This window comes from Capsicum annuum, chromosome 10 (assembly GCF_002878395.1).
Source record: "Capsicum annuum cultivar UCD-10X-F1 chromosome 10, UCD10Xv1.1, whole genome shotgun sequence".
In the NCBI taxonomy this organism is placed as follows: Eukaryota; Viridiplantae; Streptophyta; class Magnoliopsida; order Solanales; family Solanaceae; genus Capsicum; species Capsicum annuum.
In genome coordinates this window covers 195,087,564-195,152,325 of record NC_061120.1, presented here as the reverse complement: position 1 = coordinate 195,152,325, position 64,762 = coordinate 195,087,564, and the positions used below count along the sequence as shown (strand labels likewise).

The 64,762-nt window shown below is 33.7% G+C and overlaps 2 protein-coding genes across 2 annotated transcripts; one reads left to right on the top strand and one right to left on the bottom strand.

Annotated features, from left to right (window-relative positions):
• The first annotated feature begins 28,714 nt into the window (after positions 1-28,714).
• On the top strand, positions 28,715-32,836 carry LOC107843495. Its single transcript, XM_016687801.2, has 2 exons — positions 28,715-29,500; positions 32,465-32,836. Exons 1-2 carry the CDS (start codon positions 28,851-28,853, stop codon positions 32,469-32,471), a joined length of 657 nt encoding a protein of 218 aa, XP_016543287.1. The 5' UTR covers positions 28,715-28,850; the 3' UTR covers positions 32,472-32,836.
• A 1,640-nt stretch (positions 32,837-34,476) lies between these two features.
• On the bottom strand, positions 34,477-39,788 carry LOC107843493 (organelle RRM domain-containing protein 2, mitochondrial). Its single transcript, XM_016687800.2, has 3 exons — positions 39,565-39,788; positions 35,129-35,197; positions 34,477-35,021 (listed from the first exon to the last, which is right to left on the bottom strand). Exons 1-3 carry the CDS (start codon positions 39,671-39,673, stop codon positions 34,783-34,785), a joined length of 417 nt encoding a protein of 138 aa, XP_016543286.1. The 5' UTR covers positions 39,674-39,788; the 3' UTR covers positions 34,477-34,782.
• Positions 39,789-64,762: the final 24,974 nt, after the last annotated feature.

Sequence of the window (64,762 nt, the reverse complement as noted above, 5' to 3'; positions counted from 1 at the left end):
CTTTCAAGTACCTACACATAAATCTCTGCCCCTGAGCAGTCCCTAATTTTAAACACCCTGTGCTACCTAACAATCCATTCCAAGATTTAGGGAGTACATTCTACTTGGCTACTTGCTCTCTGTTTCCCCTAAGAATACCCTCTCACAAACATGAAGAGAACTAAGCATCTCTGGCGAATCGATGAGAGTACAATTCAAGATTGGACACAACATAACCAATGAAAAGTGAAATCAAACCTAACGCAAACAGCATTAACCCACAAACTTTGGTAATAAACTGTGAACTCATCATGTCACAATGCCAGTTAACACCAATCGCGTAATAAACTTATTCAAGTAAATATTTTCAAGTAGAGATCATATTCACAGAATAACAGACCATGAACACGGTATTCGGCCTAATACTACTAGTATCATTACTATGGGTTTAACAAAATTCAATTTAGTAATCACGAACACAAAAGCTAAATTACCTAATAGTTATGATTAATCACAACTACTTTTACAGTGAGAGTAGAATATATTTTATTGCTCGTACATCTCAAGATTGCAAATCTTTCTTCATGGTACATTAGAAAAATCAAGATTACAAATCTTTCATAGATAACATTTCTGAAAAATATATACTTTACCATACAAACTTGACATGATTAAATTAAAAACTAAAATTTTGAATCCATCACCATATTAGACAATTACGCAAATATAGCTAGCTCAAATCACTATAGGGAATGACGTCTATCTTGGTTTATTCCGGGCTTACCAGCAGATGGACGAGTGATGACCAAATGGCCGCTTATAGCTGAGCTGTTTGAATTCATTTTTTCAATCTCTTTCAGCTTCGTCTTTATTTTCAGCAACTCAAATTTCAGCTCCTGGTTTTCTCGTTTTGGACTAGAGACCTCGTCTGAAACAGGGCGGATATCAGTGGAGAACTGATAATTCATTTTGGAAGGAACAGGAGCTGGAGATTCAGTTGCTACAAGCTGCTCTCATCCATGACATCGCGAAGACGTTGCTACTCATAGTAAAGTACTTGAAAAACTGTGGGCTCGAGCGGGTGGGGATGGGGGTTGGTCGCTGGTCTCCAACGGCCTTCAGCGTTGATGGCTTATCGGTGGAGCAGCGACGGGGAAGGGGAAGAGGCGGCAGCTTTGGTAACCTTTGTTCTTTGAGAAAAAGAGAGAGTAGAGAGAAGTTAGAGAGAGAAGGAGGCTGGTGTGCAACTGTTTTCTTTGTAAATGGAGGGGTAGGGTTTCTGTTGGATTAAAAAAGAAGGCAAAGAGAAATGTGATCTCAGCCGTTGGATCAAATTTGATTGACGGCTAAGATCTAGTTATTAAGAATATGATCAAAATTGGATGAAAAATTTAAATTGAGTCTAATTAGACACCATTTGGCTAGAATTGTAATAAACTGAATAAAATTAGGCTAAAATTATTATCAATTGACAAAATCAGGCTAAAATTTAAAGAAATTAAATTAAGTTAGACTGCTATTTTAATAAATGTTATAAATATTATTATTATGATAATAATGATAATAATAATAAAAATGACTAAGAATTAAACAGATAAGGAAATTGAATTGAATTAGGGCAGCTATTTTAATAAATGTACTACTGATGTAATAATAAAACGAGAAAAATAATAAGATGTCGATATCTATGTATTTGTAAATTGTGAATGTGCATATTTGTGAAAATAATTTGATAAATATTAACAAAATATTATATTTAAATTACATAACATATAAAATTACTTGATAAAAATAAATTGTCTATTTAGAAATCATGACTACGACACGTCGGTATTTATTTGATATCAAAATAATACATAAAATTAATAATTTTGGTAAAATAGCATCCTAAAAGGAGCATACATAGGTCAAAATTGGGTGTCATCACTACAACAGTCGAAATATATATTTCCCAGAATTTACGTATGTCATATAGAAAATATTATATAAAAACCGATAATGAATTTGAAATAAATTGAGCATAAATATAATAATAATAATAATAATTTAATAATAAATCAAGGTGACATCTTTTGATTGTTTTCTCTATGACATTTCGAGAAAATGAATACAACAACTAACCCGATTTAGTCCCACAAATTGGGGTCTGTCGAGGGTACAGTATACGCAGACCGTACCGTTGAGGTAAATAGGTTGTTTTCAGTAAACCCTCGGTTCAAGAAAAATAGTCTGAAGATGTCCAATTTCAAGAAAAATATTAGTGAAAAATGATTTAATATTGACCGTTGTTCAAATATGATGAATGGTTGAGATTAGAATTGAGGAAATGAGTCAAATTGAGATTAGATATTGGGTTAAAAAATAGAATTGGGAATTTCAATTGAGTCAAATTAAACTCAATTGACACAATTTGAGTATAAATGGCTAGAATTTAAATAAATTAGGAAAATTGAATTGAATTAGGTTGATATTTAAGAAATATAATCACTATATAAAATTAATATTAAGAAAATAAATAAAATTATTATTTTTAATAATTGAGTAGACTACTATTTAATAAATGTAGGAAAGCCGTAATAATAACAACAACAACAATAATAATAATAGACAATTTGTAAATTATGGGCATGTATACTTGCGAAAATAATTTAATAAATATAGTAACTATAAATTAATATAAAAAAAGCGATGGATATTAAGACTCGATATGAATGAAATAATAACATAATAATAATGAGAAAAATAATAAGAACCGATATAAATTTGGTTTAAAATGAACCAAATTGAATTCAAAAACCTATTAATGACATAAATTAGTATAAGGTTGGCTAGAATTTAAATAAAATTGAGAAGATAATTGAATCGACTTAGACTGCTATTTTAATATAATAATAATAATAAAAAAAAATATTGATCAACAGCTGAGATCTAAAGATTAACAATTTGGTTTAAAAAATTGAATGAAATTTGAAATTGAGTTCAATTGAACACATCTTGGTCTAGGCTTGTAATAGATTAGATAAAATAGGCTAAAATTGTTATAAATTGACAAAATCAGGCTAGAAAATAAATAAATTGGAAAAGATTAAATTGACTAAGGTTGCAGATTAATACAATAATAATAATAATAGTAAAATAAATAAGATAATTATTCTCAGATTAGACTGCTATTTAAATATAGTAATAATAAATAAATATTGGTCAATAACTGAGATCTAAAGATTAGGAATTTGGTTAAAAAAATTGAATGAAATTTGAAATTGAGTTCAATTGAACACAATTTGGGCTAGGCTTGTAATAAATTGGATAAAATTAGGTTAAATTGTTATAAATTGGCAAAATCAGGCTAGAAAATAGATAGATTAGAAAAAATTAAATTGACTAAGGTTGCGGATTAATACAATAACAATAATAACAGTAAAATAAATAATATAATTATTCTCAGATTAGTTATGAATAAATTTTGTAAATAAAAATGCGACACATAATATATTACTTTAAAATCAATGATAACAATAATTCAAAATAAACACCTATAAATTATGAATATAAAATTTAAAATTGCTGATAATACATGTGTGATACCATCTATGTCAATAAACTAATTTTAATTTCTTGAGCATCTTTTGCTTGATAATACGTATCCACCGATTTAATGTCTAATTTTTTTTTATTTTATGTTTTTTATTCTTCAGATTTATCCTTTTTCTATTTAAAAATTTCAAGTCACAAAATTCCTACATAAATCCCCAAGAAATAATTTCAGCTAAATTTATAGCAACACAATCCCCCGATATATTTCCACCAACATATCTCTAAATAAATTCGTAGGATAAATTACCTGGAGATTTTTCTATGGATTTAAAAAAAATATATTTTTTCATATACCTGCGGATTTACCTAGAGATAAAATACCCTCCGATATTTTTCCCCAGGTAATATCGCAAGTAATAATTTCGCAAGTAAATCCCCAAGAATAAATCCCCAGCAAAATTCGCAACACAAAATCCCCAAATAATTTCCCAGGTAATACAATTAATTACATAAATTTCCATCAAAATATCTCCAAGTACATCCGTCGGATAAATTACCTGGGAATTTTTCTATGGATTTAAAAAATATTTTTTTTCATATACCTGCGGATTTACCTAGAGATAAAATACCCGCCGATATATTTCCCCAGGTAATGTCACAATAATTTCGCAGGTAAATTCCCAAGAATAAATTTTCAGCAAAATTCGTAGCACAAAATCCCCAAATAATTTCCCAGGTAATAAAATTCATTACATAAATTTTCAACAAAATATCTCTAAGTAAATCCGTAGGATAAATTATCTGGGGATTTTTCTATGGATTTAAAAATATATATATATTTTTTTTATATACCTGTGGATTTACCTAGAGATAAAATATCCGCCGATATATTTCCCCAGGTAATGTCGCAAGTAATAATTTTGCCGGTAAATCCCTAAGAATAAATTCCCAGCAAATTTCACAGCACAAAATCCCCAAATAATTTTTCAGGTAACAAATCCATTACATAAATTTCCATCAAAATATCTCTAGGTAAATCCGTAGGATAAATTACCTGGGGATTTTTCTACGGATTTAAAATATATATATATTTGTTTATATACCTGCAGATTTACCTAGAGATAAAATATCCGCCGATGTATTTCCCCAGGTAATGTCACAAGTAATAATTTCGCCGACAAATCCCCAAGAATAAATTTCCAGCAAAATTCACAGCACAAAATCCCCAAATAATTTCCCAGGTAACAAAATTCATTACATAAATTTTCACCAAAATATCTCTAGGTAATCCGTAGGATAAATTACTTGGAGATTTGTCTACAGATTTAAAAAATATATATATTTTTCCATATACCTGCGGATTTACCTAGAGATAAAATACCCGCCGATACATTTCCCCAAGTAACGTCGCAAGTAAGAAATTTGCACAATATGACGCCAAATTTACCTGTGGAATTTGTTGCACATATATAGTTCGCAGGTAATATATTTTAATATTGACGAATTTAATAATTTCGTAGGTAAATCCGCATGTATTTCCTGCGATGTTATTCCCTAGGTAAAATCCCCAGGTAATAAGCAGTTTTCTAGTAGTGACGGGCATGTAGTCCTTTGACATTCAAGATGGTTATCTGTTGAGGCTCCGTAGTTTTGTACACTACTTCACGATGCGATCTAAAGAAAAAACACTGTTTGACATTGATAGGGTAGGAAGAATAAGGTGCGTGCAGATGGATAGATCTACTTTCAAGCATGGGATTTATGTATTATTGATCAGATTATCGTGACAACACACATAAAGTACAATAATTTTGCGAATGCAGTTTTTTACCAATTAGGCATTGATCATTCAAACAAGATCCTGCATTTTATAGTTAAGTTTGATAGGTGTGAACTGATAAGGCCGAAGGGTTCCAAGAAAGTGGTATCGATACCCTGTTGCAATTTAATAACAGTTTTGCACATGCTTATGCATCAAGTTCTGAAAAAGGATCAATATTTGACAGTATTATAGAGATTTAATAGTGATTATACTGATTTTAATGGTGCAATGGACTTTGAGGAGGCCTTCGAAGCCTCCAGTGCAGCAACAAAGAATAAAAAATCAACAAAAATTCTCTTGTTCCAAATTTATATGGATGGGTTGCTCGGGGAGATTATTATACAGTAAAAGGTGCTTTGGAGAATACCTGCGTGGGAAAGGGGAGGTGGAGAAGACCATAAATCAACTCAGATTTTTTTAAAGAGGAAACATAAGGGAGCAAGCAAGGAACTTCTAGCCAATCTGGCCAATGAAATTGACTTGAAAGATGAAAAATTTGAATAGGATGCAAATGTGAAAGTGTATCCAAAAATTAAAATCCGTCAGTCATGGTTGAAAAAAAAATGGTAAAGTGGACTGGAGCTGGACACTTTGCTAGGTAACTGTAACTAGTTAGCTTGGCCTGAATCTTGATCCACAAAGCGTAGGATCAGAACTCTAAGAAAGCATCTTGGCGAGCATCGAAGATTGGTAAGTTAGTCATTCAAGAACGTAACTTAAACCAACAGCTCCTAAAGTAAAAATATGGAAAGCCAAAACGTCAATTTCTGAAGTCTAACTTGCATCCCATGGCTTCTGTCCGTGGTTCTGATCAGGTCACTGGCAGTGAAAACAAAAAGGTCTGTAGTTGGGCAGAAATCCCATGACTTTTTGTTCCTACTATCTTGGACCTAACCAGAACCACAAGCAGAAGGCCTAGGGTGCAAGTTTAACTTCAGAAATTGCCACCTTGGGTTGTTCTAACTTCAGAAATTGCCACCTTGGGTTGTTCACTTATTTTTACTTCAAGAGCTGTTGGTTTAAGTTACGTTCTTGAATTACTATCTTATCACCCCTCGGTGCTCGCTAAGTTGCTTCCTTTGAGTTCTGATCGTGCGCTTTGTAGGTCATCATTCAGGCCACGCTAACTAGTCGTAATTACCTAGCAAAGTATCCAGCTCCAGTCTACTTCACCATTTTTCTTTTCAACAACGAGTGATGTATTTTTATTTTTGGATACACTTTCAATTTTTCAGCTCATTCAGTTTTTTTATTTTTCATGTCAATTTCATCGGCCATATTCGCTACACGTTCCTTGTTACCCTGTGTTTCTTCTTTATTAAGGTCTTTGTTGATATATAGTCTTTAGCACCTCCACTTTCACTAGCGGATATTCTTCGAAGAACCTTCTTTTGTATAATCATCACCTCGAGCAATTCCGCCATATGAATTTGGACCAGGGCAATAACTTATTGATTTCCATTCTTGTTTGCAGTAGTGCGATGCTTCGGAGGCCTTTCAAAATTCCATTGAACCTTTAAAATCAGTTCAATCACTATTGAATCTTTACACTGCCATCAAAAACTTTGATCCCTTCTCCAAACTTTACATATAAATATTAGCAAAATCATCATTAAACCGTAACAGGGTATCTACACCACCTACTTGGTCCCTCAGCCTTATCAGTTCAAACCTATCAATCTTAACTATAAAATGCAATATCTTGTTTGAATGATTAAATCCTAATGGGTAAAGAACAATATTCACAAAATCAGTGTACTCTATGTGTGTTTCGCGGTAACATGACCAGTAATACATACCTCCAACATATAAAGTGGTTCCATCTGTAAGCAACTTATTCCTCTGAACTCATCTTTACTCTAGCCTTTTATGTTGATCAGACAACACTTAATCCATTTTCACTTTCTTTCATCTATAAACAAGAGAAAAATAATTGATGTCAAACAAGAAAAGAACAAAAAGAACATTACAATTAATGCTTGCAATAAGCATTCCAATAGATGACACATCTATTGCAACAAGCATTTAATAAATCTGTTGCAAGAGATTACCCATTAGTTGTAACAAACATTCCAATAAATGAGTCATCTATTGCAACAGATGACACATCTGTTGCATCAGACGAGCGCATGTTGCAACAGATGGGTCTTCTGTTGGAATAAATCAAACCAACCTTGCTGCTGGTTTGATTTCTTCCAACATATGCTTTGTCTGTTGCAACAGATAGGTCAGCTGTTGTAAGAGCTATTTGGATTTATTCCAACCACTAATTCATCGATTGCAACAGATGGGTCATCTGTTGTAAGACCTATTTTAATATCTTTCACCATATGTTCCAACACTACCAACACCAGCAACAACATCAACAATAAAGAAATAACACCATATGTTCCAACACCATCAACAACACCAACATCAAATGTTCCCATAACACCAACATCACTAACAACATCAACAAAAGCATCAACAACAAAGAAACAAATAAAAGACCTAACAAGGCTTTTTAAGTTCTCCCAAAAGATGACTTTTTTTTACATATTTTAATAAAACAACGGTTTGTTTATTTAAGACTTTAAAGACACATTTTCTTCAATTTTCTCAATAAATAAAACATGGGTAATGGGTAAATAAATAAAAATAATAAATATAAATAACTAATTTAAATAACATGCAAAGAAAAAGACGAGAAAGCAAGAGCAATAGTGAACCATACCTTCCATGTCAAAAGTAAAGGGATCAAAACACGAATTTCAGTCGAGAAAAAATATAGATCGATTGAGATCCGAAAGGATCCTCAGGTGAAAGAAGAGAGAAAAGATAGAAAAAAGGAGACAGTTGGGATTACCTTAAATAGGAGAGAAAGAGAAAAAAGAAAGATGAATTATTTTTTTGCTAAAGGAGAGGAGAGATAATAGAGATGGGTTCAAATATTCATTAAATTAATATTTTTTTGTAGTGAAACACGTTGAGGAGAACGAGGAGACGGTGATGGTGACATTAAAATGACAATATAAGAAATTCAAAGAGGATATTTTTGAGTTATCCAATAAATATTTTTTATCGCCTTAGTTTTTTTTCTTTTTATTTCAGACAGAAAATTGCTTTAAAATAAAAAAAAATCTTAAAACAGATAAGTCATATGTTGCAACAGATTACTTATCTGCTTCATAATTTAAAATAAATGAGTCATCTGTTGCAACAAATTATTTTATCTATCTGATAATTTAAAACTTATAAGTCATTTGTTGCAACAGGCTGAATATCTGTTGTAATAGATGTCTACAATTGTTTGATAATTTTCAACTGATGTATCATCTGTTGCAACAGTTTAGTCTGAAAACAATTCATATCAAATTATCATTAGAAATATCTAAATTGAATTAGGGATGGGTTGATAGGATCAACTACACTTTTCATTGAGTCGTTGTAATTGGATGCTGTTGGAGTTGTGTTCGCCCTGACCTGAGTCATTGATTGATCAATTTGAGTTAAAATGATTCATATGAAATTATTCTTTGAAATATGTAAATTGATTTAGCTAGAATTAGGAATGGATTGATAGGTCCAACTACAATTTCAATTGATTCGTTGCAATTGCATGTTATTGGAGTTACGTGTGTCCTCACCTGAGTCATCTACTGATCAATTTGAGTTGAAATAATTCATATTAAATTATTATTTGAGATATCTAAATTTTTTAAACTAGAATTAGGTATGGGTCGATAGGATCAAGTACAATTTCCATTGTGTCATTGCAATTGCATAATGTTGTAGTTGCATTTGTACTAACCTGAGTCGTTAACTAATCAATTTGAGTTGAAACGATTCATATTAAATTATTATTTGAAATATATAAATCGATTTATCTAGAATTAGGGATGGGTTGATAGGGTCAACCACAATTTCAATTGAGTCTTTGCAACTGCTTGATATTGGAGTTGCGTTCGTCCTGACCTGAGTCGTCGACTAATTAATTTGAGTTGAACAATTTATATTAAATTATTATTTGAAATATCTAAATTTATTTAGCTATAATTAGGGATGGGTTCATAGGATCAACTACAATTTTCATTAAGTCATTGCAATTACGTGATGTTTGAGTGGCGTTCGTCCTGACCTAAGTCATCGACTGATCAATTTAAGTTGAAATAATTCATATTAAATTGTTATTTGAAATATCTAAATTGATTTATCTAGAATTAGGGGTAGGTTGATAGGGTCAGCTACAATTTCAATTGAGTCGTTGCAATTGCATGATGTTAGAGTTCCATTCGTCTTGACCTAAGTCATCAACTGATCAACTTGAGTTGAAATTATTCATATTAAATTAATATTTGTAATATATAAATTAATTTAGCTAGAATTAGGGATGGGTTGATAGGATCAACTATAATTTCCATTAAGTCTTCGCAGTTGGATGATATTAGAGTTGCGTTTGTCCTGACTTGAGTCGTCGACTGATCAGTTTGAGTTGAGATGATTTATACTAAATTATTATTTAAAATATCTAAATTGATTTAGCTAGAATTAGGTATGGGTTGGCAACTACAATTTTAATTGAGTCATTACAATTGGATAATGTTGGAGTTACGTTCGTCCTGACCTGAGTCGTCGACTGATCAATTTGAGTTGAAATGATTCATATTAAGTTATTATTTGAAATAAAAAAATTGATTTATCTAGAATTAGGGAAGAGTTTATAGGGTCAACTACAATTTCAATTGAGTCGTTGTAATTGTATGATGTTGGAATTGCGTTCGTCCTGACCCGAGTCGTCGAATGATCAATTTGAGTTGAAATGATTCATATTATATTATTATTTAAAATATCTACATTGATTTATCTAGAATTAGGGATGGGTTGATAGGGTTAACTACAATTTCAATTGAGTCATTGCAATTGCATGATATTGGAGTTGCGTTCATCCTGACCTGAGTCATTGAATGATCATTTAAGTTGAAATGATTCATATTAAATTATTATTTGAAATATTATTAAATTCATTAATGTTCTAATCGAATGAAACAGCTAAAGTTTATATCTTTTACAAAATTAATTAAGATCAATTCGGATCAAATTAATATTTTCAAAACTTGTAATTCTTTTAGAAAATACAAATCATCAATTTGCGAGAAAAATATTTCATCATTTCAAATCTCGAGTTCTCGCTCTTTTCTTTCTCTCTCAACAATACAAACAACAACTGCTTAATATATTGCTAAACCCTTCACAACAAATCAACTTTCTTCTTATTTTCGACCACATATTTGTTATTTTCGACTTCATTCTTGCTTGTATCCTTTATTTTCTCTATCTTCACAGGTAACAGAGTTTGAGAAGAGTTTTATATTTGTTCTTTTTTTCTAAAAATAAGGACTTTTTAGTTAATGATGAAGAATAATACTTTTAGTTATATTATCTTCGAGAATGGGTTAACAATTTTGAGTTTTGATGCTAAAAACATAGAAAGAATTCGAGAAAACCTTAGTTTTTATCGCATTGTTCCGTAGATTATCGTGGTATTATTAGATGGTGTTGTGGTAGTATTGGTGGTCTTGGTGGTGGTCTTGGTGTCGGTATTGGTGGTATTTGTGGTGGTGGCGGTATTAGTGGTGTTGGTGGCGGTGGTGATGGTGGTGGTCTTGGTGGTGGTGGCATTGGTGTTTGTGGTGGTGGTCTTGGTGGTGGTGGTGGTATTAGTGGCATTGGTAGTGGTGTTAGTGGTGTTGTTGTTGTTGTTGGTGGTGGTATTGATGGTGGTGGTAGTGGTGGTGGTGGTGGCCTAGGTGGTAGTGGTGGTGGTGGTTCATCTGTTGCAACAGGTGGAACATCTATTGGGAGATATTAATATAAGTCTTCAAACAGATTCTCCATCTGTTGCACAAATGTTTCAGCTGTTAGCATAAAACAAACCAGTAGCAAAACTGAATGTTTTAATCTCATCCATCAGGTTGTTCATCTGTACGTTACAATAGGTTATGCATCTGTCATAATAGATGATTCATCTGTTTTAGCTAATGGGTTATCTGTTGGAATATATTTTTGTAATGTGGCGTATAAAACTTTATTGAAATTTATCTTACCTTTTTTTTTTAAATTATGCATACATCAATTTTAATGTATTTTTTATTTTTCTGTTATTTGTAGTTAAAAGATGTCTCCCAAAACAAAATAAACTGAAAGTGGATCAACTTATGACCACCTAACAAAAAAGGCTAGAGTACAGATAGATTCGAAGGAACTTCCTGAATAATCTCAGTAAGAGAAAAGTGAAGCTAAGAAAAGTTCTGAAAATGATGTTGAGAGAGGTGGAGAAAGGTATGTAGAGGCTTGTAACAAAAATAAAAGTGAAGAGAAAGAAGAAGAAGATAAACAATAAGAGGAGGAAGTAGAAAGTAAGAAAGATGATCAACATGATGATAATGCATCACTAATGGGGCATGAATTAAGATCGAAATCCCTGCATGATCCTATCAAAACTATTAGTATTGACAGGTTTCAAGCTAAGATGTCGATAGATGATCCTGCAAAACTAACTGGTGATTTTGTAGTGAAATCTCAGTTGGGGAAACCCTTTGATAAATTTAGGAATACTATGAAGAAGGAAAAACTAGAGAAATTTTGTAAGAAGAGCTGCTTTGGACACTTTCTTGGCCTGTGGAAGGACAATAATGCCCGTTTTCAAATGCGCATGGTATATGAACTTCTCAAGCTCAGGATCAAGTACGTGAGGGATGATTAAAATTTGAAGGAGGGGGGGGGGCAAAAAGATAGATGAAATCTGGATCAACTGTAGCATGAAAGGGTTTGCCATAGTGTCAGGTTTTAGATGCTACCTTCCAAAAGAACCTCTCATCAAGGAAACACCCCGTAAAATTCCAAGGCAAGCATGATAAACAAACCACCACCATAAAATAAAGACAAGGCATTGTCCAAGCGACCACCCACCAAAACCAATAATTCCAAGAAAAAATAGATGGGTTGTTGGACATTGTTGGACATAGCTACAGAGCCACGATGTTGTTAGAAGATCTCAAAGATAAAGCCATGCCAAAGAAGTACAAGCAACAATTGTGTTTAGTTTATTTTTTCCATTCCATTATATTGGCAAGAGACGTCTACAAAGTCAAAAAAAGATGATTTATTAGAACTTGCTGAGGATCTTGAGAAATTCAACAATTATCCCTAGGGATATGACAGCTACAAATTGACTGTTGAATATTTATTGACAAATCTATCCCCAAAGATGATCACCTTATACGACTTTCCTTGGATATTCATGGTAAATATAATCACTATTTATATACTCGTGCATTAATTTATATTGAATAATTATTATGACTTTTTTTTGGTTTGCTTTCTATTTACATTTTTTAGGCTTGGGTATTTGAAACTATTCCTCCCCTCCAAAAGTAGATCAAGGATTACCAGGATGAGATTTCTCATCCAAGGATCCTTAGGTGGTTGGCTATAAAGAGCAATACAAGAATTAAGGAGGTTGATCTCTTTAACCCTTCAGATAATACAGTAAGTCTTTTTTCAAGTAAAATAATTTGACTCAAACAAAAATTTTAAAATAGATGATTTATATGTTGTAATAAATTGGTAATCTGTTACAATTTATCTTAACATATTACCCATCTAGTGCAACATATTGGTAATTTGTTGCTATAGATGAGTCACTTTTCGCAATAAATTACCCATCTGTTGGTTTAGTTCTTTCAACCTAACTTAATCGATTATCCATCTACTGCAACTTATGCAACAAATAGATAATCTGATGCATCAGATGGTTAATCTGTTGCCACATTTGAATTATCTATTACACCATAAAGATCATCTATTGCATAAGTTGTATGTGTTAACATACTGCTCAACTGACTGCAAATTATTATTTGCTTTAATCGTATCTTCCCTTTTTAAAGTTATGCATCCATGGATCGTATCCACTCAACATGAGTTGGAGATGACTTGTTTTATTACTCTAGCTCTTGTTGATACAATAGTAGACCCAATGATGGATTTAATAAAGAAGGAATTGGCTGGAGCAATAACCATAAAAAGAGCAGTTAGGAAAGGTCAGCGTAATGTTGAGGCTCTTCATGACCAACCTGCTGTAACAGAATTCGGGTGTTGCTTGTGAGGGTGTTGCTGGTGGAGTTGTTAATGTTGGTGACAACCATGTTGATGATGATTCTACTTCCAGTTGTGATGATGAGCTTGTGGATGCTCAAGAAAAAATAAATATATTTAAAATCACCTCTTACAGTGGTCCCTCTCACCCCTCTTCACCCTCATATTCTCATTGCAAATGCAATGAGTACATAGACAGATAGGATAAGCTCTTCAAAAAAATAAATGTTATAGCTAATGTTGTCGAGGAATTCAAAAGGGGTGTCATACCATCCAAGAAGGAGAGAGAGCCATACACTCCTACAGTGGAGGTTAGGAAAAAGAAAAAAACAATAAGACATATAGTCTCAAATATAAAACCAAAAAACATTGCAACTCCTCCTCCCCCAAAATCTGTTGAAGTTCAGGGACCATTGAAGAAGGTAGACATATATGCGAAACTTGACCCCAAACAGAAGGCTGTTATGAGAAAGATAATAAATTCTAAGCAATGCGTAATAAATTTCACCATGAATACCTTTTCCCCCAATAGATGGGTCATCTGTTGCAACAACTGTGTATTCTAGCACAACTGGTGGTGGTTCTATTGCAATAGATTACCTATCTGTTGCATAAGTTGCATTAGATGGGTAATCTGTTAATAGATTCAGCCATCCGTTGCTTCTTTCCACTTTATTTTTTAAAATTGCTAATCTATTTAAACATTATATTTTTATATCACAGTATGTTGATAAAATTCTCTGCCTCCCGAGGGGCAGGCAATTATCATACCCAGAAGCTTATGATGCAGCTGATAGGATAATGGACCTCAAAATCTACAATAATTTTAAGGATAGGTTTGATGAGATCATTAAGCTAGCGTCAACTCCTGATGGCCCGAGATTTGATTCAATAGTTTTTGTGTTCCAATGGGATGAAAATATGATTAATTATATTAGAGAAAAGAGGCTATATCCACCCAGCAAGGACTGAACCAAAGCAAAGAGGATTCTTGAAGTCATGAACGTGGAGGTCAAATATTTTTTGGCTCTTGAGATACTACCGGATTAGGGAAAGATGAAGGTTTATGACTGCAACTTACCTGTCTTCGATGAGGCCAATTTTTTTACCCACATGCAACCACTGTTGGAGTTGTTCTCCAACTTGTTATGGCAGAGTAAACTGATGAATCATTTGCCAGGGAAAGTATTGATGAAGCAAATATGAAATTTTGAAGGTCGAAACAAGGACAAGGACCTTCCAAAAAATGAAACCGGTGTCGCATGTGGGTCGTACGCGCTTACACACATTGAATGTTTGCTGGCCAGCATAGAAATGTCCAACCCAATGACCCTTTTATGTGACAACACTGTGGCAGAGATGCAAGAGGTCTGGGCTTATGAGGTACTAACTAAATGCTTGGAGCCTGTATATAAAAATGAAGATGTAGAAATACAAACACCATGATAATTTTTATTTCATGATAATTTTTTTATATTTGATGAAAATTAAATTTTTTATAATGCAACAGATTGTCTATCTATTATAAAGGATAATCTATCTGATCTGATAGATAGTTTATCTGATACAACAGGTTGGTCATCTATTGTATGATGCAGATATTTATATCTAAGTCTATATGTTGCAATAGATAGGTCATCTATTGAAACAAATCAAAGCAACCGGAAAACCTGTTTGATAATTTCCAAGAGATGACCTACATGTTGCAACATATGTCTAAATTTGTTTGATAATTTTCAATAAATATGTCGTCTATTGCAATAGATACATCATTTATTGCAATATTCGAATCTAGTCTTCTGTTTCAATTAATAAGTTCAAATATAAGAATAACATAGACAAAATCAAATAAATCAAAGCCTTCAAAAATTACATGAAATAAATCAACAAATAAATAAAATGTAAAAAAATTATTATGGGTACAAATAATCTACTAAATAAATAAATTAACAATTCAAGTTTTGGTGCCAAAATTCCTAAGGAGTGGTTATTACTTTGACATACTCTCGCTGTAAAGATCTACTCAATATGGATAAGTTGTTCTTCATTCGTTGATATAAAATTTGATTTTAATCGTCGTGGATCTTTATGGTCGCTTGCGTACGGTTTTTGAGCTTTTGCTTCTATGTATTTCCATAAAATAGTAGCATATATTTTACGGAGTAATCCGACATCAAGTCCATTATTTGGTACTTGTAATTCATTGCTCAAATACTCGGCGTAAGCAGCAAAAAAAAGACTGCAATTCCTACTTTTGTAAAAATCAGATAATTTATATCTTGCAATTAATGTAAGCGCTGTAAAATTTATGAAATGAAACTAAATCATGATACTTGATTGATACTTATATGCTACTACTGGGTTGTTGAGTAATTCCTTCAACATATTCTACATCAAATGAATTGTCTATTTTATCTCAGTATACTTTAATCGTCGACCAATCAGTACGAACCTTTTGGTCCAAAAAAACACTTATATCAAGGTAGTAGGCAATATTTTAGTCAGATTTTGAATCTCAAACGACGGCCCAGAACGTCTCCTTCCCGACATCGAGTCGTAAACTCGGATGCGTCTCTCCTTTAGAATGCTGACATCCAACACCCAATGGAATTCATCACCATAATTGATTGGGATGTACACTTCATCCACCAAATACTAAGGTAAGCCAGCTGAAATGCTAAAACCTTTGATGATGTTGCTTAAGCATTTCTCATTACAGAAAACTCCTGACTGTTGTTGACAATACCTAACGTACACATTATTGATATAAACTTTGTATAAATAATTATCTTTTGTGTATCTGTATTGTTTTTGTATTTGCAACTTGGCTTTATCTGGAGATAGTAAAAAATGACATCGGTGTGTTGCACATATTATCAAATATTTCAAATTGCATGACAATAAAATTAATACACAGATACAATTAAATAAAGTATTAATAGTAAGATGTATGAAATTTAAACCTCATCATTCTAGCAAGTTTGGGGCTGTGACCTCAAATAGAACCGATTCTTTATTCTGGGATATACAACAACAAAGTTGAACATATCAAAACCAAGACCCGATTCGTTCACTTTGTAGTGCTCATCATTTTATTTTCTGCATGATTTATGTGTTTATGACATGTTTTTACAACAAGAATTGTATAAATCAATATCTTTAAAATTGATTTATGTACTTGCCGGCATGAAGCTTTAACAGCCCCTCGACAATCCATTCAGAATAGTCGTTGATCAACTTTGTTAGTTTTTTTTGGATCCTCGTTCGAGATGCTAAACCCTTTAAATAGGTGATTCTTATGATCTTTCGAACTGACAGGCTTCACTTTTTCTTTGTCTTTGGAAGCTGTTGATGGATTATCAGTTGTGATAAAATACTATTCAGTAGTAGCTTATACTGTGACATCCACCTGAAAAGCAAAAATTATTAATGCTAACCATATAGATACAAAAAAGAGGAAAAGGATAACTCATCTGTTTTAGCAAATCAAACAAGTCTTCCTCTTATTTTAAATTGTACACATAAATTAACTATCTATTGTAAAAAAATGGATCATCTATTGGGACAAATTAAAATTGGAGGAAGACCTATATGATAATTTCCAACAGATAACCCATCGGTTGCAACATATGACTCATCTGTTTGGACATACTAAAATAGTACGAACTCTTAATTTAATTTATCCTAACAGATAAGGTGTCTGTTGCAGCGGATAGGTTATTTATTGGTACAAATTAAAATAGTAGGAAGACCTGTTTGATTTTCTAAAATAGACGAGACATATGTTGCAACAAATAATGTGTCTGATGCAACAGGTTAGTTAACTGTTGCAACAGATGCATAAATTTGTTTGATAATTTTCAGCTTATGTGTCATTTGTTGAAATAGATATGTAGTCTATTTGTTTGTTGGAACAGATGATATATATTCAACATCTTCAGCTCATGCTGCTCTTCTATGGCCCTTGTACATTGATCAAAAGTGCAAGACAAAGATAGAGGAGTTTTAATTTTGCTTTTTTCGATGCTTGATAATGTCATGGAAATTTCTTTCCTTCTTATCTTAGCCACCTTAATATCTAATTGTAATACCCTGTATTTTTTCCTAGCTTATTTCGCTTCTAGAATATCAAGGGTTAGCTTCAAAAATATATAAATTTTGTTACATGTAGAATTTTTCAGATATAGACTCTCCATTATATGGAAAATTGAATAAACTTTCCATCGATACCAATTTTGCCCAAATCCGATACTCAGTTGAGAAGTTATGGCATTTTTAGTAAAGCAGCACACCATCTGGGCAAACACCGCATTGCGGCTAGGGTTAAATTCCTATTCATCAAATTTCAGTGGACCACCGTGATAAGCTCGCATCGCGGTAAGGTCCAATTTACCGATTGTCAATTTCCAGTGGCTTACCGCGATGGTGACGCATCGCGGTGATGGCCTAAATGGCATTTCAATAGAGTACCGCGATAGCTCAGCATCGCGTTGAACTTCCAGTTCCCACTCATCCTTTTTCCAGTGAGCCACCGAGATAGTGGCGCGTCACGGTGGCATGTAAAATTATGAAATTTTTAATATTTCCGGTTCCAATTAAAAGTTTAAAAAGGGCACTTTGGTCAATTCCCAAGCCCCAATTCGTGTAAAACACAAGATTTAGCTCATTCTAAGCACGTTATACCAAATTTTAATTCATTCTCTCTCAAAGAAAACCCTAGAGTTCAAAGCTTAACCTCTAAGAAATCAAATTTCTCCATTATTTCTCCAAGAAAACTCAAAATTGAGGATTCCCAAATCAATATCATCAAGAGTTCATCTTCAAAGGCATAAATAGAGATTCAAGTTCAATATTTCTTACAAATTTCATCAATCAGGTATGTGGGGTTTATGAACAAGGATCCTCTTTCATCCTTGTGCCCAAAACCAAGTTTTTAATTCAAACTTATATGATTTTGAATGATTATACATGAGTTTTGAATTAGGATTCATATCCATTATTGTTAATTGCAAGATTATGAGATTTCAAGTGTTTTAGAAGTTGAATTGCATGGCTATTTTCATATTTACATGCCTATTGCAGTAAATTTCAAATTTTGAGATGAATTGTTGTTAATTACATTATCAAGCATGAACTTTATGATGTTTTGACATGAGATTGATGTATGGGTTATTATCCCTAGATTGAATATTATTATTTCAAGAAAAATTATGCTTTAAGCATTAGATGATTAGTTTATTTTCATATTTCAGAAAACCTTGATCTTTTGATCCTCAAATAAGATTTGAAATCCACTTTACAGATTTCAGAAATCAGAATAGTTTTATTCACAGATTGAATTAGATAAATGCATAATTAGTTTTGTAATAACCCTTATACTAGTTTTAAAGTGGATTTCCAATAGAATGAGCATACAGATTAAAAAGGGAGTAATATTTAGCACCGAGCTGGAAGTGTGGGATTAGCGTGCCCTATCTTTCACAGAACTACGTAGCTAATGTAGGTACAAATTCAAATTTTTCCCATTTCTATATGGATGATAGATACAGATGTGATCACTTAGATTAGGTTATACTCCTTGGCAAGAGTATGTCACCTCTCCCTATCATGAGGTTTTCCCCATAGGGGAACAAGATTTGGACTCCATGTTAGCTAACATAGTAAATGTCGGTTAGAAGAACCTCCCTTCAGATAAAGTATTTTCCCTAACAATAAAAGCTTTTAGAACAGTTTTAAAATATTTCCCTATAGTTTTAAGCTTACAGCATAACAGAAAAGAATAATAGAAAAAGTTTTTTTAGAAAACTAAGTGTAAAGGCTCACAACTTTATTCAGATAATGCTTTACAGAAAGATATTAGCTACAAACTTTAGCTTTCAGATGTCAGATATAAAAGTGAGTCCTTTCTACACTAAAGTAACATGATTTACAGACAGATCACAAGTACAGATTTTAGATCTAAATGTTATAGCTCACTAGATATACAAAGTATGATTTGTTATTCATGATTTCGGATTTTAGTATTTCAGATATTCCAGCTTAGGTGACTCATTTACATTTGGCATGCATTGTTTTACAAACTATGATGACTATTGAGACTTTTCTTTACTTATGCATTTCACCCCCATATACTCAGTACATTCTCAAAGTACTGATCCACATATACGTCTATGTGCTACATTATCTCATAATGTTGGTTCAGGTGCTCAATTTCAGCAGCGTGAGTAATTTTGAGCATCTCCATCTACATCCTGACAGTTGGTGAGTCCTTATATTTGGGGGAATTAGTTATTCAGTATTTTCATCTTAGATATTTTAGTATTCTTTTCAGACAGTTTGAGTTATTTGGGTGTTTATCCCAGTGGCTCTCTATTTATTAGCAGTAGAAGCTTGTCAGACTACTAGTTTTGATTCAGATTATCCAGTATTACAATTTTAGACATTATTTTCAAATATTATATTCAAATAGTTTTCTACATTTAGTATGATTTGATGTCTATATTTCCATTAGTATAAGATTCAGACTCAGTAGAAGGAAACAGGGTAAGCTTAAGTCTACTCGTAGTCTTAAGAACTGTGTGATGTCTTAGGATCAGGTTTTGGGGTGTTAAAAACTTGGTATCAGAGCCTAAGGTTTATAAGAGTACTAAGGAGTCAAATAAGTCGTGTTGTGTAGAGTCTTGATCATGGGTGTGAAGCGCGCCACATTTATGAGCAAGACGTTACGGGACATCCTTAGAAAATCATCTCTTTCCTTCATGATCTATCATTCTTATAGTATCTCTATCAGCTTTTAACTTATGCTTTTACATGACAGTTGAATATGACTCTTCGTCGAGCTAATGCCTGCAGAAATGATAACAACCTACCCTATCCCGCCGATCCTCTGAATGGGAATGTATCCTATGTTGAGTTTAGGGCTACCTTCAGGCGTTGGCCCAAGCTGTGACTGCTAATATATAGGGAAACCATCAGGCGGCAGTCCTACTTCAGCAGAATGGGGACTTAGCAGCGGCCAAAATCAAAGACTTCATAAGAATGAATCCGCCAGAGTTCTTTGGGTTGAAGGCAAGTGAGAACCCACAACTTTATTTAGATGAGGTGAAGAAGATCACCCAAATTATGCATGATTTTGAGAAGGAGAATGTAGAGTTGGCATCCTATATATTGAAGGATGTAGCATATGATTGGGTAGTTATGTGGAAAAATGGTAGAGGTAAGAATACAACTCCTATGAGTTGGTAAGTATTTTAGAATATATTTCTAGACAGGTTTTTTTTGTGTGTAATGAGAGAGGCTAAGATAGAGGAGTTTGTGAATTTGAGGCAGGGCTCAATGATAGTGAAAGAGTACTGTCTTAAGTTTAATCAGTTGTCTAAGTATGCCCCTGATACGATGGTTGATCCTAGGGTAAGTATGAGTAAGTTTGTTACTGGAGTGTCTAGTTTGGTAGTCAAGGAGTGTAGGACTGCATGCTTATTGGAGACATAGATCCTACTAGATTGATGATTCATGCTCAGCAGATTGAGACAGAAAAGTTAAAGAAAAGAGAGGGGGGAAATAAGAAGGCTAGAACAAGGCAGATTAAGTATGGCTAAGCTAGGTCTCAAGGGGGGAATCATTCGCAGTTTTAGAATCGTTCATCTAGTGCTCCCGCTCCCAAAGCTAGGCAGGAGTAGTGGGGTAAGTCTTCTATGTCAAAATCTCAAAATAGTGGGATTGAAATACCCAAATATCCTCCATATGCTAAGTGTGGTAAGAATTATCCTAGTGAGTTATGATTGTGGTAAATTGGGTCATGGAATCAGAGAGTGTCCACATGCTAAGCAGGGAAACAGAGATGTTTGTACCCAAACTAGGGCTACTAGTGCACCAGCCCCTCTAGGTCACCCAGTCCCTCCTCAGGGTGCATCCTCCAGTATCGGGCGATCAATGCTAGAATTGGTTTTATGCTTTACCATCCTGTCAAGAGTAAGAAAATTCACCAGATATTATTACTGGTATGCTTCGTGTCTTTCATCTTGATGTTTATATGTTGTTAGATCCTGGGTTGAGTTTCTCGTATGTGACACCATTAGTTGCAGTAAATTTTGAAATAGGTCCTAAAAAAATCCCTGAGCCCTTCTTGGTTTCTACCTCAGTGGGTGAGTTAGTTGTTGCCAAATAGGTCTATAGAAAGTATCCTATCACTGTCCTTCATAAAATCATGTTAGCAGATTTAATAGAGTTCGATATGGTTGACTTTGACCTTATTCTTAGTATTGATTGGGTCCATTCTTGTTATGCATCCATAGATTATTGCACCCGAGTGGTAAAGTTTCAGTTTCCTGATAAGCCAGTCTTTGAGTGGGGAGGAAATTCAGTCTCCCAAAAGCCATTTCATATCCTATCTTAAAGCTAGAAATTTGATTTCCAAAGGTTATATTTATCATCTAGTTTGAGTCAAACACACTAAGTCTGAGACTCCAATAGACCAGTTAGTCAGTGTAGTCAATGAGTTTCCTAATGTTTTTCCCAAAGATTTACCAAGGGTACTTCCCGATAGGGAAATAGAATTCAAGGTTGACCTTCTCCTAGATACTCAACCTGTTTCTATCCCTCCTTATAGTATGGCTCCAGCCGAGCTTAAAGAGTTAAAAGAGAAGCTTAAAGATCTCTTAGATAAAGGTTTCATAAGGCCTGGTATTTCTCCATGGGGCGCTTCTATCCTATTCATGCGAAAGAAAGATGGTTCCTTGCGTATGTGTATTGACTATCGTCAGCTAAATAAAATTACAATAAAAACAAATATCCTCTTCCTAGAATTGATGACTTATTTGATCAACTCTAAGATGCAAGTTATTTCTCTAAGATAGACCTTAGATCTGGCTATTATCATCTTAGAGTAAGGGAGTATGATATTCCAAAGATAGCTTTCAGAACCCGTTATGGTCATTTTGATTTTCTAGTCATGTCCTTTGAACTAACAAATGCTCCAGCAGCCTTCATGGACTTGATAAATAGAGTGTTCAAATAGTATCTAGACATGTTTGTTATAGTCTTTATCTATGATATTCTTGTCTACTCTCGTAGTGAGGATGATCATACAGACTATCTTAGAATCGTATTGCAAACTCTTAGAGATCACCAATTATTTGTCAAATTCAGTAAATATGAATTTTGGCTAAGGTCAGTAGCTTTCCTTGGTCATATTATTTCCAGTGATGGTATTAGAGTTGATCCTCGAAAGACAAAAGTCATAAGAAATTGGCCTAAACCTATTTCTCCATCAGACATCAGAAGTTTTTTAGGTTTAGCTGGCTTTACTTGGGAGCCATATTATCGAAAAACTAACAGAAAAATAAAAAAGATTATAATTGACTAAAGCATCATTAAAAAAAAAAAATTGTAAATCTATCATGTATAACACAGTAAAATAACAATTCTAAAAGATCACACATATATTACAACAGATGAGTAATTTATTGTAACTAATAAAAAAAGTTTCTATATTGTTGTGATTTCTTTCAATAGATCACTCATCTGTTGAAACAGATGACTGGTTTGTGCAACAGATCAACTATCAATATTATTTAGATTTCTTTTAATAGAAGCATCATCTGTTGCAACAGATGAATTATCTGTTGGGATAAATCAAAGTCTTAGATATGTTGTCCCATTAGAATAATTGATAGGATTTCATCTAACTGATTGTTCATCAATTGCATAAGATGATTCATTAGTTGCATCAGATGGTTCAGTTGCTACATCAGATGGTTCAGCTGTTGAATTAGATGGTTCATCTGTTGCATCAGATGGTTCATCTATTGCATTAGATAGTTCATCTGTTGCAGGAAGAAAAAATAATTATAAGATTTTGTTCAATAGAACAACAACAATATCACCATTTAATTTTAAATATACGATTTTTACCAAGAATAACAACAAATCAATCCAGCAATACCAACACAACACAAACACTAAGAACATCAACAATGACTAAAAATATAAAATTATTGTTTTGTTTGTACAAACATAAACAACAACAATCAAACTTCAAAAAACTAAACAGACACCAACAAATTGAATCAACAGTTCGACAACAACAACTACAATAACAACAAAAACTATATTTTACTCTGGAAAGAAAAGAGAATAAATACCAGAAATTAGGTTTTTCTTCAGCCCCCATTTCAAATTTAAGCAGCAAATATTGAAATTATTAACCAATACTAGAAGAGAAGTTGTCTCAAGTTCCTTTTTTTCTTAATAACTAAAAAGCCCTAACTTTTTACTTGTGAAAGAAGAAAAGGGACGATGAAGAACTTAAAGTTGTTGTCACCAGAGAGCAATGTTGTCACGTCGATTGATGGTTGAAAGTCAAAAAGAAACTCGAAGCCCAACTATTTATCATTGGGAAGTTGAAATCGCCGGGGATTGCAGGGAGAAATTTGCAGAACTGTTGGTTAGGAGAAGCTTGTGAGACAGTCGAAATAGATAAAGAAGGGAGAGGAGAGAGACACTTTATTTAGAGGGGAGAGAAGTGTGGGTTGATTTGTATTTTTAAAAAGATTAGAAAGTTTTGAAATATTAATCAAGTTCACAATTAACTTAATTAAGTTTTCTAATTATGTTTGACCCTTTAAGTTGGTCAATGTCACCAATTCTTTATTCAAGACTTAAAAGACACCCTTTCCTTCAATTTTCTCGAGTGACCTTTGTGGTGGACAAGATGAGGGAAGCGAGATTGAGATGGTTTGGACATGTGATGAGGCGAGGTTCACACGATTAAGTGAGGAGGTGCAAGAGATTGGATATTGTAGGTACGAAGAGGGGTAAAGGTATGTCGAAGAAGTATTGGGGGTGAGGTGATTAGTTAGGACATGGCGCTTAACATGACCTTAAATAGGAGATGTGGCGGTCGTGTATTAGTAGAAAGTTAGTTAAGTCGGAGTGTTGTCATGCTCTGTGGAATGGTAGTTTAGCTGTAGATATCTATCGTTGTTGTTGTCTATTATGCTTCGGTTATTGCACTATTTTATGGCTGATTATTATTATCATCATATTTTCTTCACTATTTTTCTTTTCTTTGTACCTGAAATTGCTACACTTGAACCGAAAGTCTTTCGGAAACAACCTCTCTACCTCCTCGAGGTAGCAGTAAGGTTTGCATACATTTGATCCTCTCTAAACCTCAGTTATGAGATTTTACTGCATATATTATTGTCTAGCAAATTTAGTTGGTGTTACAAATCTTATAAAATGATAAAATGAATCAACCACAGTTCATACAAAAAATATTGAATCATACTACATTCTTGAACATCGAAGTTCTAACTAATAAATTACATATTTCAATATTCATATAATTCAATAAAAAAAGTACCATCTAAAAAAAGGAAGAAAGGCCTAAAATGCCCTTCAACTATGTAAAATGGTGCAAAAATGTCCTTCGTCTACCTATTGGACTTAAAATGCCCTTTTCGTCTACCTATTGGACCTAAAATGCCCTTCTCACCTATCTATTAAGTCTAAAATGCTCTTCTCGTCTACCTATTGGGCCTATTTTGCCCTTTTACTTAGGCAAATTATATGAAACGGTCATCCATAAAATTTAATTACATAAATAATAGTACTTTTTCGATATTATAAAAATAAAAGTTTTTTCTTCATATATAGTCATTTTAAGAAACAAAAAAAGATAATTATAATTCTTAATTTAATGCAATAACTAATTATCAATTCACCTTAATTTAAGATATATATTTTCAATCTTCAAATTAAAAGTAGAAAAGATAATCCTTGCTTTCAAATATTTTTCTCTCTTATATTCAAAATTCATATATTTTTAAATAAACTAAGTATTCCATTATTTGCTCGTGTATGTTTCGTTTTATTTTCATGTATGTTAATCATCTAGTATTATTTTATTATTGTATATTTTTAATTCTAATGTAATTGGTAGGGGTGTACAGACCAAACCGTCAAGTCAAACCAAATCGAAGAACCAAATCAAACCGAGAAAAAAAATCGACTTATGATTTGGTTTGGTTGGTTTGACATTTGAAAAAAAAGCGACCATTTTTTATTTGATTTGGTGTTAACCAAAAAAAAGTCAAACCGGACCCAAATCAAACCGACATAATATATATATATATATATATAAATGTGTAGATATATGTGTGTGTGTGTGTATATATATATACTAGTTTAGAGTACGTGCTTTCCACGTGTATATAACGCGTTAATTATTAATAAATGTATATAAAAATATATTGCAACTACGTCTATGTTATATTATTAAGTAAAAAACTTTTAATAAAATACACAAAATTTATAAGATAAAAATACACTTAAAGAAAAACGTGCAAATCTAAAGTTACATGATAGTAGTCTCTAAAATGACTTCGATATTCGTTCTAGATTAATAAATAAAGTCTATATGACCAAGCTTATTTATTTTTAAATCTCTTTATTTTTAAAAAGTGAGATGCTACTTGTAGCTTTTTAGAAAAAGCATGAACTTAGCGACATGTAATAGAAAGCGGTATACATAAATAATACACCTTTGTGTATCTTATCTCACATTGTTAGGTGAATGGCAAATTTAAAAAGACATTGATCTCTCATATATATCAATAGTTAAGTAATAGACATCACATGCAAGTTAAAGTAGTCGATGTCATTAGTTTTTTTAAAAGAACTTACGTCAATTCTTAAAACAAGTTATGCACAAAGGTAAGGAATGCTCACGTAATAGAGAAATTAATCCAGAGAAGCATTCATAGATTAAAGATAGAGGCTAGGATAAAATATTGATGATGAAAAACTTCACTTACTTTGAAAGAAATTCTTGTAAGATGGAAAACAGCTTATACTGTAAGTATTAAAGGAGAAACAAATACGGGACGCAAAATTATACTAATAACCTAATCTAGCGAGATAACGCTAATTATCTATTGACCTTTTATACTAATCTGCAATCTCCAAATTCTCCTATCTAAAATCGTCAAGATGCATCATATCCTATGTAATCACCTCTCTATGGCCTAGCACTACCCCTCCTAGAACCCACCATAATCAACCTCTCTCCCATCTCCTCTTCATATAACTGAACTATCTTTTGTAACTCACTATGCAAGTTGAACTCCTTATTAACTGCCAATGCTATATGTTTGGTGCTCATCACAGTCTTCTCTGATTTCTCAAGTCCCTAATCTTGTTCTACATTAATAGTAAAGCCAATATATAACATGCAAAAGAAGTAGAAAAACCAGTAGCAGGAGAAGTTTCCAAAGTACATAACAAGTTGGCTTTCATAATTTTCCTTTGAAGACCAACACCACCATAATGAAGGCTTGTACTTCTGCTCATAGTATCCGTTGCTTTTGTTTCTGGTCCAAGTGAGTTATCCCTATTGACAAAGTCGGTTGTTTCTCCTAACGATTTAGGCAAAATCCTTATATAAACAAATTTTTAAGTTTTCTTAATTATAAATTGGACTTCAAAGCTTAATAGGATTTCTATCCAAATTGCAGTAGGTCACCGACTGATTCACACGAATACTACAAGAATTCTAGACTTAAAATAATTACATTAACTTAATAAAATTCAATAACAATTTGAGAAAAAAAAAAGGCGAAAAGATGATTTTATCTAAAGTAAAGACTTTTAATGAAGGGCAAAAAGTTTAATTCACTTTTCTAAGGTTTTCACACTTTTAATATATTATAGATATGCATGTATATAATTTAACTTTTTATACATAAAATATTAATTATAGTCTACTTTTTAAATACTTTTTCAATTAGTTTTATTAATTTTCAATATTTAGAAAGTAGATGTGTGTGTGTGTGTGTATATTCATATTTGGGCCTTTAAGTTGTAATATTTATCGATTAATTTCTAATAAAATTATCCAAAATCCAATATAAACCTAAAACCTAAACTTTTCACTCTTCATCTTATTTTTTAGTTTCAAGAGAGTTTTTCGTTCCTCAATTTTTCATAATTGTGGTTTTTCATTAGCACATGAGTGAAAACATACTTGATCTAAACTTCAATCACAATATAATTGTAAAAAATAAAGATTATAAAAAAAATGAGAAAAACCGAAAGAATTGACTAAAACCGAAACCGAAAAAACCGATTTTATGTTGGTTTGATTTGGTTTATAGTTTTAATAAACTGACATAATTGGTTTGGTTTTTTTCAATAGAAAACCAAACCAACCCGACCTATGTACATCCCTAGTAATGAGGTAACCATATTTTTGTATGGATAAATATTTATGGAATAAAAATCATTTTGTTGGAAGTATAGATATATTGCATATTTTTTTTTGTATAAATATAATTAGTGTAAAAGTCAGATTATTATTATATTTTATATATAATTTATGAGATAAATATTCATGACATTTTTTATATAATTTTTACACCATTTGCATCATTTGATATAATATCAAACACCGTTTGTACGATTTGATATAATATCAAACATCATTTGATATTATATCAAATGGTACAAAAATTATATCAAAAATATACTAATAATCTGACTTTGACATTAATTATATTTATACAACAAAAATATATGATATATCTGTACTTCCAACACAATGATTTTTATTCCATAAATATTTATTCATAAAAAATTATGATTAACCCATTACATTAGAATAAAAAATACATAATAATGAAATAATAATAGATGATTAACATACATGAAAATAAATGAAACATACACAAGCAAATAATGGAATACTTAATTTATTTAAAAATATTTAAATTTTGAATATAAGAGAGAAAAATCTTTGAAAGCATGGACTATCTTTTCCACATTTAATTTGAAGATTGAAAATTATCTCTTAAATTAAGGTGAATTTATAATTAGTTATTGCATTAAATTAAGAATTATATTTATCTTTTTTTATTTTTTAAAATTACTGTATATGAAAAAAAAAATTTATTTTTATAATATCGAAAAAGTACTATTATTTATGTAATTAAGTTTTATGGATGATCTTTTCATATAATGTGCCTAAATGAAAGGACAAAATAGGCTCAATAGGTAGATACGAGGGGCATTTTAGGCCTAATGGATAAATGAGAAGGATATTTTAGATATAATAGATAAACGAAAAGAACATTTTAGATCCAATAGATATAGACATTTTATGCCCTTTTCCGTTAAAAAAATTTACAAGTCTCCCATTTGACACAAATCCTATTACTTCACTCCTCAGCAACATCTGATATTTATCCATTTCAAAACCTCAAAGATATTTCTCACCACAGTACTATATCGTCACAAAAACAAACAAACAAAAAAACAAATACACACAGAAACCTCAAAACCCCCTAAAACCCTTGCTAAAAATCCCTCATCATCATTTTGCACCATGAATTCCAACTCCAATTCCACCACTCCCAATTTCGACAATCTCCTTCTTCAATCTTTAATTGGCCGCCTCCAAATCCGCCCTCCACCTCCTCCTTCATCAACTAATCCCTCCTTCCTCTCTCCTAAATCCCTCGAACAACTTCTCTTCAACAACTTACTTGACGATGACGATGACGACGACGACGATAACCTTGACGATTGCGTTAACGGAGACGGATCCTCGAAATCCGATCTCTCTCGAGAGGAATCCCGTCTGGAGAAACAGATAATACGGACTATTTTGAGCGGGAAGGTTGATTCGTTGAAGCCGAACTCGGGTCAAGCAGTTACGATTGGGGAGCATCATATATGTGTAGGGTTTCATGAGGATTCGGGTTCGGATTATCGGGTGTGGGAATGGCATGGACATATTATGTTGTTTGATGAGGAAAATGGGTATACACCTGAGTATATTTATGGTAATTATTTTGAAAGAGTTGGTGGTAAGTTGATGACGAAGACAACGACAAAGAAGAAAGAGGAGGAGGAGGAGGAAGTTGAGAAAGAGGAGAAAGTGGGGAATTTGGGATTGAAGGAGTTGATTGAATCGGGTGACTCGAATAGCGAGGGGAGGATTCTTCGGAGGAATATGAATGCTGGCTCTCCGAGGTTTGTTGAATAGTAACTTTTCAGTATTCTCAATTTGTTGTATCATCTAAATGTACAATTATTTGAGGTGTTTTACGGATTTTTGGTACTTTTGAGATGCATTTAGCATATAAATGGTAATGTGAGTTCTTTCTTTGGCGTAGTTTTAGCTTATCGCGGACATGATATTAGATAGGAGGGGGTGGAGGATACGGTTTAAGGTAGAAGGTTAGTAGGTAGCAATATGTTGTCTTGTTGTCTGATCATATTAGTAGTCGTAGTATTGCTCTTGTAGTTTCCTATATTTTCGTTTCTAATACTACATGTAGTTTTTTGTACTGCGATCGTAGTATTGCTTTGTTGTAGTTTCTATTTTGTTACTATCTGGTGTTTTTGTTATTATTATCTGTTGCTTCTTGTACTTCTGTCCTCTTGGCTAAGTTGCTCGTACTCTCTGAAAATGTTGCTACACCCGTGTCGGATCCTCCAAAAATACACTACTTTTGGAAGATCCGACACGCACCCATCCACATTTTTGAAGAGTCCAAGCAACATAGCCTTTTGGGACTGCTTTGGAGTATTTTGCTTAAGTTGAGGCCTGAGGGTCTACGGTAATCAACCTCTCTACCTCTGAGGTAGGGGTAAGGTCAACGTACACTCTATACTCCCCTGAGCCCACTTTGTGGGGCTACACTAGGTATGCTGTTGTTTTTGTAAATGGTAGTGATTATAGTCGGATGAATGCTCTTTTTTTTGTCATTTGGATGCTTTTTTTCTTTATTGAGTGTTGGAATTAAATGAATCTCCTAGCAGAGCTGAATAGATGTAGAGGATTCGTATCGGTAACCCAGCTAGTTCGAATTGAGAATATTTTGTTGTTGTTGTTGATATAGTTGTGGTTGTGGAGTTCATATGAGTACAAGCTGACGTTGAATTAGTTCTTCTCTAAGGCTTGGAAATTTACCATAGTAATTGTACTTCCTACTCCTTTTATTGCAGTTCTAGGATCTTGATACTGAAGGACATGTATTAGGAGTTCTCATTGCTAAAACAACTAATGCTCTGGATAGAGAATGAGAAGAGCGATAGTTTATTCATAAGCTAATGAAGAATATATAGGCGCTGATACAACATCGAGTCCTAAAGTATACGTCAGCTAATTAAAATCCTAAAGTGATACAATAACTAATTACAGTTGTACAAGCAGATAACTATGATATAATTAAAAATTATTCTCGTACATCTCTTTTAATTTCAAGGATAAAATATGCAGATTTGGAATAGCTTCTGTCCTAAGGTATATGGCTTCTGCTTAAGTGTGCTTGAGCATAGTTTTGTTTCTTTTGTGCCTAATTGAGACTCGCTTTCATTAATTCCAATGTCAGCCTCCAAATCTTTTGCAGTAACCAACAAGAGTGAGACTGCTGACTGACTAAATAATTGCTTTCGGTGCATTGAGATTAATATTCTCTAGTAACTTGATATAGCAGTGAACAGTTTTAGAGAACTGAATGTTTACATACCTGGAAACCAAGAGGTCCATGGGATACACATTGAATGGTCATGTAATGCTTCTCTTGGATCTCAGTAGATTTGATCATACAAAAAAATTAGTAAGTTTCTGGAAAAGAAGCTTTACTTGTCGCTGTGAAAAAGAAGCTTTACATTGTAATGCTGGTTGAACATTATGGTATTGCTGCACTATAAAAGAGGGTAAACCTTTGTTTTAGGTGCATTTCTCCGAGGAGCTGAAGTAGGGTGAAGGCTATCATCATATTGCATGTGCAATTTCTTATAAATGTATGAATGTGATTGTTTGGTTGCATTTCAAAGTTAGCCTCGGTATATTGGGGTTGTTTTATGGTCCCATAATACAACAACATAGGTGTATTCTCACATAGTGAGGTCTGGGGAGGGTAGAGTGTATGTAGTCTGTAGCACCTCAGAGGTGAGAGGTGAGGTAGTCTGTTTCCTAATGTTATGGTCCCATAATATGGTTGTTAATTTAGCAGGAGTGGGCTGGGATTTGGAAGGTATTTAAGTTTCTATATGTTGTACAGCAAGTACTATCTCATAATAAGACGCCCAGCTACCTTGCAGTAAACAGTGTCTTGTACTCTTAAAACGCAACATAATAATATGGATTGCTTCAAGCCAGAAACCAAAATTTGATCTCTGCCTGATCCATGTCAATGGAGTATATAACATTGTGCTCTTAGAAATGGAATCAGTAGGCGTCTCATTAGCAGCGTGCACTGTGAGTAACTAGTTTATTTTTTTCTTCTTCCTACCCTCATATGCAACGTCTTTCAATATCTGGTTGTTGAATCTCCTTAAATACAAAAATATGTCTATGAGACAACAAAATTTTTCTAAGCTGAGACAAGGATGATTAAAGACGCATAGTACTGTTACCAAAAGGCATGAACCTATGGAGCACCATATCTCTCTCTACCGTGAATTTTAGAAGTCAACAATATTGAGGTATTGAGGAAGTACCTTGGCTTTAAGTCATAGTAAGACCAGTACCTGTACTGCAGGACTAGTTCAATCAGTATGGCTTTTAGTTCTCGTCATGCTAAAGTATTACACTGATCCATTCGTAAGTGTGTGATGCACAATGTCAGAACTCTATAAATAAGATTGTTGAAAGCCTGCCGGGTCCCAAGGAAATTTGCCATTGCGATAGATTTTTTCTCCATCTGGTTGGATTGATTATTCTGGTTTCATCTTCCCCACATTCTGGGGCATCTATATGTCACCGTATCAAGCCTGTTGATGATTTTACTGCTGCTTGTCTTTCGCCGTTCCTGTAGTATTCATTCTTATGCAGTGTTTTTCTTCTTTGATCAAGTTATCATATCTTGTCACTTAAAAGTGATGTATTTTTAATTTTGTGTTTCTTTGGAAGTATTTAATAACTAGGTAACTTCCCTCATCTTTTTTCTATTTGCTTTGATTTAATTTCCTTGCCATGATTAACAGGGTCTAGCAGACAGGCTGGTGAAGTTGAAGTTGCTGTTTTACAACGAGGAGGCACTTGAGATGCTCTGCACATTTTCCCTTGGCCGGACGGAGTTCTTTTTCACCTTCCCAACTCCAAGCTATTTGGTATTTTAATGGCATACCAAGTAGCTTGGGAAGTTAGGAGAACACAGGCTTGTATTGAAAGGTTAGGAGCTCCACGGTGAGCATTGTGGAGTGCTGAGTACTTTTCTGCGACACTGTTTTGTTAATTTCTTGAAGCAGTTGCCCGGGGTTTATCGGGCTGATAACAGATTATATAAGATATTCGATTTCTGAATAACATCTTTGTTGGGTTTGTGAGTAATAGATTTTTAACGATTTTTCGCTGCACTAGTTTTAACCATGCTTTAGCTATTGATATATTATTTGCTCCTGTCAACCATATGAAATGTAATATGAAGTTCCAGATCCATATCAAGTCATTGGATTTTCAAAACCAATTTACTTCTCAAAAGAATTAGCTGCTTAATAAAGGTGAAAAATATTTGGGCATTTCTTTTCAATTCTCACCTTTCTTAATAAAGGTGAAAAATATGAGGTCATTTTTTCTCAATTTACTATGCCTAGGTCGACGCAATAACTTGGTACTTGTACTGGTGAAAAACATTTACGGGTAGAGCCGTAAAGGAGTAGTTGAATTGCACACAATTTGGCATTCCCATGTTTTAGATGCATAAGGATTTTTTGATGTTGGTATTTTTATTAGGCAATGTTTCCATTGAACCTGAACCTTAAAAATGTGTGCCTATTATAAGCGCACTCGTTGATTTGGCACAACACGTGGAATCCACTCTTCTGTGAGAGTGGAATACCTCAATCTTTTTTGTTTATAATTTTTTTTATTTATTATCTTCTTCAACTCAATTTGCACCCACCATCTCCTCCTTTTTCACCATTGCCACCACCTCCAACAACATGCTCGGTATATTCCTACAGAGTGGGGTTCAACGCGTAAAGTGTACGCAGTTCATAACACTACCTCAGACGTAGTAGAGAGAGTATATTCCTACAGAGTGGGGTTCAACGCGTAAAGTGTACGCAGTTCATAACACTACCTCAGACGTAGTAGAGAGGCTGTTTTCGAGAGAGCTCCGGCTCAGGACCATTGCCACCACCTTGAACAAGAAAATAATTTTTCCATCTCCGTCTTCCTTTATCTTTCCCACCACCTCAGCACCATAGTCCCTGTATCCACCACCAGCGTAGGGCAAATTACCCAAACAAATATCTCTTTACCCCAATTCCACAACCAAAGAACAAACGACCCTAATAAACATCCCGCCACCCTCAATTTCACCACCACACTCTGCCTCATCCCGCAACTATTGAACTTTCTGCTAGTGTTACTATTTTTAGAAATTAGTGAAAAAAATAAATTATTATCCATGAAGAGAAAGAAAAAGATCAAAAGAATCAACCTTCAAGCATGATTTCATCGCAATTTTCCCCTTCCCCTCTCTTTTCTTTACACATCCAAAAAATTGGAGAACACTTTGAAAAATCAAGTTTACATTCAACCATATATTACTACACTAATTCTTTTATTAGCTCAGCTGCCATAGTCGATCAAGCTATGCATCTGATCTGAAGGAATATTGAAGAAACAATTATCTTGTTCGAAGAATAGAACTTCTAATTTTTTTTCCGATCATTTTTTTCAAAAGATATACTTTTTTTTCTTATTATTTGGGATTAAAATCTACGTGTCTTTATATTATTGATAGCTTTGCCACGTTAGACGCGTGTAAAATGCAGAATTCCATTATTTTTGTTATCTCTAAAAAATGTGCCTAACTTAGTAAGTGTTCAATAGGCGTTAGCGTGAGCTTAGGCGTCTAAACTAAATAAAATCAAACTTTAGGAGGCAACGTAAGTATTTGGCCAAGATAAAAACGCTGGTGAGCTGTCACAAAAATATGCGAATTAAGACTCCAAAATATGATTTTGTATACTTCGAAATGCTTGGAAGATAAATAAATAATAACACTCTTCCATTAAGAAACTAAGTACACTGTGAATAATCATCAATAAAATTATCAAGATGAACACAAATTGTCCCACCAATTATCAAATCTTTTATCGAAATAATAATTTGTCACATAGTATATCTTTAAAAGTGAACTAGAATATATTTTAGCTCAAGTACAATATCCTTCGACAAAAATGTTATTTTGCAATCAATATTTCATTAAACATGCACTATCCTGGTCATTGGCCAATCGATGCCATATATTGCAATTTGAATAATCACTAAGATGAACGAGAGTCCCTCGTCATCATCGGCCAGTCCAACCAACAGTCTTATTTGTTGTAATCCCAAAGTTCATTGGATCTTGTGGAGGTGGTGGTGGAGGTCTAGGCATACTTGGCTTCGCAGGGTCAACAAAAATTACCCAGCCATCCAAGAACTTCGCGTTCATTCCTTCGCGAGCCTTCTCTGCTTCTTCTATTGTTTCATAAGAAACAAATCCGAACCCCTTTGATCTCCCAGTTGCTCTATCAGTAATTACTTTTGCTGTAGATCAAACACATAGAAACAAAGAATGGTTACTGTTTATCACAGAAAGATTGGAATCTAGCAAAATAAAAGAGGAAGATGAGAAGGAAATTTCTTATTATTACCTTCAGTAAGATTTCCAAATTGTTCAAATGCTTTTTTAAGGTTTTCATCACTAGTGTATCTTGAAAGCCCTGCAGCATGACGAAACGAAAGGAAAGAACGATGAAAAAGAGCTTATACTAAAAATGGACCATTTCTTCTCACTTACTTTTATCACACTTGTATACAGCACGTTCTCTAACATCAATAAATTACTACTTCGTCACAAGGATTTTCCAGTTCCACTTCTTAATATGTGATCCTCCGCTATTCTTTTCCTTTTTTGCTTTGAAATTGTTTATCATAGAAGGGTAGCAAGGAAAAACATATTTCATTATAGGTAAAAATAACTTCCGAGTCTCAACTAGCACAATGTGTGCATAGATCTAAGTTGCGCGGACTCTTCACTTTTGATGCCGCACCAGTGTCAGATTCTCCAAAAATACACTACTTTTAGCGAATTCGATACGCACCCGCTGACATTTTTGAAGAGTCCGAGCAACATAGGCATAGATACAAGCGTAGTATGTAGAGAAGTGCAACTTTGACAAATTCTTTCATAGGAAAAAGAACTCTCGTTTAGTATGAGGACAACAATAGCAGCACCTAAGTAGGATAACTCGAGAACCACCAGGATTACCCTAAGAGAGCATTGACGTTAACATTCTTCTAAACAAGATATACTTATGAAACTGAGAACCCCTAATTTCTCAGATAAACTTTTTAAGTTACCAAAAATTGCCTAAAATATTTGTACTTCTACATGTGTGCTACAATATATATTTTACATTTCTTTTGAGGCGAGGGTCTATCGGAAACAGCCTATTTACACCAACCCCCCCAAACCAACACACACACACACAAAGGTAGGGGTAAGGTCTACATATATCCTACCCTCCCCAAACATAACTTTTGAAATACACAGGATATGTTGTTGTTTCATGAATGTACTCTTAGAATTTAGAGAAACAATTCCAAGAACATGATTTAAGAAACTGGCATCTTTTCAGAAATACTTAGGAGGTCTAGAACCATCATCCCAATCAATATATCATGCCAAATTACCTTTTTTTTCTAACAATGAAGAACTCTCCAAGGTAAGTGGTGCATAGTTCAAAATTCAATTGATAGTGGGCCCACCCGGCACGCATCTCTGCTTAAACCCAAACATTTTGTATGCAGCAGAATTCAAACAAATGATGTGCACCTGACCCACTCATGGTTTTGACTGTAGCAGGATTCAAACCCATGATGTGCGCCTAACTCACATTACGTGTTGCACTCCCTTGAGGTCCGACCCTTTCCCAGACCACTCCCATAGCGGGAGTTTTAGTGCACCGGGCTGCCCTTTTAAACCAAAAAAACTCATACCACTAGGCAAAAGCACTGAGACCATGCCACATTACGCTTTTAAGAAATCTAATTCAAATAAAATGCATAACCTTCCAGCCTTCATTTCCCTAATTTTTAACCATGTTTAAGAAAAAGGGAGTATTTAAGTCTCCTCTGATTTTACTAGTTCAAACATACAGAGTGATAAAACAGCCAACAAAAAATACTGCATTCAATTGTGAAATCCTAAATCCATATAAAAGAGCCCAATATGTGATTTCCTGTCATAAAAATTCAAAAAACAAGATAAATCAAACTAATATTCGCTCCCAATAACTTAAAAGTCTCAAACTTGGAAGCGGGAGAAGATGGAATTAAAATCCTTGTCCAGAAGATACTACAGATGCATTACACGTGGATAATCGGCATACAATGAAGCACCTACAGAAAGATGCAATAGCAAATTATTGCAATGTTTCAGATCTCTGCATTGAGGATATGGCTTAAGTAGGAAATAGCACAATGATCTTGGGTAAGTTTTTGGTCAAGATGAATGTGCAACCATATAAGATCGAACAAGATCAGAAATGATCACATCTGACAAATGATGCAAGTAGCACAGATATGATAAATTAGAGGTCACCTAAAAAGGTTACGCTAAGGCACGGCTAATTCTATGTTTTAGTTTTACATAGAAAACAATTGGTTTTGCCAAGTCTCACCGACCTCCAAAAGCACCGGCACCTAGATGCAGCACTATGATGAAAGTTCTAAAAGAGATGATAAAAGCCTCAAATCACAGGGTTTGAAATTGTCTCCAAAGATCTAATATCCCACAGAATGAATGTGGAGTTTGCCAGGCTCAATAGAAGTAAAGATCCCTCAGAATCAATGTGGAGTTTGCCAGGCTCAATAGAAGTAAAGATCCCTCAGAATGAATGTGGAGTTTGCCAGGCTCAATAGAAGTAAAGATCCCTATGGAGGGAGAGAGATACCAACAAATCCATGGCAAGGACTTAGTTATTTATCGAGAGTGATATAAACCTCAAATCACAAGGACTTTAACTGTCTCAAAATACCTAACATCCCTCGGAATAAATGTGGAGTTGGAAATATTCAATGGAAGTAAAGATCCCTATGGAGCGATAGAAATACCAAGAAGTCCGCAACAAAGACTTATTCATTTATCAAGAGAACTTTTGTCTAGTTAGGATTTTTGTAATTTTGTATAGGAAAGCAGGTTAGATTTAGAAATGTTTTTGCTTCTATAGAACCTGTAATTTTGCCTTGAAGACAAGTTACTTAGCATGTGAATGAAATGGTCCCGAATAGAGTAGAATTGACATAGATGATTCATAATACCAACCTCAACTAATTTGGAGTCACAGTTTAGTAGATTGATTCATTGATATATCCATGAAATGAAGTTTTCATTTTAAGTACCATTTTTGATAATTGATTTTATAAAAGAGAACAATATAAAGTAATAGGCAACTCAATACTCCCTCCGTTTCAATGTGTCTGTCTAGTAATGACTTGGCACGAAGTTCAAGAAATTAAAGGCGGCTTTTGAATCTTCTTTTTAATAATTGTGGTGTCAAAGTCATCTTTTGTGCATCTCGACTAATTCCACGGGATAACTACTACCTCCCACCACCCAACAGCAACAGATACCAAGTAACCCTGTCACCAAGGCTAGAATAGATGGGAGGAAATCACCTTGTGTTTCACTGTTGGGATTGAACTTGAGAATTCATGGTGCTCAACCCAATTTCATTGAACCACTAGACCACACCCTTGGATGTGGACTTTTGAATCTTGTGGCATTAAAACTACAGATATAAAGAATGTAACAAAATGTCTTTAATCTTGTGGTCTTAAACACACCATGTGGAAAGCTAGATTTAAAGAGTTGTCAAACAAGACAGAGACATTCTTGTTTAAACGGATTAAAAAGGAAAGTAAGACAAACAAATCGGAAAACGGGGAATACTAGTTAGCCTACTTTATTGATACCTACTACTAGTTTCATAAAAGGGACCACCGTAGCATGCTTGAAGATCACCTAAGAAATCAAGATATTTTTTTTGTATCTCTTGAAGTTTATAATTTCTACAAGCCAGTTCGTCATAGAAGGCAAGTGTTTTACAAATCATAGTTGAAAACATAACCATTTGAAACTAACAACCTTGATCTGAACCAACTTAACGCACTAACTTTCAACAAAACTAGAAATTCTTCGATGCATCCGACTCCTATTCGAGGAAAGACCATGAATAAGAAATCAAATTCCAAGAGCTTATACCAAAAGAATTTTTTATGTCATCTGCTTCTGTGCTTTACTATGTGTTTGTGTGATATCTTGTGCCTTGAGCCGGGGGTCTTTCGGAAACAGCCTTTCTACTTCATCAGAGGTAGAGGTATGGACTGCGTATATCTTACCCCCCAGACCCCACTAAGTGGGAATACACTGGGTTTGTTGTTGTTATATTAGAATTAGCTCCATAAAAATTCCAAAAACTCAACCTTTATCAGAATTGTTTCAGTTTTAGCGGTGTCGATAATATTATCTAAACTTTTGTAAACTGGAAATTACAGAAGTAATTGATAGCATTCTTCAATCACTATAACAACAAATTAACCCAATAAGCACAAAATCAGTATTGTCATGTAATCAATTAAAAAATTACCCAAAAAAAAACTAAAAATCAAATTCAAATTTTACTAAAATCTCTGACTTGCCACTTTCCTCGCTCACTTCACGAGAGTCAATTTGACTAATCTCCCAGCTAAATTAAATTAGAGTAATTAAATATTTAAAATTTAAAATTTGAATGCTCGAAAATTATAAAATGCTGTAAGCAGCAATCTTCTCTTGCATTTTATAATATCAGTAAAAGTTCAAGCATTTTGTCTTTGGCGAAGCAAAACGTGATAAGTAAAACTAAATGGAGACAGTAATTCTCAAAAATTACTAGCCATCACAATAATATATCAAAATGATTAATATAACACACGAAGTATTCAAAATATTTAATCGAGGTGCATGAAGGTTGATCCAGACACCACGTTTATAGATTAAAAAGAAAAAAAACATTCATAAGATTTGTGAGTTATCAGCACATACCGCTGACAAAAAGTTTAGGACTTGTGAGGGTTGAATTCAACCGAATTGAAGAATATTGTGCTTGAACAATCGTTGAAGATCCACTGAAAATGCGACGAAATAATGCCATCTTAATACTAACAAGGGAAGGATTTGTTTGAATTTATTGTATTTCTGTGGATTTTATTGGGACCAAGTAAGTTCCTTTTGCTAAGGGTTTAGGGTTTTATGAGAAAAAAGTATTTGAATTAAAAATGGGTATAACTTTGACCGGTTAAGGGGTGTAAAGTGTAATTTTAATTTTTTTTTTAATTTTTTAAAAAATCCTCCAACTTTAAATTTCAAATTTTAGAGTTTTTTCCTGTGCCTCACAGACGGGCCGATTCTTTGAAAGGCTAGAACGCGGAGGAAGAGAAGGCGATAGCAACGAAGCATGTCCAGCCTGTGGTTGAAAAGGCGCTTGTTCTAACTTAGTATCTGCCCGGGGGTCTAGAGGAAATCACTCTTCCGGTCAAGTATAAAGCAGCCTTATGGAACCCCCATCAGATGAGCAACTATCCACCTCAGGTGTGTAATCGACATGAAATTCTATCTGATCGGCAGATTCAAAAAGGCCTTTGCATATCTTCCTAAGTGGGTACGCACCTCAAGAAAGAGGGGCTTTAGCCTTACAACAAGCTTGACTTCAAAGGCTTGAAAGAGTTTGATCTATGATACGCTTGAACTATCAATCTCTTCTTGTGCTGGCACCTTGGATGAAATCCTTGTTCTTTATTTGTTTCAGTTTCTTTGCGGCTATTTCTTTTCTTTTTCTTTCTCCCCATCTTCTTCTTATTTTTCTCTCTCTATAGATTTTTCTCTTCTTCCATCTCCTCTTTTCTTTTTCTTTCTCTTTTCATTTCATTCTTTCTTTTTTAATTTTCATGGCTTTATAAAAAAAAAAAAATTGAAAAGTTTGAGAAGAAAATTTTTTGATTTCTTTTAAAAATTAATGAAGAAATAATTTAACAAATTCAGCAACTACGAGAGTTGCTTCAGCAACAGTTGGTTCAGCAACTATGAGAGTTGGTTCAACAACTATGAGAGTTACTTCAGCAACTACGGTAATTGATGCAACAACTACAGTAATTGCTGCAACAACTACGGTAATTGCTGCAACAACTACTATTAGTTGTTGTGTTACAACAATTATCGAAGTTGCTGCAGCAACTATCGAAGTTGTTGCAAGCAACTGTCGAAGTTGCTGCAGAGATCTTTGTGTAAATATGGGATAGGGATCTTTGTGTAAATAATAAAACTTGAGGGTTTTAAAATTAGTGTCATTAACACTAATCTTAAAATTGTCAATTCTATTCAATATTTAAGACTTGTGTCACTCTTTTTTAATTTTGAAACTTTTTTGTCACCCTTAATTAATTTGCCCGAGTTTTATGATAGATATGAATGGTGAATTAAAAAGCTTATGAGGTCAAATCGTTATTTTGATAAAGTAGAGGACCGTCCATGATAAATAAATAAATCACTTATTCTTTAGATGGAGGGTTCGCAAAAAGGGTACGTATACAGTATTTGAGTATTTCATCCGTTTATTTTTACTCATCACGTTTAAATTCGACAAGCTCATTATGCCCGTTTGGCAGTAAACTTTTTCACCATTTTAAAAATAATTTTTACTTTATATCAAGTTCAACTCAAAATTAATGTTTGGCAAAGAGAATTCTAAATACAACTCGAAGTTGTAATTGAAAAAATGAAAAACAAGAAAAAGTTGTTTTTACATTTTTTTTCATGTTCCTTCTCTCACTAAAATTCAAAAACAACTTCAACTATATTCATGACAAACACAACTCCAACTCTAACTCTAATTTCAAAAATATTAGCTTTCATAGCCAAACGTCCACTAAGAAAATAATGATTGATATGATTATTTTATCATACCATCTCTATTACTTCCTTCTTTCAAAATTAGTGGTCCCTTTTTTGTTGTAATTTGATTTTCATGTTTACTTGTTATTTTTGATACTAGAATACAAAAAATATATTAATTTTTAACCTTAACATTAGTTACTACTTCTTTAAATTATTTTTCAAAACTTATTGCTACTAAACACCAATTAATAGGGGTAATATGATAAAATTATAAAGTAAATATTTTTTAATAAGTGTGTCAAATTAAAAAGTGACCATGAATTCTGAATGGAGAAGTACTTTCTTCGTGGCACATTTGACTTAACAAATAATTAAGAAAAGAAATGACTTTTGAAACATGTGGGATAAAACATGACCTTATGTATTGTATGATAATAAATCATTTCATTACGAATAAAAGAGAAATTTTAAAATTAAATTGTCAAAGAAACATTCTTTTTCTCACAAATTAAAAAAAAAAAATGTGTGTCACATAAATAAGACGGAGGAATTAACTAATGTTAAATATTAAGTCTTGAAAAATGATTCATAGAATAAATAACTAATGCAAAGATTAAAATATAAAAAATAATTATTATTTTTTAAAAAATAAATGACAAGTAAAAATAAACCAACAAAATAATAACAAGCATAAATATGCATTATCCATTAAACAACCAAAGTATATACACACCATTTTTAACCAAATATATACATATATATATACATATATATATATATATATATATATATATATGTATTTGATCTATATTTATAATATATTAAAAGTGTGAAGATCTTTAGAAAAATGATTTGAACTTTTTGCCCTTCATTAAAATATTTTGCAATAGATAAAATCGCCTTTTTACCTTTTAAAATAATTATTATTTTAATTATATTTATTACAATTTAAATTAAATAGTCCTAAATTATATGGTAAGTTTTACAAATTAAGGAGTACTAAAAGATATGGTAAGAATTATTAAGAAAATTAATAATACACTTTTTTTTGGTGAAATAAGGACATTAGACGTTACCTTCCTTTTAAAGAAGTTAACATTATGTAAAGTTCAAAAATGCAAGAAAATAGTTAAATAATTAAAAAATTTATTACTATATAAATAACTTAAAACCAACTAAATATGTTATTAAATTATCACTCACGTGTCTTTTTAATTTGGTATATTTTTTTTGCGTAATTTAATTATTTCTCTAATAGGCTTGAAATCAACTAAAATAATTTATTAATTTTGCCTTATTTGAGTTATGAAATTTAGAACTTTCAAACTGACTAATATTGTATATTAATTTTTTTCTTATTTAGAACTCTCTTATATATAGAGATAGAAAAATACCAAAATCATAAAATTCTCGAGGTATCAAGTATTTTTTTTGTTAGGTGAATTTTACGCTTTTTTCGGTCAAGATTCATGATATTTGTTTTCTCTTTAAAATTTAATTGCATAACATAAAAATTTAAATATTTGTTTTTCCTTTGGCATCTATATCGGTTCTACTTTATTGTTTTTCCTTTGCCATTGATATTCGTTTTGCTTCTATTCTATTCTATTTTTTTGTTATTATTTTTGTTATAAGTAGTTGTGTTATATTATTATACTCATACATAATGTAACTTTATTAGTTAGAATATGTTTCAGTGCATCAAGACCAATATAATTTTAAAATTTTGATATTAGTAGCGAAATTTTATTCACTATATTTAATTTGCTACTTAATTGTTAATGTGATGATGAATTATCATTATATTAATTTGAGATTTTTGTAGGAACCTTGCAAATTTCAAAATCTTCTTCATGTTTATATAAACACATCCACATTTATATAGCTAATTATAGTTGTGACTACTTAAATATATGAAGTAGGAACCGATAATTATAGAGACACCAAATCTCAAAGCATATTGTTAATCGACGAAAAAACTTTATAAAGAAGGGGACATAAAACCTTACATCCCAAGGTAAACATTTCATATTTACACACATTCAAAAGATAATTCAGTCATTGTATCTGTATAATAACATTAATTTCCACTATTTTAACAAATATTACATTTCGTGTAACATTAATAAGTTCTTTCTAAATAAATTCTTCTTATTATTATTATATATTAATTGACGCAATATACACGTGCAAATCATGTACATATATATATATATATATATATACAAATACATATATATATACATATATATATATACATATGTATATATACATATATATAGATATATATTATCCTATTGTTTTATTCTAATTTACAGATGCTAGATGAATGTGGGTCGGTTTTGAAAATTTTTTTTAGGTAAAGGCTAGGTTTAATTGTATTATCGTAATATCTCTATTCAGGGGCGGATTTACACGTAAGTTAGGGGGTTCATCCGAACCCCCTTTGACAAAATTTATATTGTATATACATGGTTAAAATTATTTTTTATGTATATATAATAGATGTCGAACCTCCTTCGGTTAGATCATATATTCACTTGTGACCCCCTTGCTAAAATTTTTGGCTCTGCATTGTCTCTATTAGTTTGTTATTTTGTGGTAGTTTACAGTTCGTACATGAATCTTGATCGGCTTTGAGAATTTTTTATGTGTAAAATTTAAGTTTAATTGTATTATTTTGATATCACTTTTATCGTGTTATTTTGTTGCAGTTTACAGGTGATAGATAAATGTTGGTCGGCTTTGAGGAATTTTTTTATGTAAAAGCTAGGTTTAATTGTATTATTTTGATATCTCTATTATCATATTATTTTGTTATTGTTTACAGGAGATAGATGAGTGTCAGACGACTTTGAGATAATTTTTGTGTGTAAAAATTAGAGTTAGTTGTATTATTTTGATATCTCTGTCATTGTATTATTTTGTTGCAATTTACAGATGACAGAAGAATGTCGATCGACTTTTAAAAATATTTTTGGTAAAGATTAGGTTTAATAAATAAATTCTCCATCTTTAGATACTCAAAAGATATTAAATTTAATTATTATATTGATTTTTATTATTTAAACAAATATCCTATTTAGTGTAATGTTTGAACTCATTAAAGTGAGGTACACGCGCAAGACGCATACAACTAAACTAGTATATATAATTGTGACTCGAGAAAATTAAGTGGGAGGTGATAAAAAAATCTTTAATCGCACGTGTCTTGCACGGATAACATTTGATTATATTACAAGAACCAATATCAATGACGAAAGAAAAATAATATGGTAGAAGAACAAACATCGATGGTGAAGGAAAAAATATTTTGATTTCCATGTTATTTGAAGGAAAACAAATATCTTGAAAAAGAAAATTGAGAATTCATCAAAGGAAAAAAAGTGTTCGGGATTAAAAGCATACCACAGAATTTTAAGATATTGGTATTTTCTATCTCTATGTATAAGAGAGTCCTGTTGGGTTCGAAATTGACAAGCTTTCATGTGGAAGCTTATAATTTGCAAATCATAGCGGACATAATTCAGACGACACATAAAAACAATATTATAAAACTACATTATTGATATGGTTTGGCAAATTGGCCTACATATAAAAAAAACTAATATGAAAAAACATAAAACCTATTGGGAGAAATCTCTCCCTAAACAAAAACTCTTTAATGACTACATTGTGGATGCTATTGGGTTATGGTATGAGAAGGATGTTTTTCTATTTATAGATGTCCAAAATCTTTTCTCAAAGAAAGAGGCTAGCCAAATATGGAAAAGAATTAAATTTTTCTTTTAGAAAAATAAAAGTAATTATGGTTACTTTTATTTTCCTTTCAAGAAAAAGTAAAACTTAATTTTGATACGAAAATCAGGGCAAAAATCCTAACAAGTCCTAAATAAGAAAAAAAATAATATACAATATTAATTGGTTTGAAAGTCCTAAATTACATAACTCGAATAAATAAAAATTAATATATTATTTTAGTTGGTTTCAAACCTTAATTATTAGGAAAATAATTTAATTAGGTTTTCCAAACTACATACATAGGTAAGAAATAAATTTAATAACATATTTGGCTGGTTTTAATTTATTATTTTTCAATATTAGAATAATAATACGTTTTTTACTTTTTTTCCTTTTCTTTCTTTCTTTTTCCTTTTTTGAACTTTTCTTAATTTTAACTTTTCTTTAATAGGAAGTTAGGCATTAACATGTATTTCTTGTTTAGCCGGAAAAAAGGTGTATTTGTTTATTTCCTTTTTAGCCAAAAAAAATGTAGTACTTTTTAATTGTCTCTCCTCCTCTTATAGTATATTTTAGAAATCTATAAATATTAATTTTTTTCAGTAATTCTTACCATATATTTTAGTACTCTTTAATTTGTAAAACCTACCATATGTTTTGGAACTCTTTACTTTAAAATATAATAAATATAACTAAGTAATAATTTAAAAAGAGTAAAAAGACGATTTTGTCTATTGCATAGTATTTTAATGAAGGATAAAAAGTTCAAATCACTTTTCTAAGGGTCTCCATACTTTTAATATTATATATATATATATATATATATATATATATATATATATATATATATTCTAAATTACCAAGTTAAGGGTTGCATTTGCCGATTTTAGCCTCTTCACTAACACTCAACAATCCTTTTGATATTTTGATCACAATAATCAGGGCCTGGCCGTGACAGATTCTCAATTTTCACGTGGACCGGAGATCACCCCCTTCACCTAACCTAGTCAGCTCAACAACCTCAAGGGTCATATGAATCCCAAATATATTATAAGATAGTGCAAAATAAGACTAATCATTCCTTATGAAATGTCTAAACCAATCCACCAACACCACACACCCAAGTCTACAGTAGTCCAACAAAGCCTCTACAAATTTGAAGTCAATAAAATATCGGGACATGTCCCCGACGATAGCTAAAATAAAAGTCTAAACAAGTCTAAGACATAGAATATAAAGACTATTAAATGAAGTCTTCCGAAGTATGGAAGCTCACCACTTCACGGTCAACTCACGAACCACTCGAGCACCTGATCACTGCGTAGGAAAAGTAGAAGAAGTTCCGGGACCTGCATCACGTGGGGATACAGTGTTCAGAGACGGTTAGCAGTTGGAGCGCTAGCATGTAACTCAGGGATTAAAGAATAAAATAATGTCATCGTTCAAAACCAAGTCAAATCATCATATGCAATCACATGTATACATACATTATATATATATATATATATATATATATATATATATATAAGACAAAGAGAGAGAGAGAGAGAGAGAGGAGAAAGGGAGTAAAGCTTAGTATGAACTTTTAAAACCTTAATCCGGGTTGTGTAGCATAACCATCATATAACAAGGCACCCACAGGCTATATGGGCCCAGCTTTCCCCTAACAGGAAGCGCCCTCGTGCATATAGCTGCACGGACCAGAGAATATCTGTATCCGTACATACCTTTATAGGATACTCGAACCTCTCGACATAATCAAGGTGACTTAAGCACCAATATATACAATATGGGGGATTCGAAACTCCCATCCATATATTCATTCGGGGGACTCTAACCTCCCGATCATATAGACACTCGCACTGGCTGGCGCGATTTTTAATGCTAGTCCTTCGGACTTCACTTTCATGGCCTATCTACACATCCTGCTTTAAAGCCCAATTTAAACATTCTCTACTCATATATACAACCATTAATCCAATTACTTACAAAAGGCATCCCATTGGTATCTTCATACCAACCCTACTTACAAGTGTACAACATGCCATAATCATTATTAGTCAACTTTGGGATTCGAACCCATTGTCTAAAAAAAGGCCTCAATTCAATTCAACAACCCATTTAGCCAATTAAACCATTAAGGTTATAATTCAAATCAATTTATGGTCATGAAGACCTTCATAAACATTTACCAATCATCAACATTCATAGGCAAATGTCATATTTCAAAACACAATTCATATGTGACAAGATTCTTCTCATTGATATTTTCACAAATAGGTTGAGGACATACCATTATCAAATCATTATTCAAGCCACAAACCATCAAGTTAGGGTTAACCATGACCTACCTCATTAAATCACAATTCCCATACACCCACATATGCAAAACCATTATCAAAATATGTATAATCATAATCGAAAACATGAGCAAACAATACTCAACATTATGCATTTAAATCCTTAACCATGGCTCTTAAAACCACCATTAATGAATCATGAACAATGTTTAAAACAAATGATTTTTATGAACTAACAATGAAGGAAGAGTCACATGCCTATTTACGAAGATTCACAGAGAGATTTCAATCCTTAAGCCTCTAGATGACCCACCTTGAAGAAATCCTAGCCCAATCTTTTTAGGAGTTTTTAGAGAGTGTTTAGAGAATGTTTTTTATATTCTAAAGTGTAGAATGAGGGACCAAATAGTGTTATAAGATGTGGGGTCTTAATGGTTGTGGTGGGAAATGTCCAAAATACCCTCAGCTTAAAAATTGTAAAAAGAACATAAGTAGGCATGATTGGACCCCTTAACTCGTAACCACATCATACGAGTGGTACCCTCAACTCGTCACTTGATCAGAAAGTTGAACACCACATTCTGTCCAACATACGACTCCCTTGCCCAACTTGTATCATCACTATACGACTAGTATGGTGTGGATCGTACCCTAGGCAGAACATCAAAGGTTAGACACTGGACAACATATCATTTGGACCTTACCTCTCGTTACTTGAACATACGACTCGTATGGAGTCTTATCATATCTAAAGTAGAACATGGATAATACTACACTGTCCAACATACGACTAGGGTCCCTAAACCCGTAACCATACCATATGATCCATGGTGTGAGTCGTATAATGATCAGAAGGTTCAAGATTTAAGAAATTTTTGCAATGGCCAAAGTTCAGGATGCTTCAGTCTCCTCCCCCCTTAGGAGCATTCATTCTCGAATGATGGGACGAGGTAATACAAGTACGATTAAGCCTCAAACATCTCTACTCTTACCTTTAAGATAGAAAAAAACAAAATACTAAGGAATTCTCAATCCATCATCAACAAAGATAGAAAATAAGATATTAAGAATAACACATACCTCAAGCATAATTTTTCAAAATTGAAAATAGGAACGGATAATTAGATTTCAAGTCCTTCTCGACTTCCCAAGTAGCTTTCTCGATCTTTTCTCCGCCATAGAACCTTCACCGAAGCCACATTTTTCATTCGTAATCGACATACTTGCCAATCCAAGATTCTCACCGATACCTCCTCATAGGAAAAAAAATATGAAATACCAATGGTTTCCAGGGGAACAACCAACGAAGGATCACGCACTCATTTTTGCAACATAAACAGATGGAATAATGAATTAATGAAACCTATACTAGAGTGCAAATCTAACCCATATGCAACATTACCAACCCTTCTCAAAACCACATACGGGCCAATATACCGGAGACTGACATTCCCTCTCTTTCTAAACCGCATTACTCCCTTCATGGGAGATGCCTTCAAGAACATCCAATCTCTAAACTCAAACTCCAAGTCCCTTCGCCTCACGTCTGGATAGGACTTTTGCCAACTTTGGGAGGTCTTAAGCCCATCCCGAATTACCTTCACCTTCTCCATAACTTGATGAATCAAATCTGAGCCTAACATCTCTGTTTTACCAACTTCGAACTACCCAATATGATACCTACACCTCCTACCATACAAATGCCTCAAATGAGACCATACCAATTCTTGAATGGTAACTATTGTTATAAGAGAATTCAATCAAAGGTAAATGGTCGAACCAACTACCACCATAGTTAATCACATAGGCTCGCAACATGTCTTCTAAAGTCTGAATAGTCCTTTCGGCTTGCCCATCTGAATGTGGGTGGAAAATCATACTAAGACTCACTTTATTCCCCAAACCAGGCTAAAAAGAGTGCCAGAAATACGATAAGAACTGAGTACCACGATCCAAAATTATTGAGACAGGCACACCATGCAACTTTACAACTTCCTGAAGGAATAAATTTGTATAATCCTCGGCAGAATAAGTAGTCCTCACTAGCAAGAAGTGAGCAGACTTAGTCATCTTATCTATGATGACCCAAATGGAGTCACATTAATTTCGCAAACGCAGAAGGCCGGTAACGAAATCCATATTAATTACCTTTCATTTCCACACCGGTAGATCAATCTCTTAGAGTAGTCCACCGAGCCTCTTATGCTCCACCTTCACTCGCTGACATACCATACACTTAGCCATAAAGTTGGCTACATCTCGTTTCATGTTGATCCACCAATATATCTCCTTAAGGTCATGATACATCTTTATCTAATCATGATGAATCATAAATCGTAATTCATGATCTTCGGCTAAAATCCTGCCTCGCAGTCCATCAACATCGAGAACACATAACCTCCCTTGGTACCTCAAGATACCATCTTCATCAATTTCAAAGACCATCACCTTCTGCCTACCCACATTATTTTTTATCTCCATAAAAAAAAGGATCCAATACCCGTTTCTCCTTTATTTCCGAACCTAAAGATAACTGCACCACCTATTGCACCAACACACCACCATCCTTAGAGTCCAAGAGACGAACTCTAAGGTTAGCCAAATGGTGAATATCCTTTACCAATTCCCCTTATCCTTATCCACATACGATAAGCTACCCATGGACAACCTGCTAAGAGTATCAGTAGCCACATTAGCTTTACCTGGATGGTAGTGAAGACTCATATCATAGTCCTTCAGTAACTTAAGCCACCTTTTTTGCCTTAGATTAAGCTTTTTCTGAGTGAACACATATTGTAGGCTCTTATGATCAGAAAAGATATCAACGTGGATCCTATTTTACGAAAATTTTGACATTTTTGAAGAGTCGCCACTTAATTTTGAAAAGGAATTAAGAAATCTTTATAGGATATTTTAAATGATCCAAAATAGAAAAATCCCTTAAGTTTCAAAGATTCTGAGTAAGCAGTTCCTATTAACATTTTAGAAAGGTATTAGGCACCTAAAACATCCGCTAACTTGCGATTATCCAGACTGTTTGAAAACATCTTTTGACTAACTTCAATTGATTGTTGAAAAGTGATTGATTTTAGGAAAACAATTTGTGTAAAAGTAAGTTTTGACGACTTAGTGGTTTTTTTTAACTAAGTCTAAACAAATTAAAAGCAAATAAAAGGCAAATAAACACATAAAAGGGGAAAGGGGAAAATAAAAAGTTTAGGCCATTGGGTCCAAGTCAACAAAACCTGTCCTAATCTAATTAGGTTTTCGACCCATTTTCACCTGTCCTAATTCTATGTATTTGGGTCTTTTGGTCCAAAATCCGCTCCACCTGTATTAAATTTACAACGTTGGCTTTGAGGCCCAAATTAATGAATAATGAAAGAAAAAATAAATAAATAATAATAAAATGACAATAATAAATAAATAAGGACAACAAATAAATAAACAAAAATGAGGCTTGGGTTTCGTCGTCGCTTCAAGAATGGGACTTTAACCCGTTTTCTTTCTTTTGACTCCTTGCACCCATATACTGCGAGGTTGCTTTTTATTTCTTTCGAAAGTCTTCTAAAAAAGAGAGTGGTCCTCAATGTCCCATCACGTAATGCAAGGGGGAAAAAGTCCATTTGGACTCCCAAATGGGTTCATGCAAAAGAAAAGGAAATAAAGGAATTAATACACGTTTGAGAATTTTACACTCATAGATAAATTATGAAATAAAAAGGTTAACATTTGCAAGCAATAGGAAAATATCAATCTATGAGTAAAGAAGGCATGAAGAAGAGTGTATCACTAAAACTCTTTCTCAATCAGAATATAACAAGTAGAGAATCTGTCAATGATGATCAGGCACATATTTTTATCACTATGAAACCATTTCTAGTATACAAAATATAGGAAAACCCAAACAAAAAAGGTGACAAAGTTCATCTTTAAACAGAGAAACTGTAAGCTTTCCTCCAACACTAAAACTCAAAATGAAGTCAAGCACTCCAATAAACCAAATCATATCAAAACAGTATGATAATATCATATTTCTATAGATATGAAAAAGTAATTTATAAGCTATTTCGAAGAATTTCAAGCCTAAATATAACTGTATGACCCAAACAAGAAACCGAATGAGAGAGTAGAGAAAAAAAAGCAAGAATTATGCATACAACACAAATTATGTCCAATAATAGGCGTTTAAGGATGGATACAAATAGTTTTGACGTTCCATTCCGTCTCTTAAACTATTTTTGAGAATAAAATAAACCCAACTTCATCCCTTCTTTCTTAATGTTTTCTATCAAGAAAGGTCCTTGGTAATCCTTAGCCTGAGTACAGACCATAATTATATATTGATAACAAAATTAAGCAATCATTAATGAAACTTCATATGACAGTGACTTCAAAATAACAAAATGAAACAGTTATTTAGAACATCATGCTCAAAGACAGTGAACAAAATGAGTGAAAATTCAGCAATACATACTGAGATTTGGCCTAAAAAATATGAACAAATAAAACTTTTTAACAATACGAGCATGAAACGGTCAGCCCTCAAACCGCATTTTTCAATCCAAAGAGACTCCAAACTACAGAAAGTGGCGATGATGATAAGACATCCCAAAAATCTACTATTTGAAAATAATCATGCTTAAAACCAAACGTGAGCATCATGACACAGAAAACCTGGTTCTTTGGTCCATAACAATCTTTATAGACAAAGGTAATCACTACTATTCTGTGAAACATGATCTTGCAAAACTTTAGTAGTTTTAGACCGTGAAATCAACGCCTAAGCAGAAAGTAATATGAATCAAGCCCAAGGAAAAAGCTATAAACTATATTGATTTTTGACATCAAACATATCAAATGAGGCCGAATCCATATAACATTCTTCAACAAGCCATTACATTCTCCATGGGCTTCAAACGAATAGCAATACTAGCTTGAAACGAACCCAAAAGAGAAAATCAAACTTCAAAATTTTCACTAAAAGGGAACACAACCAAAAAGCTAACGAAAAGAGCCAATGGGATATAGCATATTCTATACTCCTCTTTATTTCGACGGACTCAAATGAAATGGTCGTCGAGGGGATCCCGGTATTTCGTATCACATTTTGGACCTCGCTCATTATCCTTTTGGCATATGAGAAGCCAAAGGTACTTGAGAGGTAGCTCTGCTAGCAACGCTGCTAGCTCGACAATTGCAACACCATCCAGTAGTGACAATAGTCAAAACCCCCTCAAATAACAACTACAAACAAAATAATATCGAGCTAAAACCATTGAACACAATCAAAGCCACAAACTTTAATTTGGAATCCAGCTATTCAACCATAGGCAGTACATAAAACTGAGATCATTAGATCAAACAACAACATTTTGAGTAGATGACAAATCATGAAGTCATGATAAAGACGACGAAAGCCACATGTCATATAATCATCACAGGAATTCATCCTAATGGAACACTACAACCAACATGGTCTTTCCTTGAAAAAACAACCTATGGTCTCCAGGACCTCTAAAGTGGACAACCCAGCACATAAGATCACTAAAAATACTTACGACTACAGAAGGGTGAGATAAAGCAGAATACGATCAGAACTTAAAAGAAAACAAAATGTTATCTGTTCGAGAGTAGCAAAATAGGACATACGAGCTGATGTCGGACTCCGTCACCACTGAGAATTGATGTTATCAACTCGGGAACTTCTGATTAATCGACCAACTTTTGAAAAAACAAAAATGAAGAGTAAAAAAATTTTACTCTTGAAAAAAACTTTTAGCTCTCCAATTTTTCTCTCTTTTTCCCAACCCCAGAAGAAACAAATAAATTTCTAAAATTTTGAACTAGATTTTCCGACCCCAAAATTTTCCAACCCCTTACTAGCTTCTAAAATCCCCCTTTTATAGAGAATGAAATAGGGTTCCCTCTTGGCTTCAACGATGTGGAAAAAATATTGAAATTGTGGTATTTTAGGAATTTGCAATGAGGAAATTTTTGAATTCTTTGGGCTCCGTGTAGTTTTTTGTTCAAAATCGATACTAATTTTGGAATTTTCCCAATAATTTAAAAAAAATCAGCCAATAAGGAATGAGGAAGCAAAATTCCCTCATGAACCAATAAAAAATCGCCAAGAATATACGAATCCGTACCGATTATTTTGAGATTTGAGAGATTTGGACGTTGGATAGGACACCTAGCATCGTTTCTAGAAGATTTAACGGTTTTCTTTGCGTAAACCCGAGCAATACGCGTGAAGAAGGCTACACACAGGTTGAATTCGGATTGATTTTGGTTGAAATCGGGTTAGGTATAGTTGTACGCGTATTTTGTACGTTGGTTGCTGTTGAGATCGATGAAATTACTGTTGTTAGCAGTTGTTGTGTGTGTTGTATTGCTTCTACGCGTTATTGTTAATGTTGTTTGAAGGGGAATATGGGAAAAATGGTTGGCCGGGTTGGAGGAGTATTTTTGGGCTGGGGCGATGATGGTTGTTGATGTTATTAGTTGAAAGTTATTGTGTTGCGCTGATGGTGTATTATTGTTATGTTGGGCTTAGGATTTTAGATTTTTTGGTGGGCTGCTGTTTGGTAAGTGATGGCCAGATTAATTGTTATTGGTTGTTGGTTAAGGGAATAAGTAATTAGGAATTTTGGAAATTTTTGGGGTTATTTAGAAATGATTTCAATTAAAATTTAGCCCATTCTATTTAATTATGATCAAATTAAAAGTTAATTGGCCAATTGCATTGCATTTGTGACCAATTTAGCTTCAATTATAATCAAATTTTAATGGATTGGTTAAATTGAATTGAAATCTGATACGAATTAATTCTTCCTTTAATCCCAAGCTTCTTGATTTAATAAAATCAAATACATATTTATCCAAATAAATTATTTTGCTAATAAATTATATTAAAATCAAAGTTTTAATCATTATATTTATTTTCACAATAATCCTTAAATAAAATCTGAAATTTAATGGAATAATTATTTAAGTAATCGAATTAAATAATCTCGTATAACTAAACACGATAATATATAATCGCTACTTAACATGACGAAAATACATACAAAATATTTTGCAAAAGATTTTTTTATATGAAATAAATATTTTAATTTTATTAAGAACTGAAGAAACTCAAGATTAAATTTAGTCGTGGAAGGCAAAAATTAGGTGTTAACAACTAGCCCCTCCCTTTGGGTAGGGTGGATGCAAGTAACCTTGGGCCAAGGGAGGTTGATGTTCCTAATTTTTGTCTGATCATAAATTCAAATCTGAAAGAAGCTGGTTCTCTCATGAGTTAATGGAGTTATGGTCAGACCCCGATATTGAGTTTCCTACATATCTCAGGTTACATGATAATTCAGGCCACTTGCAGTTCATAAAGCTTGATTTAAAGCACGATTTCCAAAAATTCACAAGCTATTTCAATTTTTTTGAGTTTTTGGTAAAATAAAAAGTCGGAGAATAAAGGGATTTTGGGGGGAGGTTGGAATTCAGTCAAGTTTTCCACATAAGCCCAGCCTACATATCCCCTAGACTCAGGAAATTAGACTTCTTGTAGTTCAACTCAATCGGTAGAAAAGATGGTCTTTTATTTCAGATGATCTTTGGCTCGGGATGAGTGACGAGTTGATCGAGTTATGGAAAAGAATCGTGTAACCTCTTAACCATGAATGTGGAGTTCTTCACATCCATAGGTAATAATTTTGCTACATATAACTTCCAAAACTCTGGGTGAGTTGTCACCCTGATTTGAAAGAAAGAGAAGATTACCCTCGGCATGAGTTTAGAAATATCCCGAAGGTGAAGCTGAAACCAGAATATCACAAAATTCCCACATGCCTTCTAATATAGGGTGGTTATATGGTGGTGGCGATCATCCTTTAGCTCACGTCCAAAGAGTTTGACGTTCCTCTTTAGACTTTGTCCTATTTTGCTGCTAAGAAATTGTTCCACGTTGTACTGCGTCCTATCTGGAGTTGTCTGTACATGTGGTTTTGATTTGAGATTTTCATCCTCTCGGATGCTCTCAACATATTTCAAATAAAAGTGTTAGTGCTAAGCATAATTCACGAAAGAAGTATGTAGTCTTTTACCGTATCTCCACGTGGATTGTCGCCTGAAAAGCGAAGTCATCCTTTATTGTAACTGTTTAGAAGGAAATAACTTGCAATAACTAACATAATAACCATCTGGGTTCTTGCATACTTATCTCATTTGTCGGTTGAATATATTTTCAAAGTGGGGTGACCCTTTTGGACACCGACAACACTTTATGTAGAATGGTCCCTACAACCGTGTAATCTTATGCTGATGCGGCAACCCTTTTGGTCACATATAATGCTAGTTGTATGTTGAATGATAACCTTTCCGATTATTGCCAATGATTCTTTGCATATGACATCGGGTAAGTCTTGCACATTTTTTGTATTGATAGACTTATAGATTTTCTTTGAATTATTAATCTTTGGATAATCTCACACATTATTTAATGTTGGATATGAGGCGACTTATAGATATCCTTTGAATTGCTAGCTTTTAGGTGATCCTGCACATTATCCGACCTTGGATAAGAGATGACTTACAGATATCCCTCCAATTGTTAGCTCTCCGGTATTCTCATGCATCATTCGGCCTTGGATATAATATGACTTACAAATATGTATCAAATTACTAGTCTTTGGGTAATCCTATACATAATCAATCTTGGATATGATGCGGCTTATAGAGAACCCTTAGATGTTATCAATTTGATAATATCACATATTTTTCGGTAAGGATTTAGTTGTGACTTATGGATGACCTTCAAACTATCGATTTTTGGGTGATCTTGCACACTATTCGGTTAGGATGTTATTACGGCTTATGGATGACTTATGGGCTGTTAATTCATAGGTAATCTTGCACACTATCACATTTCAAATATTATGACTTATAGATGACCCTCAAATTGTCAATTTCTAGAAAATCTCATATATCACCGGTCTTTGGATAGCGACTTAAAGGCGTCTCTTCAAATCGCGTGCTCTTGATACATTTAGATGTCGATTCATAAAATGATGAGATATCATCAATGCCAGCATTTGTGTCTTGCGTGTCAACATATATTAATTGCAAATAATATCCTTAACGCCAGTGTTTATGTCTCGCGTGTTAACAGATATGAAATGCTGATGATATCCTCGACGCCAGCATTTATGTCTCACGTGTCACTAGATATTACATGCTGATGATATCTTCGATGCCAGTATTTATGTCTCATGTGTCAACGGATATTATATGCCGATGATATCCTCAACGCCAATGTTTATGTCTCATATATCAACGGATATTGAATGTTGATGATATCCTCAATGCTAGTATTTATGTCTTGTGTGTTAACGGATATTAAATGTTGATGATATCCTCAATGCCAGTGTTTATGTTTCGCGTGTTAATAGCTATAAAATGATGATGATATCCTCGACGCTAGCATTTATGTCTTGTGTGTCAATAGATATTGAATGACTCTCTTGGCGATGGCATGAAATGGCCCTGTCGGCGATGATATGAAATGGCCCTATCAGCAATGGCATGAATGGACCTTTTGGCAATGATATGAAATGGTTTTTTGGTAATTTTGAAAACAGCTTCGCCTGAATTCACTTTTCTGTGTTTTGCTTTCTACATGTACTTGTACTCAAGGTAGATGGTTAGTAGACACAATGTCGCTCTCACTAGCGACCACAGTCAAATTTGCAGAAGTTTAAATGACATATACTCGGCATCATAATATGAATGGTTTAATCCGTTATTCATCCCTTTTCAAAGACGTATTTAAACAACAGACCCATCAGATATAAATAAATGGGTAAAATCCCCTTTTAGGGTTACTCAAATATCGTTCTTTTTGCTTTAATGAATTTTGAGGAAAATTTCTGCTCTTCTTCCTATTGAGTGATCCTTTGATTGTTATATTTACTGTGCCAACTCCCTTAAATACACCTATGCTCAAAGTAAATATTTAGTAGACACAAAGTTGCCTTTGCTAGCGACTATTTTTAGGAAAATTCTAAATACAATATTCATAAAGAAGATAAGGCGCTTTTATTTTTCTTTCATGGTCTCAAGCAATGAGATAGGCAATTCAAAGGGTTCTTGATAAATGGGTATTAAATCCATTTTGAGGCAACCCAAAAATACCGTTCTTGAGCATTGTATGCTTTGGTGTGGCTCCCACTCACTTGAAAATTTTTGAAAAAGATTTTCATTTTGTGTATTGATCCCTGCATCCACAGAAAAATGATTAGTTTTTGAGTGAAACTACTCCATGTTGACCTTCTCTGATCCTTGGTTTGCTCCTCGCCATCTTTTGGGTACTCCGTCATGTTGGGACTTCCACCCTGACTTCCTGTCATAATAGATGCCTAGGCAATCACTAAGTAAAGAGATTTGTATAGGTTTTTTGAAAGTAGCCCTAACTTTTGAAAACTAGTTTCAAAAATTTTTGTAAAAAATTTAGAAAATATCTTCTAGTCATGTCATGTGCTAGCTCAATGAATGCTTTCCTCTTGATTCTGACTATTATTGATATTCTGTAACACCCCGTATTTTTACCTAGCTTAAATTCATCCCAAAAATTATTAAAGATGATTTAAAGATAAATACACTTTTATAAATGTGTAATTTCCAAGATTTTGACTTTTTGTTATGTGGGAAATTGAATAAGCTTTCCATCGATATCAAATTCGCCCAAATCCAACACCTGGGCGAAGAGTTAGAGCCTTTTTAGTAAGACAGAGTACCACCTGGTACTCTAGCACGTCGCGGAGGCAATCCAAATGGCATTTGTCATTTTCTAGTAAAACAATGTGATACCACCGCGTTGTGACACTAGCCTTTTTCCCAATTGTCAGTTTTCAGTGAGGTACCGCGATACCGGCGCATCGTGTCCAACTTATTTTCACATTTGTCAGTTTCCAGTACACCAACGCGATCCCACCGCATCACGGTGAACTTCCAGGTCGCATCCAAGGGGTAACACAATTCCACCGCATCACGTTGATGGTCTAATTCCCAGTTGTCTACTTTCTAGTGACATGGCGCGATAGCACCACATCGCGCCAGGGCCTAAAATCGGGATTTTTTAGTGACGATCCTTAAATCAGCCCAGGGGTAAGTTGGTATTTTTCTATAGCCCTAGTCAGTCTGAATGTGCAATTGAAACCCTAAATAATCCATTATTTTATTATTTTCTCACATTCTCTCAAAAGTTAAAATGTTCTCTCTTAAGGGGGCTAAACCCTAGTTCAAGAAATCAAGAACAAGCCTAAGGATTTCCTCCAAGAACCTTCTAGAAAGAATCTTCCTAGGTATGTTAGATGTTCATCCATGGATCCTTACCTTCCATGGAGCCCAAGAATTCCTTTTCAAACTACAAGATCTATGATTTTTTATTTCCATGTTTGAATTAGATTGAATTCATGTTCATGATATTTTTTGAGTTTTAATCCATGATTAATAGTAGATTTCATGAAATTATATAGCATGTATAATAAATATGTGATTATCTTGGTAAACCCTTGAATTTATAAAGTGATTAATGCATCTATGATGTTGATTTGGTTTTCAATCCATGGTTGTGATAAGATTCATGAAAATAGAATAGTATTTAGGGGGAAATTATGTGAATTTCATGTTGAATCCATGAAGTAGCAAGTTTGGGCATTGTAGTTGCCATGTTTATATGTTAACTATGATTGTGTGCATGAAGTTGTGCTCTCCAAGTGTTTGATAGAATGTCCATGTGAATAAAGTGATGAAATCATGACATGTTAGTATATGAACAAGCTTATGCCCTACAAGTGTTTGATAAAATGCTTATGTGAATCGAGTAGTGAAGGCATGACATGTTATTATATGATCCCATCCATGTACAAGTTAACGCATTACAAGTGTTTGATGAAATTTCTCTATGAATGAATTATGACCAAGTGAACCTTGTTATATTATTCACGATTATGCGTTGCTTTACTTTTCATGCTATCGAGTCCTGGGACGATCAGTACTCCCAGTCCGTTAAAGAACTCAGTATAATTCAGTCAATTACAAAATTTAGAAAAACTCAGTAAACTCAGTCTCAGTCAAGTCTAGTCCAGTATACTCAGTTCAGTATCTTTCAGTTGGGAATAGGATTCAGTACCAAGGAGAGCAGGGATGATGGCTTCCCCTCAGATAGGCAGAGTCGTTATTAGCAATCCCTGTACTCCAGAACTACGTAGCCAACACAGGATGAGGAGTCACCTGTCAGACTAGGCTTGACTACCCTCCAGGGGTCATCCATCAAATTAGGCTTGGCTCCGCCCAGGTGTCACCCGTCAGTTAGGCTTGGCATCTTGGTTTTCTAGTGTTAGTACCCGTGGCACGATATTAGCACCCTTTTAGCTGGGGTTACAGGTTGGACCCCTATCAGCTCAGATTTGGGCCATGTCGATTAGATGATAACCTCCCACAGTTTCAATTTTAGTCTCAGTCTTAAGAATAGAACTCAATTCAATTTTACAGAATCAGGACTATCAAATACAGCCACTCAGTATCAACAATTCAGATTATTAGTGATCTCAGATTATCAGTATATTCAGTTATCAGTTATCAGATTCAGTTCCAGTATACTCAGTTACAGTATGCACAGTATGCTCAGTAGTTATAGACCCTCCATGTATGCTAAACTAGCTCTTTTATGTCATTTAGTTAGTTATTGTTCATGCATATAAACACATGCATTTAGCCTTACCTTATTTAGTGTACCAGTACATTTCCATGTACTGATCACATTCCCGTTTCTTGCGCTATGATGTTTCATATCATAGGTTCGGATGCTCAGGTTCCTGACCGCACTTAGATAGATTCAGCCAGCAGTAGCAGATTTAGCAGTGAGTCCTCATCCATCGAGGATATACTTTTATTTCAGTACTTCAGCTTAGTAGTATTTTAGTAGACGGAGTTAGTTGGGGGATTATTCTATCAACTCCACTTTCAGACAGATTCAGTTAGAGGCTTTTCAGACTAGATTTTTAGACAGTATTCAGTTTGACAGATATTATATTTTATCAGTATTTTAGATATTTTCCTTATAGCATTACAACCCATTTTTCTGCATTTATTTCAGTATTATTGTTCAGTGCTCACAGCAGATATCATTCAGGGGTTAGCTTGTGGTCCTTCAGGGACGTAAGCACCGTGTGACGACTGGAGGGCCCCGAGTCATTACACATTCGATGGAGGATTGTCAGGGATTCATCATCATTGAAGCTCTCTATCAGAAGTTTTGTAATAACTGAAGACTTTGTCTTTCTAGACTCTGTTACAGTTGGTGATTTCCAAAACTTTGACTTTGACCTCTGTTGCTGGATGATTTGAAATATATTCCAATATATTAGCGGAAATTTTGAGGACCTCCTCAAAATTTTTGCCCCAATTTAAGGTTGCTTAAGATGATTTCAACTTAAGAGGATCCAAAGTCTTTTTTAGCCTTCGTTCTCTTTGTTGGATGATGATCTTCCTCTTGTGAATTTTCGAGATTCCTTCTTAAAAATTCTCCCCCTGTTTCCATTTCCTGGGGTTATATGACCGAGCCGTTAGGGCACCTACATATCCCATTGAAGTAGAAATCAGGTCAAACGTAGTTCAGGACTACGCTAAGGATTTATAGAAAAACCTAATGGATTGATCGAAGCCGACATAGGCCGCCTATGTATCCCTTTTTTGGGAATTCAGGTCATCACATAGTTCATACATGAAATAAAAGGATAAATTTTCCTAAGGGGTTGACCGAAGCTGACATAGGACGCTTACGTATCCCTTTCTCGGGACTTCAGGCCAAACGTAGTTTGTACATAAAAGAAAAGGAATTCTAGGCAATTACACATTAGAAACACATTATTACAAAGGCGATTACAAATAAACTAAGGAATCACAAAAACTAGAACGTTCTTCAAACATAATATCTCTTTACCACATCAAAATTGATTGGTTTGGTTCGCTCTTGGCCATCTATCTTAGACAAAATCAGAGCTCCTCCAGATAGTACCCTGCGAACTATGTATGGCCCTTTCCAATTTGGAGCAAACGAATATGCGTCTGGGAACTAATTGCCCAACTTCGAATGTTTGAGCTCTTACTTTTTTATTGAAGACACGAATCATCCTGTGCTGATACAACTGACCATGACACATAATAACCATTCTCTTTCCATCAATCAACATGAGTTGTTCATAGTGAGTGCGAACCCATTCTTTGTTACTTAGTCCGGCTTCCTGAATAATCCTTAAGGAAGGTATTTCAACCTCAGCAGGTATCACAACTTCATTCCCATAAACAAGTAGATAAGGAGTCGCCTCGGTGGAGGTTTAAACTGTTGTACGATATCCTAGTAAAGCGTAAGGCAACATCTCATCACATGATCTATCATTTTCGACCATCTTTCTCAAGATCTTATTGATGTTCTAATTGGCGGATTCAACAGCTCCATTCATCTGTGGATGATATGTGGTCGAGTTGTGATGCACGACTTTGAATTGATCACAAATTTCATTCATCAAGTGACTATTCAAGTTTACCCCATTATCACTAATGATCGATTCCAGCACTTTAAATCGGCAAATCAAGTTATTCCTGACGAAATTTACAACCACTTTCTTAGCGACGGCTCTATATGAAGCAGCTTTGACCCACTTAGTAAAGTGATTGATAGCAAGAAAAATAAATCTATGCCCATTTAACGCTGGTGGTTCTATTGGTACGATAACATCCATAACCCAAGCTACGAAAGGCCAAGGTAAATTCATCGCATGAAGCTCGTGTGGAGGCATTCGAATCAAATCTCCATGTATCTGACATTTTGGACACTTCTGCACATACTTGCGACAATCATTTTCCATAGTCATCCAGAAGTAACCAGTTATTAGGATCTTTCTAGCAAGGGCAAACCCATTCATGTGGGGCCCTCAAACTCCAGCGTGTACTTCTTTTATTAATTTATTGGCTTCCGCAGCGTCAACAAATCTCAAGAATCCTAAGTCTGGAGTCCTCCTAAAAAGGATTTCCCCACTTGGAAAATAGTTCTTTGCCACACGCCGGATTGTCTTTTTTTGATTGTTACTGGCCTCTTCAGGATATATTCCAGATTCTAAATACCTTTTATTATCATAGTGCCATGGTTTTCCATCAGTATCCTCTTCAATGTGTGCAAAATACACGGGTTGCTCCGTCAAGCTTATTTCTAAAGGATTAATGTGACTCTGATCTGGGTGTTGAATCATGGAGGATATAATGGCCAAAGCATCAGAAAACTTATTCTGTATCCTTGGGATATGTCGAAAATCAACTTCCTTGAATCTTCCACATAATTCCTACACCAGCTTTATATAAGGAGTAATCTCGGAGTTTTTGCCGCCCATCCTCCCCGTAGCTAGTAAATCAGCAAGTCTGAGTCCCTGATGACTAGCAATTCATGAACACCCATATCAAGTGCCAATTTGAGACTTAGGATACAAGCCTCATATTCGGCCATGTTATTGGTGCACGAAAAACTCAACTTAGCAGTTACCGGATAGTGTTGGCCTATTTTTGACACCAAAACTGCTCTGATTCCTGAACCTTTGAAGTTGACCACCCCATCAAAGAATAACCTCCATCCAGGGTAAATTTTTGCGACGTCTTCTCCCACGAATAAAATTTCCTCATATAGGAATTAATTTTGAAGTGGCTCATATCTATCATTAATCGGATTCTCTGCTAAGGATTGCCCCTTGATTGCCTTTTGAGTCACATACACAATGTCGAACTCACTCAGCAATAGTTGCGACTTGGCTAGCTTTCCCGTAGGTATGGTTTTCTAGAATATATACTTCAATGGATCAGTTCTTGAGATGAGGTATTTTGTGTATGACAACAGATAATGCCTCAATGTTTGTGCGACCTAAGTTAAGGTGCAACAAGTCCTTTCTACAAGAGTGTAATGGGCTTCATACGGTGTAAACTTTTTACTCCAGTAGTAGATGGCTTTCTCTTTCTTACCAGTCTCATCATGTTGCCTGAGGACACATCCGAAAGTATTTTCGGAGACTGACAAGTAGAGAAACAATAGACTTTTTTCCCTAGGCGAAACCAAAACCGACAGTGCAGATAAATATTCCTTGATGCGGTTAAAAGCTTTTTGACATTCTTCCATCCATTTGTTCAATGCATCTTTTTTCGAAAAGTCTTTTTTAAATTTAATTTTTACCCCAAACTTTTTTAAACTATCAAAATTGCCCAACTAATTTATCTACTTATTATACTCATGAATGAAAAGAATTTCACATCAATGATGGAAGGGGTCCTGAGCTTAAAAATAAAAATATAGCTACAAATAATGAAAATATACCGATCTTTTAGCTTAAAAATCTTTATTTGTTGTTCAAAAATGTCTTTTACCGTGAAGAAATGTCTTTCAAAAATGTATTCGAACTTGATTTGTTGTTCATAAAAAATGTCTTTCTTTTCGGATTTGCTCCAAAACTCATCTAAACCATTTACGGGCTTTTTGTGTAAAATTAAAAAAATTGGGGTTATATCTAATAAAAAAACTTGGAATCGGAGTTGAAAAAAAGTGAAAACAACAAAAAGTTGTTTTCACTTTTTTTCAAAAACAAATTGAAATGTTTTTGGAATATCTATGGACAAACACCATGAATTCCATAAAGTGAAAAAAAATTTCGGAAAAAAAGTAAATAATATCTATGGGCAAAGGGCCTCTTAATCTGTTGAAGAATTTCTCCAGATGGTTCGGGTGATCCGAACTCTTGCGGGATTTGATAATTACATCATTCATGTACACTTCAATCTCTTTATAAATCATATCATGGAAGATCGTTGTCATAGCCCTCATGTATGTCGCGCCCGCATTATTAAGTCCAAACGGCATTACCCTATAATGATAAACACCCCAGGGCGTGATGAAAGCTGTTTTTTCGACGTCTTCATCGTCCATCAATATCTGATGATATCCAACAAAAATAATCCACGAAAGACTGCATTTCATGCTTCACATAATTATTGATGAGGATGTAAATGTTGTGTAGTGGAAAATTATCTTTAGGACTGACTCTATTCAAATCTCTATAGTCAACACAAATTCGGATCTTGCCGTCCTTCTTTGGCACTAGGACGATGTTGGCAAGCCATGTCGGATATTTTATGACCCCCACAACCTTAGACTGAATTTGTTTTGTCACTTCTTCCTTGATCTTCAGACTTAAGTTCGGCTTGAATTTCTGCATTTT

What these genes read in the sequence shown, in the direction of transcription:
- LOC107843495 (XM_016687801.2), top strand. Translation starts at nt 28,851, where the DNA reads ATGAATTCCAACTCCAATTCCACCACTCCCAATTTCGACAATCTCCTT.
- LOC107843493 (XM_016687800.2), bottom strand. Translation starts at nt 39,673, where the DNA reads ATGGCATTATTTCGTCGCATTTTCAGTGGATCTTCAACGATTGTTCAA. An exon ending in TCCTAAACTTTTTGTCAGCG is followed by an intron (nt 35,198 to 39,564) that starts GTATGTGCTGAT and finishes GTCATGCTGCAG; the next exon opens with GGCTTTCAAGATACACTAGT. An exon ending in ATTTGGAAATCTTACTGAAG is followed by an intron (nt 35,022 to 35,128) that starts GTAATAATAAGA and finishes TTTGATCTACAG; the next exon opens with CAAAAGTAATTACTGATAGA.